Source organism: Paramormyrops kingsleyae, chromosome 1 (assembly GCF_048594095.1).
Source record: "Paramormyrops kingsleyae isolate MSU_618 chromosome 1, PKINGS_0.4, whole genome shotgun sequence".
NCBI classification, from domain to species: domain Eukaryota; kingdom Metazoa; phylum Chordata; class Actinopteri; order Osteoglossiformes; family Mormyridae; genus Paramormyrops; species Paramormyrops kingsleyae.
In genome coordinates, this window is record NC_132797.1 from 13,016,787 (window position 1) to 13,088,875 (window position 72,089).

A 72,089-nucleotide genomic window follows, 5' to 3' on the forward strand; every position below is an offset into this window, starting at 1 on the left:
CCAAGCCTGTGCTGCACATGACCAGCCGAAAATTACCGGACGGGATAAAATTTAGAATCGCCATTGGAGCTGCACACAAAACACAGTGATCTCTTGAAACACAGTGATAAAAGGTTCATCCGATTTATAACCGTTCCTGTACGTAAGTTTCCCATTAGGTAGCCTTCTTATATATACTTGCTTCATTATACTGTCAAATAATTAAATTAATTAGAGTGATTAACTCGTGGCGGCGTATATTTATGGGTTTGTAGGAGAAAGCGCATGATCCGTACTGCGTGTGCACAGTTAACTCTGGCGGGAAAGGCGAAATCTTAAAACAGCGACGTTTGGCAGTAATGTTGAAAACATATTTTTGACAAATTTGGCACTGTTCTATTTGAGGATGCAAGCTAAAAGGCTGTTACCAGCCACCACTGTCCAATGTTTAATAGAGGACTTCCAGGCATTGCACAGCAACAACATTGAGCATATCTTATTGTTAAGGAAAATTAAAAGGCAAGGTTTCTGGGCAGCGCAGTTGCAAGCCTTGGTGGACGCAAGCCTGTCAGAATGTGAGGTGAGCATTAAATACAATGTGCGTCCCAGTAGGACATATCCCAGTCCCTGAAGGACCGTTCACATACTTAGTGATGGACTTTGTGGACATGGGAAAAGCAGGATACGGAAAGCGATACATGCTAGTGATTGTGGACGGGTTCAGCAGATGGGTGGAGGCAATTCCATCCAAGGACAAGGGGGTGATGACAGTGGTGAAATTCCTGTTCTGAGAGGTGATACTGAGGTTTGGGATACCAACTGAAATAAGTTCTGATAATGGACCTGCCTTTGTGGGGAGAGTCACTAAGCTATTAATGCATACAGGATGGAAAAGCATTGTGGGCAGTTTAGGCCAAGGGAAGGGGGATAGCGAGATATCGTAGGGCAGAAATTGAATTTTTTCAAAAGTCTTATACTCATGAGTATTTTAAGAATAATGGGACAGAGGAGGTAGCCATCTTCTGGGGAAACTGTGGAACTGTTTGGGATGTGAAAGGCAACCAAGTGCAGAATGGAGAAGTATCGAGTATTCCGCTGGATGCACTAGAGAACCAGAGTGTGCCTCTGGCAGATACGTGGTGGCTGTGTGGTCAGGCAGGAGGATTGAGGCCTACTCTCCCCAATGATTGGGGAGCCCTCTGCACTAGGGTGATGCTAGCTAGCCAGGTGGATATATACTCTGAAAAACAGCCCTCTAGGTCCCACAGGTCTGTTGCGAAATACGAAGACGATCCCAATGTATACCTAGATGCTATAGGCCAGCCAAGAGGCATTCCAGACAAATATAAGGCAAGAAATGAGATAGCTGTAGGGTTCGAATCAATATTCATTTGGCCTACTGTTAATAAAAATGTGGAGTGGATAAATTATCTGTACTGTAATCAGCAGAGGTTTACCAACTATACCCGGGAAGCAGTGGCATCTCTGGGGGAACAGCTTCAGGCCACCAGTCTGATGGCATGGCAGAACAGGATAGCCCTGGATTGGCTTCTGGCGGAAAAAGGGGGAGTGTGCATGCTGTTTGGGGATCAGTGCTGCACGTTTATGCCGGATAGGTGGTTTACCGAGGCTATGAGGAAGCTGCAGGGTATACAGGATGAGATGGCAACATGAAGGGATGTTTGACTGGTGGTATACTATGTGGGGTAGTTGGAAACAAGCCCTTATGAAAACACTCTGTGTGGGTGCTGTGCTCATTCTTGCTCTGTTACTAATCCTTTGTGGTGTAGTTCCTCTAGTTCACTCCCTAGTGGAGAGAGCACTGTCTCGGCTGGCAACAATAGCTGCAATGTCTAAAGTGGTGGCAAGACTGTTTGGAGCGGCAACCTCCTGGACCAACACGGAAATGGATGGCGACATAGACGGCTTAGACATGCTCCTGCCCACAGCTGAAATTCAGCCGTACCAGTCGTGATTGCTCGACGCTGGAAATGCTGAAGCATGCTTGCCTCCCATGACATCTGAGACTTTCCTGCTCACAACAGAGTGTCTATTATAGTGGTCTACAGTGCTATCAGTTAACCTTTCAGTTATCCTTGTATTAGACATATATGTTTATGTATTGAGATTGTGTAGGTGATGTAGTTCTGGTGGATTATGTAGACAAGATACTGTATGCAATGTATCCTGGGGAGTTTATTACATGGCGATCCTCCCCTCTATTTGCTGATGTACTCCCTGTGCTGCAGATGTTTGACTCTGAGTGCTGGTAGTTTGTGAGCCATGCCAGTCATGAACCCTGAAGGGGGGCCGTGCCCTTGGCGGGCTGGGGGTGGAATTTCCCTAGATCTTAGGGTTTTCGCCCTCCTTCCTAGGCTAGATGGACAGGATTGTGTGTGGGACTCTGGAGTCCCAAAGAGAGGAAATATATGGAATACTATTTAGGACTATACAATGTAGAACATAATCATTATGATGTTATTAAAAAGTATGCCAAATATTCATGATGAAATCATTACAATGTAATCAACACAATGTAATCAATTGAGTATGTATTTGCACCTTATGATAGCCTCAAAGTTTCTGTTAGCTACAGTATTTAATGCTAGCTATGTATGAATATCCACCTTTATTAGTGTTGTAGTTTATCACTACGTTGAAGGACAAATATATTATCAACCCTCTAGTCAGACAATATGCAACAAGTTCAGTGTTTTATAAGTTAATAGCAGCATTTTGTAGTCAATCCGAGACTTAACTGGAAACAAATTACCAACAATAAGCGAATAAGTTAACAATAATGTGAAGTGCGGGCAGATAGTGAAACATTGGGGGGTAATGTAATGTAGCTCAGAATTGGTGTTTGCTCTGATTACTCCCACTGCTTATATGATTGGTGATCATATTAAAAATCCACTGGAGGATGAGATTTGGCAGTTTTGCCTCCAGCGATGAGAGATAGTTGATATGGTGACAGCCCCAAAAGCACATGCTAATCAGGTAGCATGTCTGAGAGTTTTCATTGAACAGTATATTGAGTCAAGAGCCTCACTGTTTCCAGATACAGCACTGAAACCGAAGCATCATTTCTTACTGCACTATCCAGAGCTCATACTGCATTTTGGTCCACTCATTTGGTTGTGGATTTTGCGTTTCGCAAGCAAGCACACATTTTTCAAGCAGTGTACAAAGAAGCTGCATAACTTCAAAAACCTGAATAATACTTTGGCTGAGAGGCATCAGCTTCTGCAAGCGTATCTTCAGGCCGGCAGTCTCTTCACACCAAATCTTCAAATGCAGCAAGCTGGTGAGTTTGATATCTACTTGTACAGCCTTGGAACCCGGAAGCTGTTAGATTGGCAGGCATCTAACCGGCTGTTACTTACAAGTAGGGTTGCAAAGGGGCGGAAAATTTCCGGTAAATTTCCGGAAAGTTTCTGGTAAATTTCCATGGTAAGTTAAGCTTGGGAATTTTGGAAATATTCCATATTGGAAAATTTCCATGGAAATAATGGGAATTATGGAAATTAATGGGAATTTAGGAGAACTAACTGGGAATATATTATTTCCAAGCATAAATATAAACAGAAATCATAAGAGAACCTCCATGCAAAATGTTTTCAACAGATATTTCAACAGATTTATTTGTAAGTACAGTAGAATAGAACACGTTTCAATAACTTGTTTCATGGATGAATAAAAACAGAAATGTTGAGTTCAATATTACCATCCCCTAACCCCGCTCATTCAAAAATGCCCCCTGTCCAAAAATCTCCACAAAGTCCCATTCAAAAGGTTAAATGAAAAATGCCACTTATCCTCCAAAACGTCCCATTAAACATGCAAATCTTCCTTCAAGCAATCCTCTTTTCTCATTTTTGCTCAGTCAATAAACTCTTCCTGGACTTCATCATCATCCAACAACATGTCGTGCTCTTTAACCAATCAGATGTGACCTCGCCATTTCAACCAATCATAACCCGCCAGGAGCGAAGCCTAAACCCTGTTTACATGAAATAAGCCTGCTCCCGAGCAGGTTTAAGCTTGCGCACCTGTTGCTATGACAGCAAGTCCAGGATGAGCTTCGAAGAACCTAACAATCCAAGATCATGCCAAATCGTCAACAATCAAATCCAGCTAACTGAGTTAGCGACGTACGAAGAACGAGCCCCTGGAATGATCTTCAAAACAAAACAGCCAAATGAGGAAGCTAGCATCTTCTTTATGTTATACTAGCTATGGCTTATTTAGCATCTAACAGATGCTAGCATTTTATTTAGCATCTTATCAGATTGCTATCTACCAGATTAATACATTTTATGTGATATTCACAATTTAAACATTTAATGAATATATTTTCCCATAATATCATCAAAACTTACCTCACTTGTTAAGTCCACAGGCTCAAATGTGTGCCTTCAATACTCTTTGTCCTTCAGGCTCAAAAGTGTGGTCCATGTGTACATGTGATGGAGGCATGCACAGTGCCAGTAGGTGGTCTCAATAGCCATGCAGCAAGCATGTGCTCTGTACATGTGATTAAGGAATGGCATGGATATTCAAGTGTATTTGAATTGCATTTGTTTGTTTTTGTCAATATTATGCTAAAATATACTTTGCTGAACTATATTTAAGTTCCCTAAGAAGAGCCAACCTTCAATTTTGAAAATTCCCAGTTTATTCCCATAAATTCCCGTTAATTCCCGTTTATTCCCATAAATTCCCGTTAATTCCCATGGAAAGTTTCCATCTTTGAAAATTCCGGGAATTTTGCAACCCTATTTACAAGGGCACCAAATACCAGAAACCGATGGTTGTAATTATGACATAGGATATACTTTTGGAAAGCGAAACAGAACTAACGGTGCCCATGCAATCAATTTTTATTCCGATACCTTTAGTTTGATGCTTATGCTCACATTGTGGGACAGGGAACCTCCAGGGGCACATACTGTAAACCACAGACATGCGCAAGGTTAAAGTTTTCCTGTGTCTTTTACTTTTGTAACATTTTCGAAAGCAATGGCTGCAAGTTTTTGTTTTTTTTTTACTTTTCCATATCTTAGTTAATATTTACAAGTGACTTATTTTCTATGCGCTGTTTTATTTTGGTAATGTGCAAAACAAGACTACCAATGATTCACTGGATTGCAGGGATGCTAAATTACGATACATACCTGCATATGTTAGTGTATCGTTTACTTGTATTTCCGCTGATGATTAACCTTAGCACTTATCGACCAGCTTGTTGTAACTTTGCTATACCAGATTAGAGATCTCCTGAGTCTTTTCTGTTTTGTTTATTGCAATTTCACTCATAGATTTTCACCTGTCACATACAGAGAAAACACGTAGGAGGAATAGTACACTACTGTATAAACATTTATAAATATACTAATGTTATGAATGGTGCAAACATGACATTAAAATAATATCTAAAGATGGTTTACACAAACCCACTACTCGTTCAGTATGCCTGAAACAACGGTAAGGGGCGGCTCCTCGCTTATGGACCAATTCGCTTAGCTACCTTTTTGTAGGAACGGAAATTGGTGAGGAGTGACTGTATTGTTCATAGCTTTGTCCCCCTGTTATCTGGTTCTCTTGTTTTTGCCAAGTTCTCTCTCTGTTCTAGCGTATTGTCTTTTGGACGGATGCTTCTGTTTTCCCCCCCACTAAATTTTAGGTTTTGATTTCTGCCTTTGGTTATAAACGCTGCACCTTGGGCAGAGATCAACAACTGTAATTAGACTTCTTTTACCAGTTTTACATGATTAAATAGAAAAGGAAATGTAACAGGATTAAAGAGGTCCTAAATTGTCTTACATTTTTAATAGCCTAAGACAATTCTGCCCCCCCATGTGCCTGTAGGCTTATTCTGGTTAACAGAAGATTTTTGTACTTAGCTTTCTCCAAGTCTTACCACTGTCTGCCTGACCATTTGCTGTGAAGTAATGAGCCAAAATACTCAAAGATTAAACTACAGTACTTCAAGATTTTGTCACATGCATAGTTATACTGGCACAAAATATCTGCCCTCCAGCTTCATTTCATGTAAAGACCCACACATGCAGCAGTTCAACCCAGGACCAGGACATTCAGGGTGGGTCAATCCTATAGGTGACATAAGCCGTTCCGGTGGCGAGGCATGGTGCGGGCAGAGAAAAGGAGGTAACGATCCACTGGCGGCTGAGACACAGGGGTGTTTATTAGGGAAACTAAAATACACTGGGTAAACTTACAAAGGAAAGGACCATGAGTGGTTAAAAAGCAAAATGGGGAAAACAAAGACTGACCACATAAAATAACAAAGAAACAAGGTCCAACAAGGCAACACAGAGAACAGGAAGAGGCAAGGGAACATAGCAAACTCAGTAACACAGTAACTTCTAACCCATTGTAAAATTCTAAAACACAGCTGTCGACTGGTTCTGAGGTGGAAATCTTCAGTGATGGGGACCCATCAGAAGACACGCTGAGTGGAAGCGTAAACACGCATTTAAGTACTCCCGCCGGGTGACTGCAACAATGACAACGATGGCAATGCCACTGATGCAGCCGCCTATAGCCAACTCCCACCAGGGAAAAGTATTGCTCCTACGTTCTACGAATCTGAAATACAAAATTTGCTGTGAAGTTTCAGTTGCCTCCTGGCTTTCCTTTCACTCAGATTTATATTTATGTCACATCTGTGCTTTTTTTACTTGGAGACTTAAAAATTACTTTAAGGTCTTGTTGACACATATTAGAAATACGAATTAGTATTCTGATTAATGTTTCGTACAGTATAGACAAAATATATGTTTTTGTTAAGCGACTTCGTTGCTAGCAATTTGACTCCTATACCTTCCAACTTGGCCCTTCTTTGAAGTCTCTGGACAAAGTGCATCGTTACCAGTATCTGGCAGTTCTAGGTCCTGTGAATCAGAAATACAAAATTTGATTTAGTGTCAGTTGTCTCCTGCACTGTAAAAAAACAATATATATACTGTACCATTTACAGTAAATTACTGACAAAAAGGTTTTGTTTTCCTTCCTTACTTTTCAAATGGGGCGCTCGTCTCTGCTCCGCTCCTGCGTTCATGGCTGCATCGCGTCATAACCAGACATTTTGCATAAAAAGCAGTTTGCTGGCAGGTAGCAGGAGACTAGTTAGACATACAGTACTTTCGTCCTGTGTTAGCTTTATGTACTGCCGACCCGTGTCTTAAATCAGCCATAAAATACCCTCAAAACAATTATTAATCATCCGATAAATTTGTTTCTTACCTCTTGGTTCCCTTGTTAGGCTTCCTTATCCATGAAAAGATTGGTTTTAATATTTTTGGTGTGGCTTTCTGGACCTTTCTTTTGAAAGCATACCTATCCTTTTCAATAAAAAATAATGATAAAATAAGCCTCAAGTATATTAAATAAACTGAATTAGTCTTATCTTGCCTTTCATGTCTGGGCATGCCTTGCCTAGTGAAAGTTTTTATTTATTTATTTTCTTTAAATAGAGGTTCCTGGTGCAATGCACAAATTTATGTGGTGCTTTTATGCATTTTAAACTTAAAAACACGTACCAGAGCTGTTGTAATCTTGATCAGAGCATTTATTATTTAGTGATTTTTTTGTTTGTTTGTTTTGTTTAAATAGAGGTTCGTGAGAAATGGCGCTTTCATGCATGTAAACGGCATTTTTAACTGCCGACCATAGGAAGGTTAACCCGCGCAAATTCAAAACGTGAAGCGGAGCACAATTTTACTGTAAAATGTATATATAATTACAGTTAAAACGTATCCCCGTTTGGAATTACACTCAATGTCAATTTGCAATCAGTCATTGTGAAATATACTTTAAAATACCGTAAGGTTTATTTATTTATTTACCCATGATGCATTGCAAACTACAGTTACGAATTGTAAAATGATAAAACAGTAATTTACGAATTAGTTATCTGGTTAATGTTTCATGCATTTTAAATTAAATGTACGTTTATGTCCAGTAACTTCGTTGCTAACAAGTTGACTCCTATACCTTAAAACTCGGCCATTCTCCGAAGTCTCCGAATTGTGACCGCTCCATCCCAGTCAGCGTCTTCTGGAGAGGATCTTCTTAGCCACCATTTCCTGTATTGAACTGCCAGTGATCCTTGCAATGCTCAGTGCTATAATTCTAAAATTGCCCCTGGCAGCTGTCAACTGGTTAAGTGGAAATCTTAAGCGATCAATGGCTACTGGCAGTTTGCCTCTGAACTGCTCATCAGGCTCCACCCTTCTACAGCTCTTCACCAAGAGGTTCCGGTAGGGACCCGTCAGAGCAAGCGCTGAGGGGAAGCCTAGCGACGCAATGAAGCGCTGCATGTACCCCAGCCGGATGACTGCAATTGTTACGTGCCGTAAGTGTTTGCAGGAGGTCCTGGCAGATTCTTCGGACTTCCCGCCCTCGTCGCCATTCGCCGGCTGCGTCTTCAGCTCCGCCCACAGTCTTGTCGTCGCCAGCATAGATATAAACACTAGATGTCGCGTTGAAAACAGCCGTCTATGGGAGCGTATGCGTCAACAGAGCCGCCATCTTGAGACGGGGTAGAGCTCCTTTTAAATGAATGAACGTCTATCAGGGCCGAGGTGGCTTAGAGAATCAAAGAAGTATAAATTCGCAAATTTGAGAAGCGATTTTTATTTTCTTGGTTCCTTATAAATGTCAGACATGTATTTACGACCGAGCCGCGAGTAAAATGATAGCGAAGCGATTTTTGTTAACATAGCCTAATTTTATGTTCAAAATGTAATGCGCATATATGTATTTTTTCCATTCGAAATAAAAAATTACACTCCTACTACATGCAGAACAATGCAAATACAAACACCACAAAAAAAGGCCAGCAACGTTAATTAAAAAACCCTGGCAATCTCCATGATAAGCCCCGTACGTAGCGTTACCACTCAAACATTTACATTTATGCATTTAGCAGACGCTTTTATCCAAAGCAACGGGCATTTGTATAGATTTGTAGAGAACTATAGACAACGAACTATACACAATACATTTTCCAGACAAGGAAGATACTTTTTTTTTTTTTACACTTAATATGAAAGATGAACATCCATTTACCTGCTTATTTGGAAAAAGAACTATAGACAGGGCAGGTCCGTATACACACAGGCAACTTGTATAGATATGTCAAGAACTATAGAGAATGAACTGCAATATATACAAGTGTCAGTACAGAAGCTGTGTCTTTCCTGTGGGGTGGGGGTCGCTGTAACCCACCAACAGCCTGCTTCTATACTGTAACTTTGGAAAAAGATCTACAGACAATGAACTAATACTGCATATACAGGTGTCAGTCCAGAAGCTGTGTCTTTCCTGTAGGGTGGGAGTGGGAAGACAGATGGAGGCGGTGTCTAGTATGTAGTATCCATGTAACAATACTACTTTACACAGTTTCTTACGCAACCTGCTGCTCTGTAGTTGGTAGAGGTGCACCGATCCGATATTCGGATCGGTATCGGCGCCGATCCAGATCTATTTGACGGATCGGGTATCGGCCATGCGTGACCGATCCACGTGCTATACTAACTTATTTAGTTTTTTCCAATCTCTAAAAAGACAGCTCCTATTTCGTGTTAAATCTATTTGTACAATCAATCGCACGACAGCTCTTTCCCATTTTACATGTGTTCTTTGTGGCATTCAAATCAAACGCTAACGCTGCCCATCAGTCTTTTTTGCTACTCAGTGGGTGTGAGTACAGTGACTTCCACCTGCTGAGACGTCCTGCTGAGTTTCCTGCCTAAAGATCATTTTTATTAGATCAGATACTGGTACTCACTGCTGACACGCCACCACCCTGGCCTCCTCAGCATCCTGCAACATAGGAGTCGATTATCACTACAGCACCATTAGTGTGTCAGTCCATCACATCACTGCAGTATTAACACCCAGCCAACCATATTAAAAATGCTCACCACCATGTGGTACACTGAGCAAAGGGCTGGATTCCCAAAGTGGTATCGGCCCATTGACTTTATTGACAGCCTTTATAAACAGTTATACAGAAAAAGTTTAAATGTACACTCTGATCTGATTTCTCTATAGATTGCTATAAATGAGTATAATTATACCTGCTCCAAGATGACCATTGCATATGTAGGATGACTCTGGTCATCTGGCAATTCTATGTTCTCTGAATCTGAAATACAAAAGTTTCAGTTGCCTCCTGGCTTTCCTTTCACTCAGATTTATATTTATGTCACATCTGTGCTTTTTTACTTGGAGACTTAAAAATTACTTTAAAGTCTTGTCAACACACAATTAGTATTCTTATTAATGTTTCGTACATTATAAATAAAATATACGTTTTTCTTAAGCAACTTCGTTGCTAACAATTTGACTCCTATACCTTCAAACTCGGCCCTTCTCCAAAGTCTCCGGACAAGGTGCACGGTACCAGCGGCCGCAATGGCCAAGCCTGTGCTGCACATGACCAGCCGAAAATTACCGGACGGGATAAAATTTAGAATCGCCATTGGAGCTGCACACAAAACACAGTGATCTCTTGAAACACAGTGATAAAAGGTTCATCCGATTTATAACCGTTCCTGTACGTAAGTTTCCCATTAGGTAGCCTTCTTATATATACTTGCTTCATTATACTGTCAAATAATTAAATTAATTAGAGTGATTAACTCGTGGCGGCGTATATTTATGGGTTTGTAGGAGAAAGCGCATGATCCGTACTGCGTGTGCACAGTTAACTCTGGCGGGAAAGGCGAAATCTTAAAACAGCGACGTTTGGCAGTAATGTTGAAAACATATTTTTGACAAATTTGGCACTGTTCTATTTGAGGATGCAAGCTAAAAGGCTGTTACCAGCCACCACTGTCCAATGTTTAATAGAGGACTTCCAGGCATTGCACAGCAACAACATTGAGCATATCTTATTGTTAAGGAAAATTAAAAGGCAAGGTTTCTGGGCAGCGCAGTTGCAAGCCTTGGTGGACGCAAGCCTGTCAGAATGTGAGGTGAGCATTAAATACAATGTGCGTCCCAGTAGGACATATCCCAGTCCCTGAAGGACCGTTCACATACTTAGTGATGGACTTTGTGGACATGGGAAAAGCAGGATACGGAAAGCGATACATGCTAGTGATTGTGGACGGGTTCAGCAGATGGGTGGAGGCAATTCCATCCATGGACAAGGGGGTGATGACAGTGGTGAAATTCCTGTTCTGAGAGGTGATACTGAGGTTTGGGATACCAACTGAAATAAGTTCTGATAATGGACCTGCCTTTGTGGGGAGAGTCACTAAGCTATTAATGCATACAGGATGGAAAAGCATTGTTGGCAGTTTAGGCCAAGGGAAGGGGGATAGCGAGATATCGTAGGGCAGAAATTGAATTTTTTCAAAAGTCTTATACTCATGAGTATTTTAAGAATAATGGGACAGAGGAGGTAGCCATCTTCTGGGGAAACTGTGGAACTGTTTGGGATGTGAAAGGCAACCAAGTGCAGAATGGAGAAGTATCGAGTATTCCGCTGGATGCACTAGAGAACCAGAGTGTGCCTCTGGCAGATACGTGGTGGCTGTGTGGTCAGGCAGGAGGATTGAGGCCTACTCTCCCCAATGATTGGGGAGCCCTCTGCACTAGGGTGATGCTAGCTAGCCAGGTGGATATATACTCTGAAAAACAGCCCTCTAGGTCCCACAGGTCTGTTGCGAAATACGAAGACGATCCCAATGTATACCTAGATGCTATAGGCCAGCCAAGAGGCATTCCAGACAAATATAAGGCAAGAAATGAGATAGCTGTAGGGTTCGAATCAATATTCATTTGGCCTACTGTTAATAAAAATGTGGAGTGGATAAATTATCTGTACTGTAATCAGCAGAGGTTTACCAACTATACCCGGGAAGCAGTGGCATCTCTGGGGGAACAGCTTCAGGCCACCAGTCTGATGGCATGGCAGAACAGGATAGCCCTGGATTGGCTTCTGGCGGAAAAAGGGGGAGTGTGCATGCTGTTTGGGGATCAGTGCTGCACGTTTATGCCGGATAGGTGGTTTACCGAGGCTATGAGGAAGCTGCAGGGTATACAGGATGAGATGGCAACATGAAGGGATGTTTGACTGGTGGTATACTATGTGGGGTAGTTGGAAACAAGCCCTTATGAAAACACTCTGTGTGGGTGCTGTGCTCATTCTTGCTCTGTTACTAATCCTTTGTGGTGTAGTTCCTCTAGTTCACTCCCTAGTGGAGAGAGCACTGTCTCGGCTGGCAACAATAGCTGCAATGTCTAAAGTGGTGGCAAGACCGTTTGGAGCGGCAACCTCCTGGACCAACACGGAAATGGATGGCGACATACTGTAGACGGCTTAGACATGCTCCTGCCCACAGCTGAAATTCAGCCGTACCAGTCGTGATTGCTCGACGCTGGAAATGCTGAAGCATGCTTGCCTCCCATGACATCTGAGACTTTCCTGCTCACAACAGAGTGTCTATTATAGTGGTCTACAGTGCTATCAGTTAACCTTTCAGTTATCCTTGTATTAGACATATATGTTTATGTATTGAGATTGTGTAGGTGATGTAGTTCTGGTGGATTTGTTTGCTCTGATTACTCCCACTGCTTATTTGATTGGTGATCATATTAAACATCCACTGGAGGATGAGATTTGGCAGTTTTGCCTCCAGCGATGAGAGATAGTTGATATGGTGACAGCCCCAAAAACACATGCTAATCAGGTAGCATGTCTGAGAGTTTTCATTGAACAGTATATTGAGTCAAGAGCCTCACTGTTTCCAGATACAGCACTGAAACCGAAGCATCATTTCTTACTGCACTATCCAGAGCTCATACTGCATCTTGGTCCACTCATTTGGTTGTGGATTTTGCGTTTCGCAAGCAAGCACACATTTTTCAAGCAGTGTACAAAGAAGCTGCATAACTTCAAAAACCTGAATAATACTTTGGCTGAGAGGCATCAGCTTCTGCAAGCGTATCTTCAGGCCGGCAGTCTCTTCACACCAAATCTTCAAATGCAGCAAGCTGGTGAGTTTGATATCTACTTGTACAGCCTTGGAACCCGGAAGCTGTTAGATTGGCAGGCATCTAACCGGCTGTTACTTACAAGGGCACCAAATACCAGAAACCGATGGTTGTAATTATGACATAGGATATACTTTTGGAAAGCGAAACAGAACTAACGGTGCCCATGCAATCAATTTTTATTCCGATACCTTTAGTTTGATGCTTATGCTCACATTGTGGGACAGGGAACCTCCAGGGGCACATACTGTAAACCACAGACATGCGCAAGGTTAAAGTTTTCCTGTGTCTTTTACTTTTGTAACATTTTCGAAAGCAATGGCTGCAAGTTTTTGTTTTTTTTTTACTTTTCCATATCTTAGTTAATATTTACAAGTGACTTATTTTCTATGCGCTGTTTTATTTTGGTAATGTGCAAAACAAGACTACCAATGATTCACTGGATTGCAGGGATGCTAAATTACGATACATACCTGCATATGTTAGTGTATCGTTTACTTGTATTTCCGCTGATGATTAACCTTAGCACTTATCGACCAGCTTGTTGTAACTTTGCTATACCAGATTAGAGATCTCCTGAGTCTTTTCTGTTTTGTTTATTGCAATTTCACTCATAGATTTTCACCTGTCACATACAGAGAAAACACGTAGGAGGAATAGTACACTACTGTATAAACATTTATAAATATACTAATGTTATGAATGGTGCAAACATGACATTAAAATAATATCTAAAGATGGTTTACACAAACCCACTACTCGTTCAGTATGCCTGAAACAACGGTAAGGGGCGGCTCCTCGCTTATGGACCAATTCGCTTAGCTACCTTTTTGTAGGAACGGAAATTGGTGAGGAGTGACTGTATTGTTCATAGCTTTGTCCCCCTGTTATCTGGTTCTCTTGTTTTTGCCAAGTTCTCTCTCTGTTCTAGCGTATTGTCTTTTGGACGGATGCTTCTGTTTTCCCCCCCACTAAATTTTAGGTTTTGATTTCTGCCTTTGGTTATAAACGCTGCACCTTGGGCAGAGATCAACAACTGTAATTAGACTTCTTTTACCAGTTTTACATGATTAAATAGAAAAGGAAATGTAACAGGATTAAAGAGGTCCTAAATTGTCTTACATTTTTAATAGCCTAAGACAATTCTGCCCCCCCACGTGCCTGTAGGCTTATTCTGGTTAACAGAAGATTTTTGTACTTAGCTTTCTCCAAGTCTTACCACTGTCTGCCTGACCATTTGCTGTGAAGTAATGAGCCAAAATACTCAAAGATTAAACTACAGTACTTCAAGATTTTGTCACATGCATAGTTATACTGGCACAAAATATCTGCCCTCCAGCTTCATTTCATGTAAAGACCCACACATGCAGCAGTTCAACCCAGGACCAGGACATTCAGGGTGGGTCAATCCTATAGGTGACATAAGCCGTTCCGGTGGCGAGGCATGGTGCGGGCAGAGAAAAGGAGGTAACGATCCACTGGCGGCTGAGACACAGGGGTGTTTATTAGGGAAACTAAAATACACTGGGTAAACTTACAAAGGAAAGGACCATGAGTGGTTAAAAAGCAAAATGGGGAAAACAAAGACTGACCACATAAAATAACAAAGAAACAAGGTCCAACAAGGCAACACAGAGAACAGGAAGAGGCAAGGGAACATAGCAAACTCAGTAACACAGTAACTTCTAACCCATTGTAAAATTCTAAAACACAGCTGTCGACTGGTTCTGAGGTGGAAATCTTCAGTGATGGGGACCCATCAGAAGACACGCTGAGTGGAAGCGTAAACACGCATTTAAGTACTCCCGCCGGGTGACTGCAACAATGACAACGATGGCAATGCCACTGATGCAGCCGCCTATAGCCAACTCCCACCAGGGAAAAGGATTGCTCCTACGTTCTACGAATCTGAAATACAAAATTTGCTGTGAAGTTTCAGTTGCCTCCTGGCTTTCCTTTCACTCAGATTTATATTTATGTCACATCTGTGCTTTTTTTACTTGGAGACTTAAAAATTACTTTAAGGTCTTGTTGACACATATTAGAAATACGAATTAGTATTCTGATTAATGTTTCGTACAGTATAGACAAAATATATGTTTTTGTTAAGCGACTTCGTTGCTAGCAATTTGACTCCTATACCTTCCAACTTGGCCCTTCTTTGAAGTCTCTGGACAAAGTGCATCGTTACCAGTATCTGGCAGTTCTAGGTCCTGTGAATCAGAAATACAAAATTTGATTTAGTGTCAGTTGTCTCCTGCACTGTAAAAAAACAATATATATACTGTACCATTTACAGTAAATTACTGACAAAAAGGTTTTGTTTTCCTTCCTTACTTTTCAAATGGGGCGCTCGTCTCTGCTCCGCTCCTGCGTTCATGGCTGCATCGCGTCATAACCAGACATTTTGCATAAAAAGCAGTTTGCTGGCAGGTAGCAGGAGACTAGTTAGACATACAGTACTTTCGTCCTGTGTTAGCTTTATGTACTGCCGACCCGTGTCTTAAATCAGCCATAAAATACCCTCAAAACAATTATTAATCATCCGATAAATTTGTTTCTTACCTCTTGGTTCCCTTGTTAGGCTTCCTTATCCATGAAAAGATTGGTTTTAATATTTTTGGTGTGGCTTTCTGGACCTTTCTTTTGAAAGCATACCTATCCTTTTCAATAAAAAAATAATGATAAAATAAGCCTCAAGTATATTAAATAAACTGAATTAGTCTTATCTTGCCTTTCATGTCTGGGCATGCCTTGCCTAGTGAAAGTTTTTATTTATTTATTTTCTTTAAATAGAGGTTCCTGGTGCAATGCACAAATTTATGTGGTGCTTTTATGCATTTTAAACTTAAAAACACGTACCAGAGCTGTTGTAATCTTGATCAGAGCATTTATTATTTAGTGAGTCATTGTGAAATATACTTTAAAATACCGTAAGGTTTATTTATTTATTTATTTACCCATGATGCATTGCAAACTACAGTTACGAATTGTAAAATGATAAAACAGTAATTTACGAATTAGTTATCTGGTTAATGTTTCATGCATTTTAAATTAAATGTACGTTTATGTCCAGTAACTTCGTTGCTAACAAGTTGACTCCTATACCTTAAAACTCGGCCATTCTCCGAAGTCTCCGAATTGTGACCGCTCCATCCCAGTCAGCGTCTTCTGGAGAGGATCTTCTTAGCCACCATTTCCTGTATTGAACTGCCAGTGATCCTTGCAATGCTCAGTGCTATAATTCTAAAATTGCCCCTGGCAGCTGTCAACTGGTTAAGTGGAAATCTTAAGCGATCAATGGCTACTGGCAGTTTGCCTCTGAACTGCTCATCAGGCTCCACCCTTCTACAGCTCTTCACCAAGAGGTTCCGGTAGGGACCCGTCAGAGCAAGCGCTGAGGGGAAGCCTAGCGACGCAATGAAGCGCTGCATGTACCCCAGCCGGATGACTGCAATTGTTACGTGCCGTAAGTGTTTGCAGGAGGTCCTGGCAGATTCTTCGGACTTCCCGCCCTCGTCGCCATTCGCCGGCTGCGTCTTCAGCTCCGCCCACAGTCTTGTCGTCGCCAGCATAGATATAAACACTAGATGTCGCGTTGAAAACAGCCGTCTATGGGAGCGTATGCGTCAACAGAGCCGCCATCTTGAGACGGGGTAGAGCTCCTTTTAAATGAATGAACGTCTATCAGGGCCGAGGTGGCTTAGAGAATCAAAGAAGTATAAATTCGCAAATTTGAGAAGCGATTTTTATTTTCTTGGTTCCTTATAAATGTCAGACATGTATTTACGACCGAGCCGCGAGTAAAATGATAGCGAAGCGATTTTTGTTAACATAGCCTAATTTTATGTTCAAAATGTAATGCGCATATATGTATTTTTTCCATTCGAAATAAAAAATTACACTCCTACTACATGCAGAACAATGCAAATACAAACACCACAAAAAAAGGCCAGCAACGTTAATTAAAAAACCCTGGCAATCTCCATGATAAGCCCCGTACGTAGCGTTACCACTCAAACATTTACATTTATGCATTTAGCAGACGCTTTTATCCAAAGCAACGGGCATTTGTATAGATTTGTAGAGAACTATAGACAACGAACTATACACAATACATTTTCCAGACAAGGAAGATACTTTTTTTTTTTTTACACTTAATATGAAAGATGAACATCCATTTACCTGCTTATTTGGAAAAAGAACTATAGACAGGGCAGGTCCGTATACACACAGGCAACTTGTATAGATATGTCAAGAACTATAGAGAATGAACTGCAATATATACAAGTGTCAGTACAGAAGCTGTGTCTTTCCTGTGGGGTGGGGGTCGCTGTAACCCACCAACAGCCTGCTTCTATACTGTAACTTTGGAAAAAGATCTACAGACAATGAACTAATACTGCATATACAGGTGTCAGTCCAGAAGCTGTGTCTTTCCTGTAGGGTGGGAGTGGGAAGACAGATGGAGGCGGTGTCTAGTATGTAGTATCCATGTAACAATACTACTTTACACAGTTTCTTACGCAACCTGCTGCTCTGTAGTTGGTAGAGGTGCACCGATCCGATATTCGGATCGGTATCGGCGCCGATCCAGATCTATTTGACGGATCGGGTATCGGCCATGCGTGACCGATCCACGTGCTATACTAACTTATTTAGTTTTTTCCAATCTCTAAAAAGACAGCTCCTATTTCGTGTTAAATCTATTTGTACAATCAATCGCACGACAGCTCTTTCCCATTTTACATGTGTTCTTTGTGGCATTCAAATCAAACGCTAACGCTGCCCATCAGTCTTTTTTGCTACTCAGTGGGTGTGAGTACAGTGACTTCCACCTGCTGAGACGTCCTGCTGAGTTTCCTGCCTAAAGATCATTTTTATTAGATCAGATACTGGTACTCACTGCTGACACGCCACCACCCTGGCCTCCTCAGCATCCTGCAACATAGGAGTCGATTATCACTACAGCACCATTAGTGTGTCAGTCCATCACATCACTGCAGTATTAACACCCAGCCAACCATATTAAAAATGCTCACCACCATGTGGTACACTGAGCAAAGGGCTGGATTCCCAAAGTGGTATCGGCCCATTGACTTTATTGACAGCCTTTATAAACAGTTATACAGAAAAAGTTTAAATGTACACTCTGATCTGATTTCTCTATAGATTGCTATAAATGAGTATAATTATACCTGCTCCAAGATGACCATTGCATATGTAGGATGACTCTGGTCATCTGGCAATTCTATGTTCTCTGAATCTGAAATACAAAAGTTTCAGTTGCCTCCTGGCTTTCCTTTCACTCAGATTTATATTTATGTCACATCTGTGCTTTTTTACTTGGAGACTTAAAAATTACTTTAAAGTCTTGTCAACACACAATTAGTATTCTTATTAATGTTTCGTACATTATAAATAAAATATACGTTTTTCTTAAGCAACTTCGTTGCTAACAATTTGACTCCTATACCTTCAAACTCGGCCCTTCTCCAAAGTCTCCGGACAAGGTGCACGGTACCAGCGGCCGCAATGGCCAAGCCTGTGCTGCACATGACCAGCCGAAAATTACCGGACGGGATAAAATTTAGAATCGCCATTGGAGCTGCACACAAAACACAGTGATCTCTTGAAACACAGTGATAAAAGGTTCATCCGATTTATAACCGTTCCTGTACGTAAGTTTCCCATTAGGTAGCCTTCTTATATATACTTGCTTCATTATACTGTCAAATAATTAAATTAATTAGAGTGATTAACTCGTGGCGGCGTATATTTATGGGTTTGTAGGAGAAAGCGCATGATCCGTACTGCGTGTGCACAGTTAACTCTGGCGGGAAAGGCGAAATCTTAAAACAGCGACGTTTGGCAGTAATGTTGAAAACATATTTTTGACAAATTTGGCACTGTTCTATTTGAGGATGCAAGCTAAAAGGCTGTTACCAGCCACCACTGTCCAATGTTTAATAGAGGACTTCCAGGCATTGCACAGCAACAACATTGAGCATATCTTATTGTTAAGGAAAATTAAAAGGCAAGGTTTCTGGGCAGCGCAGTTGCAAGCCTTGGTGGACGCAAGCCTGTCAGAATGTGAGGTGAGCATTAAATACAATGTGCGTCCCAGTAGGACATATCCCAGTCCCTGAAGGACCGTTCACATACTTAGTGATGGACTTTGTGGACATGGGAAAAGCAGGATACGGAAAGCGATACATGCTAGTGATTGTGGACGGGTTCAGCAGATGGGTGGAGGCAATTCCATCCATGGACAAGGGGGTGATGACAGTGGTGAAATTCCTGTTCTGAGAGGTGATACTGAGGTTTGGGATACCAACTGAAATAAGTTCTGATAATGGACCTGCCTTTGTGGGGAGAGTCACTAAGCTATTAATGCATACAGGATGGAAAAGCATTGTTGGCAGTTTAGGCCAAGGGAAGGGGGATAGCGAGATATCGTAGGGCAGAAATTGAATTTTTTCAAAAGTCTTATACTCATGAGTATTTTAAGAATAATGGGACAGAGGAGGTAGCCATCTTCTGGGGAAACTGTGGAACTGTTTGGGATGTGAAAGGCAACCAAGTGCAGAATGGAGAAGTATCGAGTATTCCGCTGGATGCACTAGAGAACCAGAGTGTGCCTCTGGCAGATACGTGGTGGCTGTGTGGTCAGGCAGGAGGATTGAGGCCTACTCTCCCCAATGATTGGGGAGCCCTCTGCACTAGGGTGATGCTAGCTAGCCAGGTGGATATATACTCTGAAAAACAGCCCTCTAGGTCCCACAGGTCTGTTGCGAAATACGAAGACGATCCCAATGTATACCTAGATGCTATAGGCCAGCCAAGAGGCATTCCAGACAAATATAAGGCAAGAAATGAGATAGCTGTAGGGTTCGAATCAATATTCATTTGGCCTACTGTTAATAAAAATGTGGAGTGGATAAATTATCTGTACTGTAATCAGCAGAGGTTTACCAACTATACCCGGGAAGCAGTGGCATCTCTGGGGGAACAGCTTCAGGCCACCAGTCTGATGGCATGGCAGAACAGGATAGCCCTGGATTGGCTTCTGGCGGAAAAAGGGGGAGTGTGCATGCTGTTTGGGGATCAGTGCTGCACGTTTATGCCGGATAGGTGGTTTACCGAGGCTATGAGGAAGCTGCAGGGTATACAGGATGAGATGGCAACATGAAGGGATGTTTGACTGGTGGTATACTATGTGGGGTAGTTGGAAACAAGCCCTTATGAAAACACTCTGTGTGGGTGCTGTGCTCATTCTTGCTCTGTTACTAATCCTTTGTGGTGTAGTTCCTCTAGTTCACTCCCTAGTGGAGAGAGCACTGTCTCGGCTGGCAACAATAGCTGCAATGTCTAAAGTGGTGGCAAGACCGTTTGGAGCGGCAACCTCCTGGACCAACACGGAAATGGATGGCGACATACTGTAGACGGCTTAGACATGCTCCTGCCCACAGCTGAAATTCAGCCGTACCAGTCGTGATTGCTCGACGCTGGAAATGCTGAAGCATGCTTGCCTCCCATGACATCTGAGACTTTCCTGCTCACAACAGAGTGTCTATTATAGTGGTCTACAGTGCTATCAGTTAACCTTTCAGTTATCCTTGTATTAGACATATATGTTTATGTATTGAGATTGTGTAGGTGATGTAGTTCTGGTGGATTTGTTTGCTCTGATTACTCCCACTGCTTATTTGATTGGTGATCATATTAAACATCCACTGGAGGATGAGATTTGGCAGTTTTGCCTCCAGCGATGAGAGATAGTTGATATGGTGACAGCCCCAAAAACACATGCTAATCAGGTAGCATGTCTGAGAGTTTTCATTGAACAGTATATTGAGTCAAGAGCCTCACTGTTTCCAGATACAGCACTGAAACCGAAGCATCATTTCTTACTGCACTATCCAGAGCTCATACTGCATCTTGGTCCACTCATTTGGTTGTGGATTTTGCGTTTCGCAAGCAAGCACACATTTTTCAAGCAGTGTACAAAGAAGCTGCATAACTTCAAAAACCTGAATAATACTTTGGCTGAGAGGCATCAGCTTCTGCAAGCGTATCTTCAGGCCGGCAGTCTCTTCACACCAAATCTTCAAATGCAGCAAGCTGGTGAGTTTGATATCTACTTGTACAGCCTTGGAACCCGGAAGCTGTTAGATTGGCAGGCATCTAACCGGCTGTTACTTACAAGGGCACCAAATACCAGAAACCGATGGTTGTAATTATGACATAGGATATACTTTTGGAAAGCGAAACAGAACTAACGGTGCCCATGCAATCAATTTTTATTCCGATACCTTTAGTTTGATGCTTATGCTCACATTGTGGGACAGGGAACCTCCAGGGGCACATACTGTAAACCACAGACATGCGCAAGGTTAAAGTTTTCCTGTGTCTTTTACTTTTGTAACATTTTCGAAAGCAATGGCTGCAAGTTTTTGTTTTTTTTTTACTTTTCCATATCTTAGTTAATATTTACAAGTGACTTATTTTCTATGCGCTGTTTTATTTTGGTAATGTGCAAAACAAGACTACCAATGATTCACTGGATTGCAGGGATGCTAAATTACGATACATACCTGCATATGTTAGTGTATCGTTTACTTGTATTTCCGCTGATGATTAACCTTAGCACTTATCGACCAGCTTGTTGTAACTTTGCTATACCAGATTAGAGATCTCCTGAGTCTTTTCTGTTTTGTTTATTGCAATTTCACTCATAGATTTTCACCTGTCACATACAGAGAAAACACGTAGGAGGAATAGTACACTACTGTATAAACATTTATAAATATACTAATGTTATGAATGGTGCAAACATGACATTAAAATAATATCTAAAGATGGTTTACACAAACCCACTACTCGTTCAGTATGCCTGAAACAACGGTAAGGGGCGGCTCCTCGCTTATGGACCAATTCGCTTAGCTACCTTTTTGTAGGAACGGAAATTGGTGAGGAGTGACTGTATTGTTCATAGCTTTGTCCCCCTGTTATCTGGTTCTCTTGTTTTTGCCAAGTTCTCTCTCTGTTCTAGCGTATTGTCTTTTGGACGGATGCTTCTGTTTTCCCCCCCACTAAATTTTAGGTTTTGATTTCTGCCTTTGGTTATAAACGCTGCACCTTGGGCAGAGATCAACAACTGTAATTAGACTTCTTTTACCAGTTTTACATGATTAAATAGAAAAGGAAATGTAACAGGATTAAAGAGGTCCTAAATTGTCTTACATTTTTAATAGCCTAAGACAATTCTGCCCCCCCACGTGCCTGTAGGCTTATTCTGGTTAACAGAAGATTTTTGTACTTAGCTTTCTCCAAGTCTTACCACTGTCTGCCTGACCATTTGCTGTGAAGTAATGAGCCAAAATACTCAAAGATTAAACTACAGTACTTCAAGATTTTGTCACATGCATAGTTATACTGGCACAAAATATCTGCCCTCCAGCTTCATTTCATGTAAAGACCCACACATGCAGCAGTTCAACCCAGGACCAGGACATTCAGGGTGGGTCAATCCTATAGGTGACATAAGCCGTTCCGGTGGCGAGGCATGGTGCGGGCAGAGAAAAGGAGGTAACGATCCACTGGCGGCTGAGACACAGGGGTGTTTATTAGGGAAACTAAAATACACTGGGTAAACTTACAAAGGAAAGGACCATGAGTGGTTAAAAAGCAAAATGGGGAAAACAAAGACTGACCACATAAAATAACAAAGAAACAAGGTCCAACAAGGCAACACAGAGAACAGGAAGAGGCAAGGGAACATAGCAAACTCAGTAACACAGTAACTTCTAACCCATTGTAAAATTCTAAAACACAGCTGTCGACTGGTTCTGAGGTGGAAATCTTCAGTGATGGGGACCCATCAGAAGACACGCTGAGTGGAAGCGTAAACACGCATTTAAGTACTCCCGCCGGGTGACTGCAACAATGACAACGATGGCAATGCCACTGATGCAGCCGCCTATAGCCAACTCCCACCAGGGAAAAGTATTGCTCCTACGTTCTACGAATCTGAAATACAAAATTTGCTGTGAAGTTTCAGTTGCCTCCTGGCTTTCCTTTCACTCAGATTTATATTTATGTCACATCTGTGCTTTTTTTACTTGGAGACTTAAAAATTACTTTAAGGTCTTGTTGACACATATTAGAAATACGAATTAGTATTCTGATTAATGTTTCGTACAGTATAGACAAAATATATGTTTTTGTTAAGCGACTTCGTTGCTAGCAATTTGACTCCTATACCTTCCAACTTGGCCCTTCTTTGAAGTCTCTGGACAAAGTGCATCGTTACCAGTATCTGGCAGTTCTAGGTCCTGTGAATCAGAAATACAAAATTTGATTTAGTGTCAGTTGTCTCCTGCACTGTAAAAAAACAATATATATACTGTACCATTTACAGTAAATTACTGACAAAAAGGTTTTGTTTTCCTTCCTTACTTTTCAAATGGGGCGCTCGTCTCTGCTCCGCTCCTGCGTTCATGGCTGCATCGCGTCATAACCAGACATTTTGCATAAAAAGCAGTTTGCTGGCAGGTAGCAGGAGACTAGTTAGACATACAGTACTTTCGTCCTGTGTTAGCTTTATGTACTGCCGACCCGTGTCTTAAATCAGCCATAAAATACCCTCAAAACAATTATTAATCATCCGATAAATTTGTTTCTTACCTCTTGGTTCCCTTGTTAGGCTTCCTTATCCATGAAAAGATTGGTTTTAATATTTTTGGTGTGGCTTTCTGGACCTTTCTTTTGAAAGCATACCTATCCTTTTCAATAAAAAATAATGATAAAATAAGCCTCAAGTATATTAAATAAACTGAATTAGTCTTATCTTGCCTTTCATGTCTGGGCATGCCTTGCCTAGTGAAAGTTTTTATTTATTTATTTTCTTTAAATAGAGGTTCCTGGTGCAATGCACAAATTTATGTGGTGCTTTTATGCATTTTAAACTTAAAAACACGTACCAGAGCTGTTGTAATCTTGATCAGAGCATTTATTATTTAGTGATTTTTTTGTTTGTTTGTTTTGTTTAAATAGAGGTTCGTGAGAAATGGCGCTTTCATGCATGTAAACGGCATTTTTAACTGCCGACCATAGGAAGGTTAACCCGCGCAAATTCAAAACGTGAAGCGGAGCACAATTTTACTGTAAAATGTATATATAATTACAGTTAAAACGTATCCCCGTTTGGAATTACACTCAATGTCAATTTGCAATCAGTCATTGTGAAATATACTTTAAAATACCGTAAGGTTTATTTATTTATTTATTTACCCATGATGCATTGCAAACTACAGTTACGAATTGTAAAATGATAAAACAGTAATTTACGAATTAGTTATCTGGTTAATGTTTCATGCATTTTAAATTAAATGTACGTTTATGTCCAGTAACTTCGTTGCTAACAAGTTGACTCCTATACCTTAAAACTCGGCCATTCTCCGAAGTCTCCGAATTGTGACCGCTCCATCCCAGTCAGCGTCTTCTGGAGAGGATCTTCTTAGCCACCATTTCCTGTATTGAACTGCCAGTGATCCTTGCAATGCTCAGTGCTATAATTCTAAAATTGCCCCTGGCAGCTGTCAACTGGTTAAGTGGAAATCTTAAGCGATCAATGGCTACTGGCAGTTTGCCTCTGAACTGCTCATCAGGCTCCACCCTTCTACAGCTCTTCACCAAGAGGTTCCGGTAGGGACCCGTCAGAGCAAGCGCTGAGGGGAAGCCTAGCGACGCAATGAAGCGCTGCATGTACCCCAGCCGGATGACTGCAATTGTTACGTGCCGTAAGTGTTTGCAGGAGGTCCTGGCAGATTCTTCGGACTTCCCGCCCTCGTCGCCATTCGCCGGCTGCGTCTTCAGCTCCGCCCACAGTCTTGTCGTCGCCAGCATAGATATAAACACTAGATGTCGCGTTGAAAACAGCCGTCTATGGGAGCGTATGCGTCAACAGAGCCGCCATCTTGAGACGGGGTAGAGCTCCTTTTAAATGAATGAACGTCTATCAGGGCCGAGGTGGCTTAGAGAATCAAAGAAGTATAAATTCGCAAATTTGAGAAGCGATTTTTATTTTCTTGGTTCCTTATAAATGTCAGACATGTATTTACGACCGAGCCGCGAGTAAAATGATAGCGAAGCGATTTTTGTTAACATAGCCTAATTTTATGTTCAAAATGTAATGCGCATATATGTATTTTTTCCATTCGAAATAAAAAATTACACTCCTACTACATGCAGAACAATGCAAATACAAACACCACAAAAAAAGGCCAGCAACGTTAATTAAAAAACCCTGGCAATCTCCATGATAAGCCCCGTACGTAGCGTTACCACTCAAACATTTACATTTATGCATTTAGCAGACGCTTTTATCCAAAGCAACGGGCATTTGTATAGATTTGTAGAGAACTATAGACAACGAACTATACACAATACATTTTCCAGACAAGGAAGATACTTTTTTTTTTTTTACACTTAATATGAAAGATGAACATCCATTTACCTGCTTATTTGGAAAAAGAACTATAGACAGGGCAGGTCCGTATACACACAGGCAACTTGTATAGATATGTCAAGAACTATAGAGAATGAACTGCAATATATACAAGTGTCAGTACAGAAGCTGTGTCTTTCCTGTGGGGTGGGGGTCGCTGTAACCCACCAACAGCCTGCTTCTATACTGTAACTTTGGAAAAAGATCTACAGACAATGAACTAATACTGCATATACAGGTGTCAGTCCAGAAGCTGTGTCTTTCCTGTAGGGTGGGAGTGGGAAGACAGATGGAGGCGGTGTCTAGTATGTAGTATCCATGTAACAATACTACTTTACACAGTTTCTTACGCAACCTGCTGCTCTGTAGTTGGTAGAGGTGCACCGATCCGATATTCGGATCGGTATCGGCGCCGATCCAGATCTATTTGACGGATCGGGTATCGGCCATGCGTGACCGATCCACGTGCTATACTAACTTATTTAGTTTTTTCCAATCTCTAAAAAGACAGCTCCTATTTCGTGTTAAATCTATTTGTACAATCAATCGCACGACAGCTCTTTCCCATTTTACATGTGTTCTTTGTGGCATTCAAATCAAACGCTAACGCTGCCCATCAGTCTTTTTTGCTACTCAGTGGGTGTGAGTACAGTGACTTCCACCTGCTGAGACGTCCTGCTGAGTTTCCTGCCTAAAGATCATTTTTATTAGATCAGATACTGGTACTCACTGCTGACACGCCACCACCCTGGCCTCCTCAGCATCCTGCAACATAGGAGTCGATTATCACTACAGCACCATTAGTGTGTCAGTCCATCACATCACTGCAGTATTAACACCCAGCCAACCATATTAAAAATGCTCACCACCATGTGGTACACTGAGCAAAGGGCTGGATTCCCAAAGTGGTATCGGCCCATTGACTTTATTGACAGCCTTTATAAACAGTTATACAGAAAAAGTTTAAATGTACACTCTGATCTGATTTCTCTATAGATTGCTATAAATGAGTATAATTATACCTGCTCCAAGATGACCATTGCATATGTAGGATGACTCTGGTCATCTGGCAATTCTATGTTCTCTGAATCTGAAATACAAAAGTTTCAGTTGCCTCCTGGCTTTCCTTTCACTCAGATTTATATTTATGTCACATCTGTGCTTTTTTACTTGGAGACTTAAAAATTACTTTAAAGTCTTGTCAACACACAATTAGTATTCTTATTAATGTTTCGTACATTATAAATAAAATATACGTTTTTCTTAAGCAACTTCGTTGCTAACAATTTGACTCCTATACCTTCAAACTCGGCCCTTCTCCAAAGTCTCCGGACAAGGTGCACGGTACCAGCGGCCGCAATGGCCAAGCCTGTGCTGCACATGACCAGCCGAAAATTACCGGACGGGATAAAATTTAGAATCGCCATTGGAGCTGCACACAAAACACAGTGATCTCTTGAAACACAGTGATAAAAGGTTCATCCGATTTATAACCGTTCCTGTACGTAAGTTTCCCATTAGGTAGCCTTCTTATATATACTTGCTTCATTATACTGTCAAATAATTAAATTAATTAGAGTGATTAACTCGTGGCGGCGTATATTTATGGGTTTGTAGGAGAAAGCGCATGATCCGTACTGCGTGTGCACAGTTAACTCTGGCGGGAAAGGCGAAATCTTAAAACAGCGACGTTTGGCAGTAATGTTGAAAACATATTTTTGACAAATTTGGCACTGTTCTATTTGAGGATGCAAGCTAAAAGGCTGTTACCAGCCACCACTGTCCAATGTTTAATAGAGGACTTCCAGGCATTGCACAGCAACAACATTGAGCATATCTTATTGTTAAGGAAAATTAAAAGGCAAGGTTTCTGGGCAGCGCAGTTGCAAGCCTTGGTGGACGCAAGCCTGTCAGAATGTGAGGTGAGCATTAAATACAATGTGCGTCCCAGTAGGACATATCCCAGTCCCTGAAGGACCGTTCACATACTTAGTGATGGACTTTGTGGACATGGGAAAAGCAGGATACGGAAAGCGATACATGCTAGTGATTGTGGACGGGTTCAGCAGATGGGTGGAGGCAATTCCATCCAAGGACAAGGGGGTGATGACAGTGGTGAAATTCCTGTTCTGAGAGGTGATACTGAGGTTTGGGATACCAACTGAAATAAGTTCTGATAATGGACCTGCCTTTGTGGGGAGAGTCACTAAGCTATTAATGCATACAGGATGGAAAAGCATTGTGGGCAGTTTAGGCCAAGGGAAGGGGGATAGCGAGATATCGTAGGGCAGAAATTGAATTTTTTCAAAAGTCTTATACTCATGAGTATTTTAAGAATAATGGGACAGAGGAGGTAGCCATCTTCTGGGGAAACTGTGGAACTGTTTGGGATGTGAAAGGCAACCAAGTGCAGAATGGAGAAGTATCGAGTATTCCGCTGGATGCACTAGAGAACCAGAGTGTGCCTCTGGCAGATACGTGGTGGCTGTGTGGTCAGGCAGGAGGATTGAGGCCTACTCTCCCCAATGATTGGGGAGCCCTCTGCACTAGGGTGATGCTAGCTAGCCAGGTGGATATATACTCTGAAAAACAGCCCTCTAGGTCCCACAGGTCTGTTGCGAAATACGAAGACGATCCCAATGTATACCTAGATGCTATAGGCCAGCCAAGAGGCATTCCAGACAAATATAAGGCAAGAAATGAGATAGCTGTAGGGTTCGAATCAATATTCATTTGGCCTACTGTTAATAAAAATGTGGAGTGGATAAATTATCTGTACTGTAATCAGCAGAGGTTTACCAACTATACCCGGGAAGCAGTGGCATCTCTGGGGGAACAGCTTCAGGCCACCAGTCTGATGGCATGGCAGAACAGGATAGCCCTGGATTGGCTTCTGGCGGAAAAAGGGGGAGTGTGCATGCTGTTTGGGGATCAGTGCTGCACGTTTATGCCGGATAGGTGGTTTACCGAGGCTATGAGGAAGCTGCAGGGTATACAGGATGAGATGGCAACATGAAGGGATGTTTGACTGGTGGTATACTATGTGGGGTAGTTGGAAACAAGCCCTTATGAAAACACTCTGTGTGGGTGCTGTGCTCATTCTTGCTCTGTTACTAATCCTTTGTGGTGTAGTTCCTCTAGTTCACTCCCTAGTGGAGAGAGCACTGTCTCGGCTGGCAACAATAGCTGCAATGTCTAAAGTGGTGGCAAGACTGTTTGGAGCGGCAACCTCCTGGACCAACACGGAAATGGATGGCGACATAGACGGCTTAGACATGCTCCTGCCCACAGCTGAAATTCAGCCGTACCAGTCGTGATTGCTCGACGCTGGAAATGCTGAAGCATGCTTGCCTCCCATGACATCTGAGACTTTCCTGCTCACAACAGAGTGTCTATTATAGTGGTCTACAGTGCTATCAGTTAACCTTTCAGTTATCCTTGTATTAGACATATATGTTTATGTATTGAGATTGTGTAGGTGATGTAGTTCTGGTGGATTATGTAGACAAGATACTGTATGCAATGTATCCTGGGGAGTTTATTACATGGCGATCCTCCCCTCTATTTGCTGATGTACTCCCTGTGCTGCAGATGTTTGACTCTGAGTGCTGGTAGTTTGTGAGCCATGCCAGTCATGAACCCTGAAGGGGGGCCGTGCCCTTGGCGGGCTGGGGGTGGAATTTCCCTAGATCTTAGGGTTTTCGCCCTCCTTCCTAGGCTAGATGGACAGGATTGTGTGTGGGACTCTGGAGTCCCAAAGAGAGGAAATATATGGAATACTATTTAGGACTATACAATGTAGAACATAATCATTATGATGTTATTAAAAAGTATGCCAAATATTCATGATGAAATCATTACAATGTAATCAACACAATGTAATCAATTGAGTATGTATTTGCACCTTATGATAGCCTCAAAGTTTCTGTTAGCTACAGTATTTAATGCTAGCTATGTATGAATATCCACCTTTATTAGTGTTGTAGTTTATCACTACGTTGAAGGACAAATATATTATCAACCCTCTAGTCAGACAATATGCAACAAGTTCAGTGTTTTATAAGTTAATAGCAGCATTTTGTAGTCAATCCGAGACTTAACTGGAAACAAATTACCAACAATAAGCGAATAAGTTAACAATAATGTGAAGTGCGGGCAGATAGTGAAACATTGGGGGGTAATGTAATGTAGCTCAGAATTGGTGTTTGCTCTGATTACTCCCACTGCTTATATGATTGGTGATCATATTAAAAATCCACTGGAGGATGAGATTTGGCAGTTTTGCCTCCAGCGATGAGAGATAGTTGATATGGTGACAGCCCCAAAAGCACATGCTAATCAGGTAGCATGTCTGAGAGTTTTCATTGAACAGTATATTGAGTCAAGAGCCTCACTGTTTCCAGATACAGCACTGAAACCGAAGCATCATTTCTTACTGCACTATCCAGAGCTCATACTGCATTTTGGTCCACTCATTTGGTTGTGGATTTTGCGTTTCGCAAGCAAGCACACATTTTTCAAGCAGTGTACAAAGAAGCTGCATAACTTCAAAAACCTGAATAATACTTTGGCTGAGAGGCATCAGCTTCTGCAAGCGTATCTTCAGGCCGGCAGTCTCTTCACACCAAATCTTCAAATGCAGCAAGCTGGTGAGTTTGATATCTACTTGTACAGCCTTGGAACCCGGAAGCTGTTAGATTGGCAGGCATCTAACCGGCTGTTACTTACAAGTAGGGTTGCAAAGGGGCGGAAAATTTCCGGTAAATTTCCGGAAAGTTTCTGGTAAATTTCCATGGTAAGTTAAGCTTGGGAATTTTGGAAATATTCCATATTGGAAAATTTCCATGGAAATAATGGGAATTATGGAAATTAATGGGAATTTAGGAGAACTAACTGGGAATATATTATTTCCAAGCATAAATATAAACAGAAATCATAAGAGAACCTCCATGCAAAATGTTTTCAACAGATATTTCAACAGATTTATTTGTAAGTACAGTAGAATAGAACACGTTTCAATAACTTGTTTCATGGATGAATAAAAACAGAAATGTTGAGTTCAATATTACCATCCCCTAACCCCGCTCATTCAAAAATGCCCCCTGTCCAAAAATCTCCACAAAGTCCCATTCAAAAGGTTAAATGAAAAATGCCACTTATCCTCCAAAACGTCCCATTAAACATGCAAATCTTCCTTCAAGCAATCCTCTTTTCTCATTTTTGCTCAGTCAATAAACTCTTCCTGGACTTCATCATCATCCAACAACATGTCGTGCTCTTTAACCAATCAGATGTGACCTCGCCATTTCAACCAATCATAACCCGCCAGGAGCGAAGCCTAAACCCTGTTTACATGAAATAAGCCTGCTCCCGAGCAGGTTTAAGCTTGCGCACCTGTTGCTATGACAGCAAGTCCAGGATGAGCTTCGAAGAACCTAACAATCCAAGATCATGCCAAATCGTCAACAATCAAATCCAGCTAACTGAGTTAGCGACGTACGAAGAACGAGCCCCTGGAATGATCTTCAAAACAAAACAGCCAAATGAGGAAGCTAGCATCTTCTTTATGTTATACTAGCTATGGCTTATTTAGCATCTAACAGATGCTAGCATTTTATTTAGCATCTTATCAGATTGCTATCTACCAGATTAATACATTTTATGTGATATTCACAATTTAAACATTTAATGAATATATTTTCCCATAATATCATCAAAACTTACCTCACTTGTTAAGTCCACAGGCTCAAATGTGTGCCTTCAATACTCTTTGTCCTTCAGGCTCAAAAGTGTGGTCCATGTGTACATGTGATGGAGGCATGCACAGTGCCAGTAGGTGGTCTCAATAGCCATGCAGCAAGCATGTGCTCTGTACATGTGATTAAGGAATGGCATGGATATTCAAGTGTATTTGAATTGCATTTGTTTGTTTTTGTCAATATTATGCTAAAATATACTTTGCTGAACTATATTTAAGTTCCCTAAGAAGAGCCAACCTTCAATTTTGAAAATTCCCAGTTTATTCCCATAAATTCCCGTTAATTCCCGTTTATTCCCATAAATTCCCGTTAATTCCCATGGAAAGTTTCCATCTTTGAAAATTCCGGGAATTTTGCAACCCTATTTACAAGGGCACCAAATACCAGAAACCGATGGTTGTAATTATGACATAGGATATACTTTTGGAAAGCGAAACAGAACTAACGGTGCCCATGCAATCAATTTTTATTCCGATACCTTTAGTTTGATGCTTATGCTCACATTGTGGGACAGGGAACCTCCAGGGGCACATACTGTAAACCACAGACATGCGCAAGGTTAAAGTTTTCCTGTGTCTTTTACTTTTGTAACATTTTCGAAAGCAATGGCTGCAAGTTTTTGTTTTTTTTTTACTTTTCCATATCTTAGTTAATATTTACAAGTGACTTATTTTCTATGCGCTGTTTTATTTTGGTAATGTGCAAAACAAGACTACCAATGATTCACTGGATTGCAGGGATGCTAAATTACGATACATACCTGCATATGTTAGTGTATCGTTTACTTGTATTTCCGCTGATGATTAACCTTAGCACTTATCGACCAGCTTGTTGTAACTTTGCTATACCAGATTAGAGATCTCCTGAGTCTTTTCTGTTTTGTTTATTGCAATTTCACTCATAGATTTTCACCTGTCACATACAGAGAAAACACGTAGGAGGAATAGTACACTACTGTATAAACATTTATAAATATACTAATGTTATGAATGGTGCAAACATGACATTAAAATAATATCTAAAGATGGTTTACACAAACCCACTACTCGTTCAGTATGCCTGAAACAACGGTAAGGGGCGGCTCCTCGCTTATGGACCAATTCGCTTAGCTACCTTTTTGTAGGAACGGAAATTGGTGAGGAGTGACTGTATTGTTCATAGCTTTGTCCCCCTGTTATCTGGTTCTCTTGTTTTTGCCAAGTTCTCTCTCTGTTCTAGCGTATTGTCTTTTGGACGGATGCTTCTGTTTTCCCCCCCACTAAATTTTAGGTTTTGATTTCTGCCTTTGGTTATAAACGCTGCACCTTGGGCAGAGATCAACAACTGTAATTAGACTTCTTTTACCAGTTTTACATGATTAAATAGAAAAGGAAATGTAACAGGATTAAAGAGGTCCTAAATTGTCTTACATTTTTAATAGCCTAAGACAATTCTGCCCCCCCACGTGCCTGTAGGCTTATTCTGGTTAACAGAAGATTTTTGTACTTAGCTTTCTCCAAGTCTTACCACTGTCTGCCTGACCATTTGCTGTGAAGTAATGAGCCAAAATACTCAAAGATTAAACTACAGTACTTCAAGATTTTGTCACATGCATAGTTATACTGGCACAAAATATCTGCCCTCCAGCTTCATTTCATGTAAAGACCCACACATGCAGCAGTTCAACCCAGGACCAGGACATTCAGGGTGGGTCAATCCTATAGGTGACATAAGCCGTTCCGGTGGCGAGGCATGGCGCGGGCAGAGAAAAGGAGGTAACGATCCACTGGCGGCTGAGACACAGGGGTGTTTATTAGGGAAACTAAAATACACTGGGTAAACTTACAAAGGAAAGGACCATGAGTGGTTAAAAAGCAAAATGGGGAAAACAAAGACTGACCACATAAAATAACAAAGAAACAAGGTCCAACAAGGCAACACAGAGAACAGGAAGAGGCAAGGGAACATAGCAAACTCAGTAACACAGTAACTTCTAACCCATTGTAAAATTCTAAAACACAGCTGTCGACTGGTTCTGAGGTGGAAATCTTCAGTGATGGGGACCCATCAGAAGACACGCTGAGTGGAAGCGTAAACACGCATTTAAGTACTCCCGCCGGGTGACTGCAACAATGACAACGATGGCAATGCCACTGATGCAGCCGCCTATAGCCAACTCCCACCAGGGAAAAGTATTGCTCCTACGTTCTACGAATCTGAAATACAAAATTTGCTGTGAAGTTTCAGTTGCCTCCTGGCTTTCCTTTCACTCAGATTTATATTTATGTCACATCTGTGCTTTTTTTACTTGGAGACTTAAAAATTACTTTAAGGTCTTGTTGACACATATTAGAAATACGAATTAGTATTCTGATTAATGTTTCGTACAGTATAGACAAAATATATGTTTTTGTTAAGCGACTTCGTTGCTAGCAATTTGACTCCTATACCTTCCAACTTGGCCCTTCTTTGAAGTCTCTGGACAAAGTGCATCGTTACCAGTATCTGGCAGTTCTAGGTCCTGTGAATCAGAAATACAAAATTTGATTTAGTGTCAGTTGTCTCCTGCACTGTAAAAAAACAATATATATACTGTACCATTTACAGTAAATTACTGACAAAAAGGTTTTGTTTTCCTTCCTTACTTTTCAAATGGGGCGCTCGTCTCTGCTCCGCTCCTGCGTTCATGGCTGCATCGCGTCATAACCAGACATTTTGCATAAAAAGCAGTTTGCTGGCAGGTAGCAGGAGACTAGTTAGACATACAGTACTTTCGTCCTGTGTTAGCTTTATGTACTGCCGACCCGTGTCTTAAATCAGCCATAAAATACCCTCAAAACAATTATTAATCATCCGATAAATTTGTTTCTTACCTCTTGGTTCCCTTGTTAGGCTTCCTTATCCATGAAAAGATTGGTTTTAATATTTTTGGTGTGGCTTTCTGGACCTTTCTTTTGAAAGCATACCTATCCTTTTCAATAAAAAATAATGATAAAATAAGCCTCAAGTATATTAAATAAACTGAATTAGTCTTATCTTGCCTTTCATGTCTGGGCATGCCTTGCCTAGTGAAAGTTTTTATTTATTTATTTTCTTTAAATAGAGGTTCCTGGTGCAATGCACAAATTTATGTGGTGCTTTTATGCATTTTAAACTTAAAAACACGTACCAGAGCTGTTGTAATCTTGATCAGAGCATTTATTATTTAGTGATTTTTTTGTTTGTTTGTTTTGTTTAAATAGAGGTTCGTGAGAAATGGCGCTTTCATGCATGTAAACGGCATTTTTAACTGCCGACCATAGGAAGGTTAACCCGCGCAAATTCAAAACGTGAAGCGGAGCACAATTTTACTGTAAAATGTATATATAATTACAGTTAAAACGTATCCCCGTTTGGAATTACACTCAATGTCAATTTGCAATCAGTCATTGTGAAATATACTTTAAAATACCGTAAGGTTTATTTATTTATTTACCCATGATGCATTGCAAACTACAGTTACGAATTGTAAAATGATAAAACGGTAATTTACGAATTAGTTATCTGGTTAATGTTTCATGCATTTTAAATTAAATGTACGTTTATGTCCAGTAACTTCGTTGCTAACAAGTTGACTCCTATACCTTAAAACTCGGCCATTCTCCGAAGTCTCCGAATTGTGACCGCTCCATCCCAGTCAGCGTCTTCTGGAGAGGATCTTCTTAGCCACCATTTCCTGTATTGAACTGCCAGTGATCCTTGCAATGCTCAGTGCTATAATTCTAAAATTGCCCCTGGCAGCTGTCAACTGGTTAAGTGGAAATCTTAAGCGATCAATGGCTACTGGCAGTTTGCCTCTGAACTGCTCATCAGGCTCCACCCTTCTACAGCTCTTCACCAAGAGGTTCCGGTAGGGACCCGTCAGAGCAAGCGCTGAGGGGAAGCCTAGCGACGCAATGAAGCGCTGCATGTACCCCAGCCGGATGACTGCAATTGTTACGTGCCGTAAGTGTTTGCAGGAGGTCCTGGCAGATTCTTCGGACTTCCCGCCCTCGTCGCCATTCGCCGGCTGCGTCTTCAGCTCCGCCCACAGTCTTGTCGTCGCCAGCATAGATATAAACACTAGATGTCGCGTTGAAAACAGCCGTCTATGGGAGCGTATGCGTCAACAGAGCCGCCATCTTGAGACGGGGTAGAGCTCCTTTTAAATGAATGAACGTCTATCAGGGCCGAGGTGGCTTAGAGAATCAAAGAAGTATAAATTCGCAAATTTGAGAAGCGATTTTTATTTTCTTGGTTCCTTATAAATGTCAGACATGTATTTACGACCGAGCCGCGAGTAAAATGATAGCGAAGCGATTTTTGTTAACATAGCCTAATTTTATGTTCAAAATGTAATGCGCATATATGTATTTTTTCCATTCGAAATAAAAAATTACACTCCTACTACATGCAGAACAATGCAAATACAAACACCACAAAAAAAGGCCAGCAACGTTAATTAAAAAACCCTGGCAATCTCCATGATAAGCCCCGTACGTAGCGTTACCACTCAAACATTTACATTTATGCATTTAGCAGACGCTTTTATCCAAAGCAACGGGCATTTGTATAGATTTGTAGAGAACTATAGACAACGAACTATACACAATACATTTTCCAGACAAGGAAGATACTTTTTTTTTTTTTACACTTAATATGAAAGATGAACATCCATTTACCTGCTTATTTGGAAAAAGAACTATAGACAGGGCAGGTCCGTATACACACAGGCAACTTGTATAGATATGTCAAGAACTATAGAGAATGAACTGCAATATATACAAGTGTCAGTACAGAAGCTGTGTCTTTCCTGTGGGGTGGGGGTCGCTGTAACCCACCAACAGCCTGCTTCTATACTGTAACTTTGGAAAAAGATCTACAGACAATGAACTAATACTGCATATACAGGTGTCAGTCCAGAAGCTGTGTCTTTCCTGTAGGGTGGGAGTGGGAAGACAGATGGAGGCGGTGTCTAGTATGTAGTATCCATGTAACAATACTACTTTACACAGTTTCTTACGCAACCTGCTGCTCTGTAGTTGGTAGAGGTGCACCGATCCGATATTCGGATCGGTATCGGCGCCGATCCAGATCTATTTGACGGATCGGGTATCGGCCATGCGTGACCGATCCACGTGCTATACTAACTTATTTAGTTTTTTCCAATCTCTAAAAAGACAGCTCCTATTTCGTGTTAAATCTATTTGTACAATCAATCGCACGACAGCTCTTTCCCATTTTACATGTGTTCTTTGTGGCATTCAAATCAAACGCTAACGCTGCCCATCAGTCTTTTTTGCTACTCAGTGGGTGTGAGTACAGTGACTTCCACCTGCTGAGACGTCCTGCTGAGTTTCCTGCCTAAAGATCATTTTTATTAGATCAGATACTGGTACTCACTGCTGACACGCCACCACCCTGGCCTCCTCAGCATCCTGCAACATAGGAGTCGATTATCACTACAGCACCATTAGTGTGTCAGTCCATCACATCACTGCAGTATTAACACCCAGCCAACCATATTAAAAATGCTCACCACCATGTGGTACACTGAGCAAAGGGCTGGATTCCCAAAGTGGTATCGGCCCATTGACTTTATTGACAGCCTTTATAAACAGTTATACAGAAAAAGTTTAAATGTACACTCTGATCTGATTTCTCTATAGATTGCTATAAATGAGTATAATTATACCTGCTCCAAGATGACCATTGCATATGTAGGATGACTCTGGTCATCTGGCAATTCTATGTTCTCTGAATCTGAAATACAAAAGTTTCAGTTGCCTCCTGGCTTTCCTTTCACTCAGATTTATATTTATGTCACATCTGTGCTTTTTTACTTGGAGACTTAAAAATTACTTTAAAGTCTTGTCAACACACAATTAGTATTCTTATTAATGTTTCGTACATTATAAATAAAATATACGTTTTTCTTAAGCAACTTCGTTGCTAACAATTTGACTCCTATACCTTCAAACTCGGCCCTTCTCCAAAGTCTCCGGACAAGGTGCACGGTACCAGCGGCCGCAATGGCCAAGCCTGTGCTGCACATGACCAGCCGAAAATTACCGGACGGGATAAAATTTAGAATCGCCATTGGAGCTGCACACAAAACACAGTGATCTCTTGAAACACAGTGATAAAAGGTTCATCCGATTTATAACCGTTCCTGTACGTAAGTTTCCCATTAGGTAGCCTTCTTATATATACTTGCTTCATTATACTGTCAAATAATTAAATTAATTAGAGTGATTAACTCGTGGCGGCGTATATTTATGGGTTTGTAGGAGAAAGCGCATGATCCGTACTGCGTGTGCACAGTTAACTCTGGCGGGAAAGGCGAAATCTTAAAACAGCGACGTTTGGCAGTAATGTTGAAAACATATTTTTGACAAATTTGGCACTGTTCTATTTGAGGATGCAAGCTAAAAGGCTGTTACCAGCCACCACTGTCCAATGTTTAATAGAGGACTTCCAGGCATTGCACAGCAACAACATTGAGCATATCTTATTGTTAAGGAAAATTAAAAGGCAAGGTTTCTGGGCAGCGCAGTTGCAAGCCTTGGTGGACGCAAGCCTGTCAGAATGTGAGGTGAGCATTAAATACAATGTGCGTCCCAGTAGGACATATCCCAGTCCCTGAAGGACCGTTCACATACTTAGTGATGGACTTTGTGGACATGGGAAAAGCAGGATACGGAAAGCGATACATGCTAGTGATTGTGGACGGGTTCAGCAGATGGGTGGAGGCAATTCCATCCATGGACAAGGGGGTGATGACAGTGGTGAAATTCCTGTTCTGAGAGGTGATACTGAGGTTTGGGATACCAACTGAAATAAGTTCTGATAATGGACCTGCCTTTGTGGGGAGAGTCACTAAGCTATTAATGCATACAGGATGGAAAAGCATTGTTGGCAGTTTAGGCCAAGGGAAGGGGGATAGCGAGATATCGTAGGGCAGAAATTGAATTTTTTCAAAAGTCTTATACTCATGAGTATTTTAAGAATAATGGGACAGAGGAGGTAGCCATCTTCTGGGGAAACTGTGGAACTGTTTGGGATGTGAAAGGCAACCAAGTGCAGAATGGAGAAGTATCGAGTATTCCGCTGGATGCACTAGAGAACCAGAGTGTGCCTCTGGCAGATACGTGGTGGCTGTGTGGTCAGGCAGGAGGATTGAGGCCTACTCTCCCCAATGATTGGGGAGCCCTCTGCACTAGGGTGATGCTAGCTAGCCAGGTGGATATATACTCTGAAAAACAGCCCTCTAGGTCCCACAGGTCTGTTGCGAAATACGAAGACGATCCCAATGTATACCTAGATGCTATAGGCCAGCCAAGAGGCATTCCAGACAAATATAAGGCAAGAAATGAGATAGCTGTAGGGTTCGAATCAATATTCATTTGGCCTACTGTTAATAAAAATGTGGAGTGGATAAATTATCTGTACTGTAATCAGCAGAGGTTTACCAACTATACCCGGGAAGCAGTGGCATCTCTGGGGGAACAGCTTCAGGCCACCAGTCTGATGGCATGGCAGAACAGGATAGCCCTGGATTGGCTTCTGGCGGAAAAAGGGGGAGTGTGCATGCTGTTTGGGGATCAGTGCTGCACGTTTATGCCGGATAGGTGGTTTACCGAGGCTATGAGGAAGCTGCAGGGTATACAGGATGAGATGGCAACATGAAGGGATGTTTGACTGGTGGTATACTATGTGGGGTAGTTGGAAACAAGCCCTTATGAAAACACTCTGTGTGGGTGCTGTGCTCATTCTTGCTCTGTTACTAATCCTTTGTGGTGTAGTTCCTCTAGTTCACTCCCTAGTGGAGAGAGCACTGTCTCGGCTGGCAACAATAGCTGCAATGTCTAAAGTGGTGGCAAGACCGTTTGGAGCGGCAACCTCCTGGACCAACACGGAAATGGATGGCGACATACTGTAGACGGCTTAGACATGCTCCTGCCCACAGCTGAAATTCAGCCGTACCAGTCGTGATTGCTCGACGCTGGAAATGCTGAAGCATGCTTGCCTCCCATGACATCTGAGACTTTCCTGCTCACAACAGAGTGTCTATTATAGTGGTCTACAGTGCTATCAGTTAACCTTTCAGTTATCCTTGTATTAGACATATATGTTTATGTATTGAGATTGTGTAGGTGATGTAGTTCTGGTGGATTTGTTTGCTCTGATTACTCCCACTGCTTATTTGATTGGTGATCATATTAAACATCCACTGGAGGATGAGATTTGGCAGTTTTGCCTCCAGCGATGAGAGATAGTTGATATGGTGACAGCCCCAAAAACACATGCTAATCAGGTAGCATGTCTGAGAGTTTTCATTGAACAGTATATTGAGTCAAGAGCCTCACTGTTTCCAGATACAGCACTGAAACCGAAGCATCATTTCTTACTGCACTATCCAGAGCTCATACTGCATCTTGGTCCACTCATTTGGTTGTGGATTTTGCGTTTCGCAAGCAAGCACACATTTTTCAAGCAGTGTACAAAGAAGCTGCATAACTTCAAAAACCTGAATAATACTTTGGCTGAGAGGCATCAGCTTCTGCAAGCGTATCTTCAGGCCGGCAGTCTCTTCACACCAAATCTTCAAATGCAGCAAGCTGGTGAGTTTGATATCTACTTGTACAGCCTTGGAACCCGGAAGCTGTTAGATTGGCAGGCATCTAACCGGCTGTTACTTACAAGGGCACCAAATACCAGAAACCGATGGTTGTAATTATGACATAGGATATACTTTTGGAAAGCGAAACAGAACTAACGGTGCCCATGCAATCAATTTTTATTCCGATACCTTTAGTTTGATGCTTATGCTCACATTGTGGGACAGGGAACCTCCAGGGGCACATACTGTAAACCACAGACATGCGCAAGGTTAAAGTTTTCCTGTGTCTTTTACTTTTGTAACATTTTCGAAAGCAATGGCTGCAAGTTTTTGTTTTTTTTTTACTTTTCCATATCTTAGTTAATATTTACAAGTGACTTATTTTCTATGCGCTGTTTTATTTTGGTAATGTGCAAAACAAGACTACCAATGATTCACTGGATTGCAGGGATGCTAAATTACGATACATACCTGCATATGTTAGTGTATCGTTTACTTGTATTTCCGCTGATGATTAACCTTAGCACTTATCGACCAGCTTGTTGTAACTTTGCTATACCAGATTAGAGATCTCCTGAGTCTTTTCTGTTTTGTTTATTGCAATTTCACTCATAGATTTTCACCTGTCACATACAGAGAAAACACGTAGGAGGAATAGTACACTACTGTATAAACATTTATAAATATACTAATGTTATGAATGGTGCAAACATGACATTAAAATAATATCTAAAGATGGTTTACACAAACCCACTACTCGTTCAGTATGCCTGAAACAACGGTAAGGGGCGGCTCCTCGCTTATGGACCAATTCGCTTAGCTACCTTTTTGTAGGAACGGAAATTGGTGAGGAGTGACTGTATTGTTCATAGCTTTGTCCCCCTGTTATCTGGTTCTCTTGTTTTTGCCAAGTTCTCTCTCTGTTCTAGCGTATTGTCTTTTGGACGGATGCTTCTGTTTTCCCCCCCACTAAATTTTAGGTTTTGATTTCTGCCTTTGGTTATAAACGCTGCACCTTGGGCAGAGATCAACAACTGTAATTAGACTTCTTTTACCAGTTTTACATGATTAAATAGAAAAGGAAATGTAACAGGATTAAAGAGGTCCTAAATTGTCTTACATTTTTAATAGCCTAAGACAATTCTGCCCCCCCACGTGCCTGTAGGCTTATTCTGGTTAACAGAAGATTTTTGTACTTAGCTTTCTCCAAGTCTTACCACTGTCTGCCTGACCATTTGCTGTGAAGTAATGAGCCAAAATACTCAAAGATTAAACTACAGTACTTCAAGATTTTGTCACATGCATAGTTATACTGGCACAAAATATCTGCCCTCCAGCTTCATTTCATGTAAAGACCCACACATGCAGCAGTTCAACCCAGGACCAGGACATTCAGGGTGGGTCAATCCTATAGGTGACATAAGCCGTTCCGGTGGCGAGGCATGGTGCGGGCAGAGAAAAGGAGGTAACGATCCACTGGCGGCTGAGACACAGGGGTGTTTATTAGGGAAACTAAAATACACTGGGTAAACTTACAAAGGAAAGGACCATGAGTGGTTAAAAAGCAAAATGGGGAAAACAAAGACTGACCACATAAAATAACAAAGAAACAAGGTCCAACAAGGCAACACAGAGAACAGGAAGAGGCAAGGGAACATAGCAAACTCAGTAACACAGTAACTTCTAACCCATTGTAAAATTCTAAAACACAGCTGTCGACTGGTTCTGAGGTGGAAATCTTCAGTGATGGGGACCCATCAGAAGACACGCTGAGTGGAAGCGTAAACACGCATTTAAGTACTCCCGCCGGGTGACTGCAACAATGACAACGATGGCAATGCCACTGATGCAGCCGCCTATAGCCAACTCCCACCAGGGAAAAGTATTGCTCCTACGTTCTACGAATCTGAAATACAAAATTTGCTGTGAAGTTTCAGTTGCCTCCTGGCTTTCCTTTCACTCAGATTTATATTTATGTCACATCTGTGCTTTTTTTACTTGGAGACTTAAAAATTACTTTAAGGTCTTGTTGACACATATTAGAAATACGAATTAGTATTCTGATTAATGTTTCGTACAGTATAGACAAAATATATGTTTTTGTTAAGCGACTTCGTTGCTAGCAATTTGACTCCTATACCTTCCAACTTGGCCCTTCTTTGAAGTCTCTGGACAAAGTGCATCGTTACCAGTATCTGGCAGTTCTAGGTCCTGTGAATCAGAAATACAAAATTTGATTTAGTGTCAGTTGTCTCCTGCACTGTAAAAAAACAATATATATACTGTACCATTTACAGTAAATTACTGACAAAAAGGTTTTGTTTTCCTTCCTTACTTTTCAAATGGGGCGCTCGTCTCTGCTCCGCTCCTGCGTTCATGGCTGCATCGCGTCATAACCAGACATTTTGCATAAAAAGCAGTTTGCTGGCAGGTAGCAGGAGACTAGTTAGACATACAGTACTTTCGTCCTGTGTTAGCTTTATGTACTGCCGACCCGTGTCTTAAATCAGCCATAAAATACCCTCAAAACAATTATTAATCATCCGATAAATTTGTTTCTTACCTCTTGGTTCCCTTGTTAGGCTTCCTTATCCATGAAAAGATTGGTTTTAATATTTTTGGTGTGGCTTTCTGGACCTTTCTTTTGAAAGCATACCTATCCTTTTCAATAAAAAATAATGATAAAATAAGCCTCAAGTATATTAAATAAACTGAATTAGTCTTATCTTGCCTTTCATGTCTGGGCATGCCTTGCCTAGTGAAAGTTTTTATTTATTTATTTTCTTTAAATAGAGGTTCCTGGTGCAATGCACAAATTTATGTGGTGCTTTTATGCATTTTAAACTTAAAAACACGTACCAGAGCTGTTGTAATCTTGATCAGAGCATTTATTATTTAGTGAGTCATTGTGAAATATACTTTAAAATACCGTAAGGTTTATTTATTTATTTATTTACCCATGATGCATTGCAAACTACAGTTACGAATTGTAAAATGATAAAACAGTAATTTACGAATTAGTTATCTGGTTAATGTTTCATGCATTTTAAATTAAATGTACGTTTATGTCCAGTAACTTCGTTGCTAACAAGTTGACTCCTATACCTTAAAACTCGGCCATTCTCCGAAGTCTCCGAATTGTGACCGCTCCATCCCAGTCAGCGTCTTCTGGAGAGGATCTTCTTAGCCACCATTTCCTGTATTGAACTGCCAGTGATCCTTGCAATGCTCAGTGCTATAATTCTAAAATTGCCCCTGGCAGCTGTCAACTGGTTAAGTGGAAATCTTAAGCGATCAATGGCTACTGGCAGTTTGCCTCTGAACTGCTCATCAGGCTCCACCCTTCTACAGCTCTTCACCAAGAGGTTCCGGTAGGGACCCGTCAGAGCAAGCGCTGAGGGGAAGCCTAGCGACGCAATGAAGCGCTGCATGTACCCCAGCCGGATGACTGCAATTGTTACGTGCCGTAAGTGTTTGCAGGAGGTCCTGGCAGATTCTTCGGACTTCCCGCCCTCGTCGCCATTCGCCGGCTGCGTCTTCAGCTCCGCCCACAGTCTTGTCGTCGCCAGCATAGATATAAACACTAGATGTCGCGTTGAAAACAGCCGTCTATGGGAGCGTATGCGTCAACAGAGCCGCCATCTTGAGACGGGGTAGAGCTCCTTTTAAATGAATGAACGTCTATCAGGGCCGAGGTGGCTTAGAGAATCAAAGAAGTATAAATTCGCAAATTTGAGAAGCGATTTTTATTTTCTTGGTTCCTTATAAATGTCAGACATGTATTTACGACCGAGCCGCGAGTAAAATGATAGCGAAGCGATTTTTGTTAACATAGCCTAATTTTATGTTCAAAATGTAATGCGCATATATGTATTTTTTCCATTCGAAATAAAAAATTACACTCCTACTACATGCAGAACAATGCAAATACAAACACCACAAAAAAAGGCCAGCAACGTTAATTAAAAAACCCTGGCAATCTCCATGATAAGCCCCGTACGTAGCGTTACCACTCAAACATTTACATTTATGCATTTAGCAGACGCTTTTATCCAAAGCAACGGGCATTTGTATAGATTTGTAGAGAACTATAGACAACGAACTATACACAATACATTTTCCAGACAAGGAAGATACTTTTTTTTTTTTTACACTTAATATGAAAGATGAACATCCATTTACCTGCTTATTTGGAAAAAGAACTATAGACAGGGCAGGTCCGTATACACACAGGCAACTTGTATAGATATGTCAAGAACTATAGAGAATGAACTGCAATATATACAAGTGTCAGTACAGAAGCTGTGTCTTTCCTGTGGGGTGGGGGTCGCTGTAACCCACCAACAGCCTGCTTCTATACTGTAACTTTGGAAAAAGATCTACAGACAATGAACTAATACTGCATATACAGGTGTCAGTCCAGAAGCTGTGTCTTTCCTGTAGGGTGGGAGTGGGAAGACAGATGGAGGCGGTGTCTAGTATGTAGTATCCATGTAACAATACTACTTTACACAGTTTCTTACGCAACCTGCTGCTCTGTAGTTGGTAGAGGTGCACCGATCCGATATTCGGATCGGTATCGGCGCCGATCCAGATCTATTTGACGGATCGGGTATCGGCCATGCGTGACCGATCCACGTGCTATACTAACTTATTTAGTTTTTTCCAATCTCTAAAAAGACAGCTCCTATTTCGTGTTAAATCTATTTGTACAATCAATCGCACGACAGCTCTTTCCCATTTTACATGTGTTCTTTGTGGCATTCAAATCAAACGCTAATGCTGCCCATCAGTCTTTTTTGCTACTCAGTGGGTGTGAGTACAGTGACTTCCACCTGCTGAGACGTCCTGCTGAGTTTCCTGCCTAAAGATCATTTTTATTAGATCAGATACTGGTACTCACTGCTGACACGCCACCACCCTGGCCTCCTCAGCATCCTGCAACATAGGAGTCGATTATCACTACAGCACCATTAGTGTGTCAGTCCATCACATCACTGCAGTATTAACACCCAGCCAACCATATTAAAAATGCTCACCACCATGTGGTACACTGAGCAAAGGGCTGGATTCCCAAAGTGGTATCGGCCCATTGACTTTATTGACAGCCTTTATAAACAGTTATACAGAAAAAGTTTAAATGTACACTCTGATCTGATTTCTCTATAGATTGCTATAAATGAGTATAATTATACCTGCTCCAAGATGACCATTGCATATGTAGGATGACTCTGGTCATCTGGCAATTCTATGTTCTCTGAATCTGAAATACAAAAGTTTCAGTTGCCTCCTGGCTTTCCTTTCACTCAGATTTATATTTATGTCACATCTGTGCTTTTTTACTTGGAGACTTAAAAATTACTTTAAAGTCTTGTCAACACACAATTAGTATTCTTATTAATGTTTCGTACATTATAAATAAAATATACGTTTTTCTTAAGCAACTTCGTTGCTAACAATTTGACTCCTATACCTTCAAACTCGGCCCTTCTCCAAAGTCTCCGGACAAGGTGCACGGTACCAGCGGCCGCAATGGCCAAGCCTGTGCTGCACATGACCAGCCGAAAATTACCGGACGGGATAAAATTTAGAATCGCCATTGGAGCTGCACACAAAACACAGTGATCTCTTGAAACACAGTGAAAAAAGGTTCATCCGATTTATAACCGTTCCTGTACGTAAGTTTCCCATTAGGTAGCCTTCTTATATATACTTGCTTCATTATACTGTCAAATAATTAAATTAATTAGAGTGATTAACTCGTGGCGGCGTATATTTATGGGTTTGTAGGAGAAAGCGCATGATCCGTACTGCGTGTGCACAGTTAACTCTGGCGGGAAAGGCGAAATCTTAAAACAGCGACGTTTGGCAGTAATGTTGAAAACATATTTTTGACAAATTTGGCACTGTTCTATTTGAGGATGCAAGCTAAAAGGCTGTTACCAGCCACCACTGTCCAATGTTTAATAGAGGACTTCCAGGCATTGCACAGCAACAACATTGAGCATATCTTATTGTTAAGGAAAATTAAAAGGCAAGGTTTCTGGGCAGCGCAGTTGCAAGCCTTGGTGGACGCAAGCCTGTCAGAATGTGAGGTGAGCATTAAATACAATGTGCGTCCCAGTAGGACATATCCCAGTCCCTGAAGGACCGTTCACATACTTAGTGATGGACTTTGTGGACATGGGAAAAGCAGGATACGGAAAGCGATACATGCTAGTGATTGTGGACGGGTTCAGCAGATGGGTGGAGGCAATTCCATCCATGGACAAGGGGGTGATGACAGTGGTGAAATTCCTGTTCTGAGAGGTGATACTGAGGTTTGGGATACCAACTGAAATAAGTTCTGATAATGGACCTGCCTTTGTGGGGAGAGTCACTAAGCTATTAATGCATACAGGATGGAAAAGCATTGTTGGCAGTTTAGGCCAAGGGAAGGGGGATAGCGAGATATCGTAGGGCAGAAATTGAATTTTTTCAAAAGTCTTATACTCATGAGTATTTTAAGAATAATGGGACAGAGGAGGTAGCCATCTTCTGGGGAAACTGTGGAACTGTTTGGGATGTGAAAGGCAACCAAGTGCAGAATGGAGAAGTATCGAGTATTCCGCTGGATGCACTAGAGAACCAGAGTGTGCCTCTGGCAGATACGTGGTGGCTGTGTGGTCAGGCAGGAGGATTGAGGCCTACTCTCCCCAATGATTGGGGAGCCCTCTGCACTAGGGTGATGCTAGCTAGCCAGGTGGATATATACTCTGAAAAACAGCCCTCTAGGTCCCACAGGTCTGTTGCGAAATACGAAGACGATCCCAATGTATACCTAGATGCTATAGGCCAGCCAAGAGGCATTCCAGACAAATATAAGGCAAGAAATGAGATAGCTGTAGGGTTCGAATCAATATTCATTTGGCCTACTGTTAATAAAAATGTGGAGTGGATAAATTATCTGTACTGTAATCAGCAGAGGTTTACCAACTATACCCGGGAAGCAGTGGCATCTCTGGGGGAACAGCTTCAGGCCACCAGTCTGATGGCATGGCAGAACAGGATAGCCCTGGATTGGCTTCTGGCGGAAAAAGGGGGAGTGTGCATGCTGTTTGGGGATCAGTGCTGCACGTTTATGCCGGATAGGTGGTTTACCGAGGCTATGAGGAAGCTGCAGGGTATACAGGATGAGATGGCAACATGAAGGGATGTTTGACTGGTGGTATACTATGTGGGGTAGTTGGAAACAAGCCCTTATGAAAACACTCTGTGTGGGTGCTGTGCTCATTCTTGCTCTGTTACTAATCCTTTGTGGTGTAGTTCCTCTAGTTCACTCCCTAGTGGAGAGAGCACTGTCTCGGCTGGCAACAATAGCTGCAATGTCTAAAGTGGTGGCAAGACCGTTTGGAGCGGCAACCTCCTGGACCAACACGGAAATGGATGGCGACATACTGTAGACGGCTTAGACATGCTCCTGCCCACAGCTGAAATTCAGCCGTACCAGTCGTGATTGCTCGACGCTGGAAATGCTGAAGCATGCTTGCCTCCCATGACATCTGAGACTTTCCTGCTCACAACAGAGTGTCTATTATAGTGGTCTACAGTGCTATCAGTTAACCTTTCAGTTATCCTTGTATTAGACATATATGTTTATGTATTGAGATTGTGTAGGTGATGTAGTTCTGGTGGATTTGTTTGCTCTGATTACTCCCACTGCTTATTTGATTGGTGATCATATTAAACATCCACTGGAGGATGAGATTTGGCAGTTTTGCCTCCAGCGATGAGAGATAGTTGATATGGTGACAGCCCCAAAAACACATGCTAATCAGGTAGCATGTCTGAGAGTTTTCATTGAACAGTATATTGAGTCAAGAGCCTCACTGTTTCCAGATACAGCACTGAAACCGAAGCATCATTTCTTACTGCACTATCCAGAGCTCATACTGCATCTTGGTCCACTCATTTGGTTGTGGATTTTGCGTTTCGCAAGCAAGCACACATTTTTCAAGCAGTGTACAAAGAAGCTGCATAACTTCAAAAACCTGAATAATACTTTGGCTGAGAGGCATCAGCTTCTGCAAGCGTATCTTCAGGCCGGCAGTCTCTTCACACCAAATCTTCAAATGCAGCAAGCTGGTGAGTTTGATATCTACTTGTACAGCCTTGGAACCCGGAAGCTGTTAGATTGGCAGGCATCTAACCGGCTGTTACTTACAAGGGCACCAAATACCAGAAACCGATGGTTGTAATTATGACATAGGATATACTTTTGGAAAGCGAAACAGAACTAACGGTGCCCATGCAATCAATTTTTATTCCGATACCTTTAGTTTGATGCTTATGCTCACATTGTGGGACAGGGAACCTCCAGGGGCACATACTGTAAACCACAGACATGCGCAAGGTTAAAGTTTTCCTGTGTCTTTTACTTTTGTAACATTTTCGAAAGCAATGGCTGCAAGTTTTTGTTTTTTTTTTACTTTTCCATATCTTAGTTAATATTTACAAGTGACTTATTTTCTATGCGCTGTTTTATTTTGGTAATGTGCAAAACAAGACTACCAATGATTCACTGGATTGCAGGGATGCTAAATTACGATACATACCTGCATATGTTAGTGTATCGTTTACTTGTATTTCCGCTGATGATTAACCTTAGCACTTATCGACCAGCTTGTTGTAACTTTGCTATACCAGATTAGAGATCTCCTGAGTCTTTTCTGTTTTGTTTATTGCAATTTCACTCATAGATTTTCACCTGTCACATACAGAGAAAACACGTAGGAGGAATAGTACACTACTGTATAAACATTTATAAATATACTAATGTTATGAATGGTGCAAACATGACATTAAAATAATATCTAAAGATGGTTTACACAAACCCACTACTCGTTCAGTATGCCTGAAACAACGGTAAGGGGCGGCTCCTCGCTTATGGACCAATTCGCTTAGCTACCTTTTTGTAGGAACGGAAATTGGTGAGGAGTGACTGTATTGTTCATAGCTTTGTCCCCCTGTTATCTGGTTCTCTTGTTTTTGCCAAGTTCTCTCTCTGTTCTAGCGTATTGTCTTTTGGACGGATGCTTCTGTTTTCCCCCCCACTAAATTTTAGGTTTTGATTTCTGCCTTTGGTTATAAACGCTGCACCTTGGGCAGAGATCAACAACTGTAATTAGACTTCTTTTACCAGTTTTACATGATTAAATAGAAAAGGAAATGTAACAGGATTAAAGAGGTCCTAAATTGTCTTACATTTTTAATAGCCTAAGACAATTCTGCCCCCCCACGTGCCTGTAGGCTTATTCTGGTTAACAGAAGATTTTTGTACTTAGCTTTCTCCAAGTCTTACCACTGTCTGCCTGACCATTTGCTGTGAAGTAATGAGCCAAAATACTCAAAGATTAAACTACAGTACTTCAAGATTTTGTCACATGCATAGTTATACTGGCACAAAATATCTGCCCTCCAGCTTCATTTCATGTAAAGACCCACACATGCAGCAGTTCAACCCAGGACCAGGACATTCAGGGTGGGTCAATCCTATAGGTGACATAAGCCGTTCCGGTGGCGAGGCATGGTGCGGGCAGAGAAAAGGAGGTAACGATCCACTGGCGGCTGAGACACAGGGGTGTTTATTAGGGAAACTAAAATACACTGGGTAAACTTACAAAGGAAAGGACCATGAGTGGTTAAAAAGCAAAATGGGGAAAACAAAGACTGACCACATAAAATAACAAAGAAACAAGGTCCAACAAGGCAACACAGAGAACAGGAAGAGGCAAGGGAACATAGCAAACTCAGTAACACAGTAACTTCTAACCCATTGTAAAATTCTAAAACACAGCTGTCGACTGGTTCTGAGGTGGAAATCTTCAGTGATGGGGACCCATCAGAAGACACGCTGAGTGGAAGCGTAAACACGCATTTAAGTACTCCCGCCGGGTGACTGCAACAATGACAACGATGGCAATGCCACTGATGCAGCCGCCTATAGCCAACTCCCACCAGGGAAAAGTATTGCTCCTACGTTCTACGAATCTGAAATACAAAATTTGCTGTGAAGTTTCAGTTGCCTCCTGGCTTTCCTTTCACTCAGATTTATATTTATGTCACATCTGTGCTTTTTTTACTTGGAGACTTAAAAATTACTTTAAGGTCTTGTTGACACATATTAGAAATACGAATTAGTATTCTGATTAATGTTTCGTACAGTATAGACAAAATATATGTTTTTGTTAAGCGACTTCGTTGCTAGCAATTTGACTCCTATACCTTCCAACTTGGCCCTTCTTTGAAGTCTCTGGACAAAGTGCATCGTTACCAGTATCTGGCAGTTCTAGGTCCTGTGAATCAGAAATACAAAATTTGATTTAGTGTCAGTTGTCTCCTGCACTGTAAAAAAACAATATATATACTGTACCATTTACAGTAAATTACTGACAAAAAGGTTTTGTTTTCCTTCCTTACTTTTCAAATGGGGCGCTCGTCTCTGCTCCGCTCCTGCGTTCATGGCTGCATCGCGTCATAACCAGACATTTTGCATAAAAAGCAGTTTGCTGGCAGGTAGCAGGAGACTAGTTAGACATACAGTACTTTCGTCCTGTGTTAGCTTTATGTACTGCCGACCCGTGTCTTAAATCAGCCATAAAATACCCTCAAAACAATTATTAATCATCCGATAAATTTGTTTCTTACCTCTTGGTTCCCTTGTTAGGCTTCCTTATCCATGAAAAGATTGGTTTTAATATTTTTGGTGTGGCTTTCTGGACCTTTCTTTTGAAAGCATACCTATCCTTTTCAATAAAAAATAATGATAAAATAAGCCTCAAGTATATTAAATAAACTGAATTAGTCTTATCTTGCCTTTCATGTCTGGGCATGCCTTGCCTAGTGAAAGTTTTTATTTATTTATTTTCTTTAAATAGAGGTTCCTGGTGCAATGCACAAATTTATGTGGTGCTTTTATGCATTTTAAACTTAAAAACACGTACCAGAGCTGTTGTAATCTTGATCAGAGCATTTATTATTTAGTGATTTTTTTGTTTGTTTGTTTTGTTTAAATAGAGGTTCGTGAGAAATGGCGCTTTCATGCATTTAAACGGCATTTTTAACTGCCGACCATAGGAAGGTTAACCCGCGCAAATTCAAAACGTGAAGCGGAGCACAATTTTACTGTAAAATGTATATATAATTACAGTTAAAACGTATCCCCGTTTGGAATTACACTCAATGTCAATTTGCAATCAGTCATTGTGAAATATACTTTAAAATACCGTAAGGTTTATTTATTTATTTATTTACCCATGATGCATTGCAAACTACAGTTACGAATTGTAAAATGATAAAACAGTAATTTACGAATTAGTTATCTGGTTAATGTTTCATGCATTTTAAATTAAATGTACGTTTATGTCCAGTAACTTCGTTGCTAACAAGTTGACTCCTATACCTTAAAACTCGGCCATTCTCCGAAGTCTCCGAATTGTGACCGCTCCATCCCAGTCAGCGTCTTCTGGAGAGGATCTTCTTAGCCACCATTTCCTGTATTGAACTGCCAGTGATCCTTGCAATGCTCAGTGCTATAATTCTAAAATTGCCCCTGGCAGCTGTCAACTGGTTAAGTGGAAATCTTAAGCGATCAATGGCTACTGGCAGTTTGCCTCTGAACTGCTCATCAGGCTCCACCCTTCTACAGCTCTTCACCAAGAGGTTCCGGTAGGGACCCGTCAGAGCAAGCGCTGAGGGGAAGCCTAGCGACGCAATGAAGCGCTGCATGTACCCCAGCCGGATGACTGCAATTGTTACGTGCCGTAAGTGTTTGCAGGAGGTCCTGGCAGATTCTTCGGACTTCCCGCCCTCGTCGCCATTCGCCGGCTGCGTCTTCAGCTCCGCCCACAGTCTTGTCGTCGCCAGCATAGATATAAACACTAGATGTCGCGTTGAAAACAGCCGTCTATGGGAGCGTATGCGTCAACAGAGCCGCCATCTTGAGACGGGGTAGAGCTCCTTTTAAATGAATGAACGTCTATCAGGGCCGAGGTGGCTTAGAGAATCAAAGAAGTATAAATTCGCAAATTTGAGAAGCGATTTTTATTTTCTTGGTTCCTTATAAATGTCAGACATGTATTTACGACCGAGCCGCGAGTAAAATGATAGCGAAGCGATTTTTGTTAACATAGCCTAATTTTATGTTCAAAATGTAATGCGCATATATGTATTTTTTCCATTCGAAATAAAAAATTACACTCCTACTACATGCAGAACAATGCAAATACAAACACCACAAAAAAAGGCCAGCAACGTTAATTAAAAAACCCTGGCAATCTCCATGATAAGCCCCGTACGTAGCGTTACCACTCAAACATTTACATTTATGCATTTAGCAGACGCTTTTATCCAAAGCAACGGGCATTTGTATAGATTTGTAGAGAACTATAGACAACGAACTATACACAATACATTTTCCAGACAAGGAAGATACTTTTTTTTTTTTTTACACTTAATATGAAAGATGAACATCCATTTACCTGCTTATTTGGAAAAAGAACTATAGACAGGGCAGGTCCGTATACACACAGGCAACTTGTATAGATATGTCAAGAACTATAGAGAATGAACTGCAATATATACAAGTGTCAGTACAGAAGCTGTGTCTTTCCTGTGGGGTGGGGGTCGCTGTAACCCACCAACAGCCTGCTTCTATAACTTTGGAAAAAGATCTACAGACAATGAACTAATACTGCATATACAGGTGTCAGTCCAGAAGCTGTGTCTTTCCTGTAGGGTGGGAGTGGGAAGACAGATGGAGGCGGTGTCTAGTATGTAGTATCCATGTAACAATACTACTTTACACAGTTTCTTACGCAACCTGCTGCTCTGTAGTTGGTAGAGGTGCACCGATCCGATATTCGGATCGGTATCGGCGCCGATCCAGATCTATTTGACGGATCGGGTATCGGCCATGCGTGACCGATCCACGTCCTATACTTACTTATTTAGTTTTTTCCAATCTCTAAAAAGACAGCTCCTATTTCGTGTTAAATCTATTTGTACAATCAATCGCACGACAGCTCTTTCCCATTTTACATGTGTTCTTTGTGGCATTCAAATCAAACGCTAACGCTGCCCATCAGTCTTTTTTGCTACTCAGTGGGTGTGAGTACAGTGACTTCCGCCTGCTGAGACGTCCTGCTGAGTTTCCTGCCTAAAGATCATTTTTATTAGATCAGATACTGGTACTCACTGCTGACACGCCACCACCCTGGCCTCCTCAGCATCCTGCAACATAGGAGTGGATTATCACTACAGCACCATTAGTGTGTCAGTCCATCACATCACTGCAGTATTAACACCCAGCCAACCATATTAAAAATGCTCACCACCATGTGGTACACTGAGCAAAGGGCTGGATTCCCAAAGTGGTATCGGCCCATTGACTTTATTGACAGCCTTTATAAACAGTTATACAGAAAAAGTTTAAATGTACACTCTGATCTGATTTCTCTATAGATTGCTATAAATGAGTATAATTATACCTGCTCCAAGATGACCATTGCATATGTAGGATGACTCTGGTCATCTGGCAATTCTATGTTCTCTGAATCTGAAATACAAAAGTTTCAGTTGCCTCCTGGCTTTCCTTTCACTCAGATTTATATTTATGTCACATCTGTGCTTTTTTACTTGGAGACTTAAAAATTACTTTAAAGTCTTGTCAACACACAATTAGTATTCTTATTAATGTTTCGTACATTATAAATAAAATATACGTTTTTCTTAAGCAACTTCGTTGCTAACAATTTGACTCCTATACCTTCAAACTCGGCCCTTCTCCAAAGTCTCCGGACAAGGTGCACGGTACCAGCGGCCGCAATGGCCAAGCCTGTGCTGCACATGACCAGCCGAAAATTACCGGACGGGATAAAATTTAGAATCGCCATTGGAGCTGCACACAAAACACAGTGATCTCTTGAAACACAGTGATAAAAGGTTCATCCGATTTATAACCGTTCCTGTACGTAAGTTTCCCATTAGGTAGCCTTCTTATATATACTTGCTTCATTATACTGTCAAATAATTAAATTAATTAGAGTGATTAACTCGTGGCGGCGTATATTTATGGGTTTGTAGGAGAAAGCGCATGATCCGTACTGCGTGTGCACAGTTAACTCTGGCGGGAAAGGCGAAATCTTAAAACAGCGACGTTTGGCAGTAATGTTGAAAACATATTTTTGACAAATTTGGCACTGTTCTATTTGAGGATGCAAGCTAAAAGGCTGTTACCAGCCACCACTGTCCAATGTTTAATAGAGGACTTCCAGGCATTGCACAGCAACAACATTGAGCATATCTTATTGTTAAGGAAAATTAAAAGGCAAGGTTTCTGGGCAGCGCAGTTGCAAGCCTTGGTGGACGCAAGCCTGTCAGAATGTGAGGTGAGCATTAAATACAATGTGCGTCCCAGTAGGACATATCCCAGTCCCTGAAGGACCGTTCACATACTTAGTGATGGACTTTGTGGACATGGGAAAAGCAGGATACGGAAAGCGATACATGCTAGTGATTGTGGACGGGTTCAGCAGATGGGTGGAGGCAATTCCATCCATGGACAAGGGGGTGATGACAGTGGTGAAATTCCTGTTCTGAGAGGTGATACTGAGGTTTGGGATACCAACTGAAATAAGTTCTGATAATGGACCTGCCTTTGTGGGGAGAGTCACTAAGCTATTAATGCATACAGGATGGAAAAGCATTGTTGGCAGTTTAGGCCAAGGGAAGGGGGATAGCGAGATATCGTAGGGCAGAAATTGAATTTTTTCAAAAGTCTTATACTCATGAGTATTTTAAGAATAATGGGACAGAGGAGGTAGCCATCTTCTGGGGAAACTGTGGAACTGTTTGGGATGTGAAAGGCAACCAAGTGCAGAATGGAGAAGTATCGAGTATTCCGCTGGATGCACTAGAGAACCAGAGTGTGCCTCTGGCAGATACGTGGTGGCTGTGTGGTCAGGCAGGAGGATTGAGGCCTACTCTCCCCAATGATTGGGGAGCCCTCTGCACTAGGGTGATGCTAGCTAGCCAGGTGGATATATACTCTGAAAAACAGCCCTCTAGGTCCCACAGGTCTGTTGCGAAATACGAAGACGATCCCAATGTATACCTAGATGCTATAGGCCAGCCAAGAGGCATTCCAGACAAATATAAGGCAAGAAATGAGATAGCTGTAGGGTTCGAATCAATATTCATTTGGCCTACTGTTAATAAAAATGTGGAGTGGATAAATTATCTGTACTGTAATCAGCAGAGGTTTACCAACTATACCCGGGAAGCAGTGGCATCTCTGGGGGAACAGCTTCAGGCCACCAGTCTGATGGCATGGCAGAACAGGATAGCCCTGGATTGGCTTCTGGCGGAAAAAGGGGGAGTGTGCATGCTGTTTGGGGATCAGTGCTGCACGTTTATGCCGGATAGGTGGTTTACCGAGGCTATGAGGAAGCTGCAGGGTATACAGGATGAGATGGCAACATGAAGGGATGTTTGACTGGTGGTATACTATGTGGGGTAGTTGGAAACAAGCCCTTATGAAAACACTCTGTGTGGGTGCTGTGCTCATTCTTGCTCTGTTACTAATCCTTTGTGGTGTAGTTCCTCTAGTTCACTCCCTAGTGGAGAGAGCACTGTCTCGGCTGGCAACAATAGCTGCAATGTCTAAAGTGGTGGCAAGACTGTTTGGAGCGGCAACCTCCTGGACCAACACGGAAATGGATGGCGACATAGACGGCTTAGACATGCTCCTGCCCACAGCTGAAATTCAGCCGTACCAGTCGTGATTGCTCGACGCTGGAAATGCTGAAGCATGCTTGCCTCCCATGACATCTGAGACTTTCCTGCTCACAACAGAGTGTCTATTATAGTGGTCTACAGTGCTATCAGTTAACCTTTCAGTTATCCTTGTATTAGACATATATGTTTATGTATTGAGATTGTGTAGGTGATGTAGTTCTGGTGGATTTGTTTGCTCTGATTACTCCCACTGCTTATTTGATTGGTGATCATATTAAAAATCCACTGGAGGATGAGATTTGGCAGTTTTGCCTCCAGCGATGAGAGATAGTTGATATGGTGACAGCCCCAAAAACACATGCTAATCAGGTAGCATGTCTGAGAGTTTTCATTGAACAGTATATTGAGTCAAGAGCCTCACTGTTTCCAGATACAGCACTGAAACCGAAGCATCATTTCTTACTGCACTATCCAGAGCTCATACTGCATTTTGGTCCACTCATTTGGTTGTGGATTTTGCGTTTCGCAAGCAAGCACACATTTTTCAAGCAGTGTACAAAGAAGCTGCATAACTTCAAAAACCTGAATAATACTTTGGCTGAGAGGCATCAGCTTCTGCAAGCGTATCTTCAGGCCGGCAGTCTCTTCACACCAAATCTTCAAATGCAGCAAGCTGGTGAGTTTGATATCTACTTGTACAGCCTTGGAACCCGGAAGCTGTTAGATTGGCAGGCATCTAACCGGCTGTTACTTACAAGGGCACCAAATACCAGAAACCGATGGTTGTAATTATGACATAGGATATACTTTTGGAAAGCGAAACAGAACTAACGGTGCCCATGCAATCAATTTTTATTCCGATACCTTTAGTTTGATGCTTATGCTCACATTGTGGGACAGGGAACCTCCAGGGGCACATACTGTAAACCACAGACATGCGCAAGGTTAAAGTTTTCCTGTGTCTTTTACTTTTGTAACATTTTCAAAAGCAATGGCTGCAAGTTTTTGTTTTTTTTTTACTTTTCCATATCTTAGTTAATATTTACAAGTGACTTATTTTCTATGCGCTGTTTTATTTTGGTAATGTGCAAAACAAGGCTACCAATGATTCACTGGATTGCAGGGATGCTAAATTACGATACATACCTGCATATGTTAGTGTATCGTTTACTTGTATTTCCGCTGATGATTAACCTTAGCACTTATCGACCAGCTTGTTGTAACTTTGCTATACCAGATTAGAGATCTCCTGAGTCTTTTCTGTTTTGTTTATTGCAATTTCACTCATAGATTTTCACCTGTCACATAGAGAAAACACGTAGGAGGAATAGTACACTACTGTATAAACATTTATAAATATACTAATGTTATGAATGGTGCAAACATGACATTAAAATAATATCTAAAGATGGTTTACACAAACCCACTACTCGTTCAGTATGCCTGAAACAACGGTAAGGGGCGGCTCCTCGCTTATGGACCAATTCGCTTAGCGACCTTTTTGTAGGAACGGAAATTGGTGAGGAGTGACTGTATTGTTCATAGCTTTGTCCCCCTGTTATCTGGTTCTCTTGTTTTTGCCAAGTTCTCTCTCTGTTCTAGCGTATTGTCTTTTGGACGGATGCTTCTGTTTTCCCCCCCACTAAATTTTAGGTTTTGATTTCTGCCTTTGGTTATAAACGCTGCACCTTGGGCAGAGATCAACAACTGTAATTAGACTTCTTTTACCAGTTTTACATGATTAAATGGAAAAGGAAATGTAACAGGATTAAAGAGGTCCTAAATTGTCTTACATTTTTAATAGCCTAAGACAATTCTGCCCCCCCACGTGCCTGTAGGCTTATTCTGGTTAACAGAAGATTTTTGTACTTAGCTTTCTCCAAGTCTTACCACTGTCTGCCTGACCATTTGCTGTGAAGTAATGAGCCAAAATACTCAAAGATTAAACTACAGTACTTCAAGATTTTGTCACATGCATAGTTATACTGGCACAAAATATCTGCCCTCCAGCTTCATTTCATGTAAAGACCCACACATGCAGCAGTTCAACCCAGGACCAGGACATTCAGGGTGGGTCAATCCTATAGGTGACATAAGTCGTTCCGGTGGCGAGGCATGGTGCGGGCAGAGAAAAGGAGGTAACGATCCACTGGCGGCTGAGACACAGGGGTGTTTATTAGGGAAACTAAAATACACTGGGTAAACTTACAAAGGAAAGGACCATGAGTGGTTAAAAAGCAAAATGGGGAAAACAAAGACTGACCACATAAAATAACAAAGAAACAAGGTCCAACAAGGCAACACAGAGAACAGGAAGAGGCAAGGGAACATAGCAAACTCAGTAACACAGTAACTTCTAACCCATTGTAAAATTCTAAAACACAGCTGTCGACTGGTTCTGAGGTGGAAATCTTCAGTGATGGGGACCCATCAGAAGACACGCTGAGTGGAAGCGTAAACACGCATTTAAGTACTCCCGCCGGGTGACTGCAACAATGACAACGATGGCAATGCCACTGATGCAGCCGCCTATAGCCAACTCCCACCAGGGAAAAGTATTGCTCCTACGTTCTACGAATCTGAAATACAAAATTTGCTGTGAAGTTTCAGTTGCCTCCTGGCTTTCCTTTCACTCAGATTTATATTTATGTCACATCTGTGCTTTTTTTACTTGGAGACTTAAAAATTACTTTAAGGTCTTGTTGACACATATTAGAAATACGAATTAGTATTCTGATTAATGTTTCGTACAGTATAGACAAAATATATGTTTTTGTTAAGCGACTTCGTTGCTAGCAATTTGACTCCTATACCTTCCAACTTGGCCCTTCTTTGAAGTCTCTGGACAAAGTGCATCGTTACCAGTATCTGGCAGTTCTAGGTCCTGTGAATCAGAAATACAAAATTTGATTTAGTGTCAGTTGTCTCCTGCACTGTAAAAAAACAATATATATACTGTACCATTTACAGTAAATTACTGACAAAAAGGTTTTGTTTTCCTTCCTTACTTTTCAAATGGGGCGCTCGTCTCTGCTCCGCTCCTGCGTTCATGGCTGCATCGCGTCATAACCAGACATTTTGCATAAAAAGCAGTTTGCTGGCAGGTAGCAGGAGACTAGTTAGACATACAGTACTTTCGTCCTGTGTTAGCTTTATGTACTGCCGACCCGTGTCTTAAATCAGCCATAAAATACCCTCAAAACAATTATTAATCATCCGATAAATTTGTTTCTTACCTCTTGGTTCCCTTGTTAGGCTTCCTTATCCATGAAAAGATTGGTTTTAATATTTTTGGTGTGGCTTTCTGGACCTTTCTTTTGAAAGCATACCTATCCTTTTCAATAAAAAAATAATGATAAAATAAGCCTCAAGTATATTAAATAAACTGAATTAGTCTTATCTTGCCTTTCATGTCTGGGCATGCCTTGCCTAGTGAAAGTTTTTATTTATTTATTTTCTTTAAATAGAGGTTCCTGGTGCAATGCACAAATTTATGTGGTGCTTTTATGCATTTTAAACTTAAAAACACGTACCAGAGCTGTTGTAATCTTGATCAGAGCATTTATTATTTAGTGATTTTTTTGTTTGTTTGTTTTGTTTAAATAGAGGTTCGTGAGAAATGGCGCTTTCATGCATTTAAACGGCATTTTTAACTGCCGACCATAGGAAGGTTAACCCGCGCAAATTCAAAACGTGAAGCGGAGCACAATTTTACTGTAAAATGTATATATAATTACAGTTAAAACGTATCCCCGTTTGGAATTACACTCAATGTCAATTTGCAATCAGTCATTGTGAAATATACTTTAAAATACCGTAAGGTTTATTTATTTATTTATTTACCCATGATGCATTGCAAACTACAGTTACGAATTGTAAAATGATAAAACAGTAATTTACGAATTAGTTATCTGGTTAATGTTTCATGCATTTTAAATTAAATGTACGTTTATGTCCAGTAACTTCGTTGCTAACAAGTTGACTCCTATACCTTAAAACTCGGCCATTCTCCGAAGTCTCCGAATTGTGACCGCTCCATCCCAGTCAGCGTCTTCTGGAGAGGATCTTCTTAGCCACCATTTCCTGTATTGAACTGCCAGTGATCCTTGCAATGCTCAGTGCTATAATTCTAAAATTGCCCCTGGCAGCTGTCAACTGGTTAAGTGGAAATCTTAAGCGATCAATGGCTACTGGCAGTTTGCCTCTGAACTGCTCATCAGGCTCCACCCTTCTACAGCTCTTCACCAAGAGGTTCCGGTAGGGACCCGTCAGAGCAAGCGCTGAGGGGAAGCCTAGCGACGCAATGAAGCGCTGCATGTACCCCAGCCGGATGACTGCAATTGTTACGTGCCGTAAGTGTTTGCAGGAGGTCCTGGCAGATTCTTCGGACTTCCCGCCCTCGTCGCCATTCGCCGGCTGCGTCTTCAGCTCCGCCCACAGTCTTGTCGTCGCCAGCATAGATATAAACACTAGATGTCGCGTTGAAAACAGCCGTCTATGGGAGCGTATGCGTCAACAGAGCCGCCATCTTGAGACGGGGTAGAGCTCCTTTTAAATGAATGAACGTCTATCAGGGCCGAGGTGGCTTAGAGAATCAAAGAAGTATAAATTCGCAAATTTGAGAAGCGATTTTTATTTTCTTGGTTCCTTATAAATGTCAGACATGTATTTACGACCGAGCCGCGAGTAAAATGATAGCGAAGCGATTTTTGTTAACATAGCCTAATTTTATGTTCAAAATGTAATGCGCATATATGTATTTTTTCCATTCGAAATAAAAAATTACACTCCTACTACATGCAGAACAATGCAAATACAAACACCACAAAAAAAGGCCAGCAACGTTAATTAAAAAACCCTGGCAATCTCCATGATAAGCCCCGTACGTAGCGTTACCACTCATACATTTACATTTATGCATTTAGCAGACGCTTTTATCCAAAGCAACGGGCATTTGTATAGATTTGTAGAGAACTATAGACAACGAACTATACACAATACATTTTCCAGACAAGGAAGATACTTTTTTTTTTTTTTACACTTAATATGAAAGATGAACATCCATTTACCTGCTTATTTGGAAAAAGAACTATAGACAGGGCAGGTCCGTATACACACAGGCAACTTGTATAGATATGTCAAGAACTATAGAGAATGAACTGCAATATATACAAGTGTCAGTACAGAAGCTGTGTCTTTCCTGTGGGGTGGGGGTCGCTGTAACCCACCAACAGCCTGCTTCTATAACTTTGGAAAAAGATCTACAGACAATGAACTAATACTGCATATACAGGTGTCAGTCCAGAAGCTGTGTCTTTCCTGTAGGGTGGGAGTGGGAAGACAGATGGAGGCGGTGTCTAGTATGTAGTATCCATGTAACAATACTACTTTACACAGTTTCTTACGCAACCTGCTGCTCTGTAGTTGGTAGAGGTGCACCGATCCGATATTCGGATCGGTATCGGCGCCGATCCAGATCTATTTGACGGATCGGGTATCGGCCATGCGTGACCGATCCACGTCCTATACTTACTTATTTAGTTTTTTCCAATCTCTAAAAAGACAGCTCCTATTTCGTGTTAAATCTATTTGTACAATCAATCGCACGACAGCTCTTTCCCATTTTACATGTGTTCTTTGTGGCATTCAAATCAAACGCTAACGCTGCCCATCAGTCTTTTTTGCTACTCAGTGGGTGTGAGTACAGTGACTTCCGCCTGCTGAGACGTCCTGCTGAGTTTCCTGCCTAAAGATCATTTTTATTAGATCAGATACTGGTACTCACTGCTGACACGCCACCACCCTGGCCTCCTCAGCATCCTGCAACATAGGAGTCGATTATCACTACAGCACCATTAGTGTGTCAGTCCATCACATCACTGCAGTATTAACACCCAGCCAACCATATTAAAAATGCTCACCACCATGTGGTACACTGAGCAAAGGGCTGGATTCCCAAAGTGGTATCGGCCCATTGACTTTATTGACAGCCTTTATAAACAGTTATACAGAAAAAGTTTAAATGTACACTCTGATCTGATTTCTCTATAGATTGCTATAAATGAGTATAATTATACCTGCTCCAAGATGACCATTGCATATGTAGGATGACTCTGGTCATCTGGCAATTCTATGTTCTCTGAATCTGAAATACAAAAGTTTCAGTTGCCTCCTGGCTTTCCTTTCACTCAGATTTATATTTATGTCACATCTGTGCTTTTTTACTTGGAGACTTAAAAATTACTTTAAAGTCTTGTCAACACACAATTAGTATTCTTATTAATGTTTCGTACATTATAAATAAAATATACGTTTTTCTTAAGCAACTTCGTTGCTAACAATTTGACTCCTATACCTTCAAACTCGGCCCTTCTCCAAAGTCTCCGGACAAGGTGCACGGTACCAGCGGCCGCAATGGCCAAGCCTGTGCTGCACATGACCAGCCGAAAATTACCGGACGGGATAAAATTTAGAATCGCCATTGGAGCTGCACACAAAACACAGTGATCTCTTGAAACACAGTGATAAAAGGTTCATCCGATTTATAACCGTTCCTGTACGTAAGTTTCCCATTAGGTAGCCTTCTTATATATACTTGCTTCATTATACTGTCAAATAATTAAATTAATTAGAGTGATTAACTCGTGGCGGCGTATATTTATGGGTTTGTAGGAGAAAGCGCATGATCCGTACTGCGTGTGCACAGTTAACTCTGGCGGGAAAGGCGAAATCTTAAAACAGCGACGTTTGGCAGTAATGTTGAAAACATATTTTTGACAAATTTGGCACTGTTCTATTTGAGGATGCAAGCTAAAAGGCTGTTACCAGCCACCACTGTCCAATGTTTAATAGAGGACTTCCAGGCATTGCACAGCAACAACATTGAGCATATCTTATTGTTAAGGAAAATTAAAAGGCAAGGTTTCTGGGCAGCGCAGTTGCAAGCCTTGGTGGACGCAAGCCTGTCAGAATGTGAGGTGAGCATTAAATACAATGTGCGTCCCAGTAGGACATATCCCAGTCCCTGAAGGACCGTTCACATACTTAGTGATGGACTTTGTGGACATGGGAAAAGCAGGATACGGAAAGCGATACATGCTAGTGATTGTGGACGGGTTCAGCAGATGGGTGGAGGCAATTCCATCCATGGACAAGGGGGTGATGACAGTGGTGAAATTCCTGTTCTGAGAGGTGATACTGAGGTTTGGGATACCAACTGAAATAAGTTCTGATAATGGACCTGCCTTTGTGGGGAGAGTCACTAAGCTATTAATGCATACAGGATGGAAAAGCATTGTTGGCAGTTTAGGCCAAGGGAAGGGGGATAGCGAGATATCGTAGGGCAGAAATTGAATTTTTTCAAAAGTCTTATACTCATGAGTATTTTAAGAATAATGGGACAGAGGAGGTAGCCATCTTCTGGGGAAACTGTGGAACTGTTTGGGATGTGAAAGGCAACCAAGTGCAGAATGGAGAAGTATCGAGTATTCCGCTGGATGCACTAGAGAACCAGAGTGTGCCTCTGGCAGATACGTGGTGGCTGTGTGGTCAGGCAGGAGGATTGAGGCCTACTCTCCCCAATGATTGGGGAGCCCTCTGCACTAGGGTGATGCTAGCTAGCCAGGTGGATATATACTCTGAAAAACAGCCCTCTAGGTCCCACAGGTCTGTTGCGAAATACGAAGACGATCCCAATGTATACCTAGATGCTATAGGCCAGCCAAGAGGCATTCCAGACAAATATAAGGCAAGAAATGAGATAGCTGTAGGGTTCGAATCAATATTCATTTGGCCTACTGTTAATAAAAATGTGGAGTGGATAAATTATCTGTACTGTAATCAGCAGAGGTTTACCAACTATACCCGGGAAGCAGTGGCATCTCTGGGGGAACAGCTTCAGGCCACCAGTCTGATGGCATGGCAGAACAGGATAGCCCTGGATTGGCTTCTGGCGGAAAAAGGGGGAGTGTGCATGCTGTTTGGGGATCAGTGCTGCACGTTTATGCCGGATAGGTGGTTTACCGAGGCTATGAGGAAGCTGCAGGGTATACAGGATGAGATGGCAACATGAAGGGATGTTTGACTGGTGGTATACTATGTGGGGTAGTTGGAAACAAGCCCTTATGAAAACACTCTGTGTGGGTGCTGTGCTCATTCTTGCTCTGTTACTAATCCTTTGTGGTGTAGTTCCTCTAGTTCACTCCCTAGTGGAGAGAGCACTGTCTCGGCTGGCAACAATAGCTGCAATGTCTAAAGTGGTGGCAAGACCGTTTGGAGCGGCAACCTCCTGGACCAACACGGAAATGGATGGCGACATACTGTAGACGGCTTAGACATGCTCCTGCCCACAGCTGAAATTCAGCCGTACCAGTCGTGATTGCTCGACGCTGGAAATGCTGAAGCATGCTTGCCTCCCATGACATCTGAGACTTTCCTGCTCACAACAGAGTGTCTATTATAGTGGTCTACAGTGCTATCAGTTAACCTTTCAGTTATCCTTGTATTAGACATATATGTTTATGTATTGAGATTGTGTAGGTGATGTAGTTCTGGTGGATTTGTTTGCTCTGATTACTCCCACTGCTTATTTGATTGGTGATCATATTAAACATCCACTGGAGGATGAGATTTGGCAGTTTTGCCTCCAGCGATGAGAGATAGTTGATATGGTGACAGCCCCAAAAACACATGCTAATCAGGTAGCATGTCTGAGAGTTTTCATTGAACAGTATATTGAGTCAAGAGCCTCACTGTTTCCAGATACAGCACTGAAACCGAAGCATCATTTCTTACTGCACTATCCAGAGCTCATACTGCATTTTGGTCCACTCATTTGGTTGTGGATTTTGCGTTTCGCAAGCAAGCACACATTTTTCAAGCAGTGTACAAAGAAGCTGCATAACTTCAAAAACCTGAATAATACTTTGGCTGAGAGGCATCAGCTTCTGCAAGCGTATCTTCAGGCCGGCAGTCTCTTCACACCAAATCTTCAAATGCAGCAAGCTGGTGAGTTTGATATCTACTTGTACAGCCTTGGAACCCGGAAGCTGTTAGATTGGCAGGCATCTAACCGGCTGTTACTTACAAGGGCACCAAATACCAGAAACCGATGGTTGTAATTATGACATAGGATATACTTTTGGAAAGCGAAACAGAACTAACGGTGCCCATGCAATCAATTTTTATTCCGATACCTTTAGTTTGATGTTTATGCTCACATTGTGGGACAGGGAACCTCCAGGGGCACATACTGTAAACCACAGACATGCGCAAGGTTAAAGTTTTCCTGTGTCTTTTACTTTTGTAACATTTTCGAAAGCAATGGTTGCAAGTTTTTTTTTTTTTTTTACTTTTCCATATCTTAGTTAATATTTACAAGTGACTTATTTTCTATGCGCTGTTTTATTTTGGTAATGTGCAAAACAAGGCTACCAATGATTCACTGGATTGCAGGGATGCTAAATTACGATACATACCTGCATATGTTAGTGTATCGTTTACTTGTATTTCCGCTGATGATTAACCTTAGCACTTATCGACCAGCTTGTTGTAACTTTGCTATACCAGATTAGAGATCTCCTGAGTCTTTTCTGTTTTGTTTATTGCAATTTCACTCATAGATTTTCACCTGTCACATACAGAGAAAACACGTAGGAGGAATAGTACACTACTGTATAAACATTTATAAATATACTAATGTTATGAATGGTGCAAACATGACATTAAAATAATATCTAAAGATGGTTTACACAAACCCACTACTCGTTCAGTATGCCTGAAACAACGGTAAGGGGCGGCTCCTCGCTTATGGACCAATTCGCTTAGCGACCTTTTTGTAGGAACGGAAATTGGTGAGGAGTGACTGTATTGTTCATAGCTTTGTCCCCCTGTTATCTGGTTCTCTTGTTTTTGCCAAGTTCTCTCTCTGTTCTAGCGTATTGTCTTTTGGACGGATGCTTCTGTTTTCCCCCCCACTAAATTTTAGGTTTTGATTTCTGCCTTTGGTTATAAACGCTGCACCTTGGGCAGAGATCAACAACTGTAATTAGACTTCTTTTACCAGTTTTACATGATTAAATGGAAAAGGAAATGTAACAGGATTAAAGAGGTCCTAAATTGTCTTACATTTTTAATAGCCTAAGACAATTCTGCCCCCCCACGTGCCTGTAGGCTTATTCTGGTTAACAGAAGATTTTTGTACTTAGCTTTCTCCAAGTCTTACCACTGTCTGCCTGACCATTTGCTGTGAAGTAATGAGCCAAAATACTCAAAGATTAAACTACAGTACTTCAAGATTTTGTCACATGCATAGTTATACTGGCACAAAATATCTGCCCTCCAGCTTCATTTCATGTAAAGACCCACACATGCAGCAGTTCAACCCAGGACCAGGACATTCAGGGTGGGTCAATCCTATAGGTGACATAAGCCGTTCCGGTGGCGAGGCATGGTGCGGGCAGAGAAAAGGAGGTAACGATCCACTGGCGGCTGAGACACAGGGGTGTTTATTAGGGAAACTAAAATACACTGGGTAAACTTACAAAGGAAAGGACCATGAGTGGTTAAAAAGCAAAATGGGGAAAACAAAGACTGACCACATAAAATAACAAAGAAACAAGGTCCAACAAGGCAACACAGAGAACAGGAAGAGGCAAGGGAACATAGCAAACTCAGTAACACAGTAACTTCTAACCCATTGTAAAATTCTAAAACACAGCTGTCGACTGGTTCTGAGGTGGAAATCTTCAGTGATGGGGACCCATCAGAAGACACGCTGAGTGGAAGCGTAAACACGCATTTAAGTACTCCCGCCGGGTGACTGCAACAATGACAACGATGGCAATGCCACTGATGCAGCCGCCTATAGCCAACTCCCACCAGGGAAAAGTATTGCTCCTACGTTCTACGAATCTGAAATACAAAATTTGCTGTGAAGTTTCAGTTGCCTCCTGGCTTTCCTTTCACTCAGATTTATATTTATGTCACATCTGTGCTTTTTTTACTTGGAGACTTAAAAATTACTTTAAGGTCTTGTTGACACATATTAGAAATACGAATTAGTATTCTGATTAATGTTTCGTACAGTATAGACAAAATATATGTTTTTGTTAAGCGACTTCGTTGCTAGCAATTTGACTCCTATACCTTCCAACTTGGCCCTTCTTTGAAGTCTCTGGACAAAGTGCATCGTTACCAGTATCTGGCAGTTCTAGGTCCTGTGAATCAGAAATACAAAATTTGATTTAGTGTCAGTTGTCTCCTGCACTGTAAAAAAACAATATATATACTGTACCATTTACAGTAAATTACTGACAAAAAGGTTTTGTTTTCCTTCCTTACTTTTCAAATGGGGCGCTCGTCTCTGCTCCGCTCCTGCGTTCATGGCTGCATCGCGTCATAACCAGACATTTTGCATAAAAAGCAGTTTGCTGGCAGGTAGCAGGAGACTAGTTAGACATACAGTACTTTCGTCCTGTGTTAGCTTTATGTACTGCCGACCCGTGTCTTAAATCAGCCATAAAATACCCTCAAAACAATTATTAATCATCCGATAAATTTGTTTCTTACCTCTTGGTTCCCTTGTTAGGCTTCCTTATCCATGAAAAGATTGGTTTTAATATTTTTGGTGTGGCTTTCTGGACCTTTCTTTTGAAAGCATACCTATCCTTTTCAATAAAAAATAATGATAAAATAAGCCTCAAGTATATTAAATAAACTGAATTAGTCTTATCTTGCCTTTCATGTCTGGGCATGCCTTGCCTAGTGAAAGTTTTTATTTATTTATTTTCTTTAAATAGAGGTTCCTGGTGCAATGCACAAATTTATGTGGTGCTTTTATGCATTTTAAACTTAAAAACACGTACCAGAGCTGTTGTAATCTTGATCAGAGCATTTATTATTTAGTGATTTTTTTGTTTGTTTGTTTTGTTTAAATAGAGGTTCGTGAGAAATGGCGCTTTCATGCATTTAAACGGCATTTTTAACTGCCGACCATAGGAAGGTTAACCCGCGCAAATTCAAAACGTGAAGCGGAGCACAATTTTACTGTAAAATGTATATATAATTACAGTTAAAACGTATCCCCGTTTGGAATTACACTCAATGTCAATTTGCAATCAGTCATTGTGAAATATACTTTAAAATACCGTAAGGTTTATTTATTTATTTATTTACCCATGATGCATTGCAAACTACAGTTACGAATTGTAAAATGATAAAACAGTAATTTACGAATTAGTTATCTGGTTAATGTTTCATGCATTTTAAATTAAATGTACGTTTATGTCCAGTAACTTCGTTGCTAACAAGTTGACTCCTATACCTTAAAACTCGGCCATTCTCCGAAGTCTCCGAATTGTGACCGCTCCATCCCAGTCAGCGTCTTCTGGAGAGGATCTTCTTAGCCACCATTTCCTGTATTGAACTGCCAGTGATCCTTGCAATGCTCAGTGCTATAATTCTAAAATTGCCCCTGGCAGCTGTCAACTGGTTAAGTGGAAATCTTAAGCGATCAATGGCTACTGGCAGTTTGCCTCTGAACTGCTCATCAGGCTCCACCCTTCTACAGCTCTTCACCAAGAGGTTCCGGTAGGGACCCGTCAGTGCAAGCGCTGAGGGGAAGCCTAGCGACGCAATGAAGCGCTGCATGTACCCCAGCCGGATGACTGCAATTGTTACGTGCCGTAAGTGTTTGCAGGAGGTCCTGGCAGATTCTTCGGACTTCCCGCCCTCGTCGCCATTCGCCGGCTGCGTCTTCAGCTCCGCCCACAGTCTTGTCGTCGCCAGCATAGATATAAACACTAGATGTCGCGTTGAAAACAGCCGTCTATGGGAGCGTATGCGTCAACAGAGCCGCCATCTTGAGACGGGGTAGAGCTCCTTTTAAATGAATGAACGTCTATCAGGGCCGAGGTGGCTTAGAGAATCAAAGAAGTATAAATTCGCAAATTTGAGAAGCGATTTTTATTTTCTTGGTTCCTTATAAATGTCAGACATGTATTTACGACCGAGCCGCGAGTAAAATGATAGCGAAGCGATTTTTGTTAACATAGCCTAATTTTATGTTCAAAATGTAATGCGCATATATGTATTTTTTCCATTCGAAATAAAAAATTACACTCCTACTACATGCAGAACAATGCAAATACAAACACCACAAAAAAAGGCCAGCAACGTTAATTAAAAAACCCTGGCAATCTCCATGATAAGCCCCGTACGTAGCGTTACCACTCATACATTTACATTTATGCATTTAGCAGACGCTTTTATCCAAAGCAACGGGCATTTGTATAGATTTGTAGAGAACTATAGACAACGAACTATACACAATACATTTTCCAGACAAGGAAGATACTTTTTTTTTTTTTTACACTTAATATGAAAGATGAACATCCATTTACCTGCTTATTTGGAAAAAGAACTATAGACAGGGCAGGTCCGTATACACACAGGCAACTTGTATAGATATGTCAAGAACTATAGAGAATGAACTGCAATATATACAAGTGTCAGTACAGAAGCTGTGTCTTTCCTGTGGGGTGGGGGTCGCTGTAACCCACCAACAGCCTGCTTCTATAACTTTGGAAAAAGATCTACAGACAATGAACTAATACTGCATATACAGGTGTCAGTCCAGAAGCTGTGTCTTTCCTGTAGGGTGGGAGTGGGAAGACAGATGGAGGCGGTGTCTAGTATGTAGTATCCATGTAACAATACTACTTTACACAGTTTCTTACGCAACCTGCTGCTCTGTAGTTGGTAGAGGTGCACCGATCCGATATTCGGATCGGTATCGGCGCCGATCCAGATCTATTTGACGGATCGGGTATCGGCCATGCGTGACCGATCCACGTCCTATACTTACTTATTTAGTTTTTTCCAATCTCTAAAAAGACAGCTCCTATTTCGTGTTAAATCTATTTGTACAATCAATCGCACGACAGCTCTTTCCCATTTTACATGTGTTCTTTGTGGCATTCAAATCAAACGCTAACGCTGCCCATCAGTCTTTTTTGCTACTCAGTGGGTGTGAGTACAGTGACTTCCGCCTGCTGAGACGTCCTGCTGAGTTTCCTGCCTAAAGATCATTTTTATTAGATCAGATACTGGTACTCACTGCTGACACGCCACCACCCTGGCCTCCTCAGCATCCTGCAACATAGGAGTCGATTATCACTACAGCACCATTAGTGTGTCAGTCCATCACATCACTGCAGTATTAACACCCAGCCAACCATATTAAAAATGCTCACCACCATGTGGTACACTGAGCAAAGGGCTGGATTCCCAAAGTGGTATCGGCCCATTGACTTTATTGACAGCCTTTATAAACAGTTATACAGAAAAAGTTTAAATGTACACTCTGATCTGATTTCTCTATAGATTGCTATAAATGAGTATAATTATACCTGCTCCAAGATGACCATTGCATATGTAGGATGACTCTGGTCATCTGGCAATTCTATGTTCTCTGAATCTGAAATACAAAAGTTTCAGTTGCCTCCTGGCTTTCCTTTCACTCAGATTTATATTTACGTCACATCTGTGCTTTTTTACTTGGAGACTTAAAAATTACTTTAAAGTCTTGTCAACACACAATTAGTATTCTTATTAATGTTTCGTACATTATAAATAAAATATACGTTTTTCTTAAGCAACTTCGTTGCTAACAATTTGACTCCTATACCTTCAAACTCGGCCCTTCTCCAAAGTCTCCGGACAAGGTGCACGGTACCAGCGGCCGCAATGGCCAAGCCTGTGCTGCACATGACCAGCCGAAAATTACCGGACGGGATAAAATTTAGAATCGCCATTGGAGCTGCACACAAAACACAGTGATCTCTTGAAACACAGTGATAAAAGGTTCATCCGATTTATAACCGTTCCTGTACGTAAGTTTCCCATTAGGTAGCCTTCTTATATATACTTGCTTCATTATACTGTCAAATAATTAAATTAATTAGAGTGATTAACTCGTGGCGGCGTATATTTATGGGTTTGTAGGAGAAAGCGCATGATCCGTACTGCGTGTGCACAGTTAACTCTGGCGGGAAAGGCGAAATCTTAAAACAGCGACGTTTGGCAGTAATGTTGAAAACATATTTTTGACAAATTTGGCACTGTTCTATTTGAGGATGCAAGCTAAAAGGCTGTTACCAGCCACCACTGTCCAATGTTTAATAGAGGACTTCCAGGCATTGCACAGCAACAACATTGAGCATATCTTATTGTTAAGGAAAATTAAAAGGCAAGGTTTCTGGGCAGCGCAGTTGCAAGCCTTGGTGGACGCAAGCCTGTCAGAATGTGAGGTGAGCATTAAATACAATGTGCGTCCCAGTAGGACATATCCCAGTCCCTGAAGGACCGTTCACATACTTAGTGATGGACTTTGTGGACATGGGAAAAGCAGGATACGGAAAGCGATACATGCTAGTGATTGTGGACGGGTTCAGCAGATGGGTGGAGGCAATTCCATCCAAGGACAAGGGGGTGATGACAGTGGTGAAATTCCTGTTCTGAGAGGTGATACTGAGGTTTGGGATACCAACTGAAATAAGTTCTGATAATGGACCTGCCTTTGTGGGGAGAGTCACTAAGCTATTAATGCATACAGGATGGAAAAGCATTGTGGGCAGTTTAGGCCAAGGGAAGGGGGATAGCGAGATATCGTAGGGCAGAAATTGAATTTTTTCAAAAGTCTTATACTCATGAGTATTTTAAGAATAATGGGACAGAGGAGGTAGCCATCTTCTGGGGAAACTGTGGAACTGTTTGGGATGTGAAAGGCAACCAAGTGCAGAATGGAGAAGTATCGAGTATTCCGCTGGATGCACTAGAGAACCAGAGTGTGCCTCTGGCAGATACGTGGTGGCTGTGTGGTCAGGCAGGAGGATTGAGGCCTACTCTCCCCAATGATTGGGGAGCCCTCTGCACTAGGGTGATGCTAGCTAGCCAGGTGGATATATACTCTGAAAAACAGCCCTCTAGGTCCCACAGGTCTGTTGCGAAATACGAAGACGATCCCAATGTATACCTAGATGCTATAGGCCAGCCAAGAGGCATTCCAGACAAATATAAGGCAAGAAATGAGATAGCTGTAGGGTTCGAATCAATATTCATTTGGCCTACTGTTAATAAAAATGTGGAGTGGATAAATTATCTGTACTGTAATCAGCAGAGGTTTACCAACTATACCCGGGAAGCAGTGGCATCTCTGGGGGAACAGCTTCAGGCCACCAGTCTGATGGCATGGCAGAACAGGATAGCCCTGGATTGGCTTCTGGCGGAAAAAGGGGGAGTGTGCATGCTGTTTGGGGATCAGTGCTGCACGTTTATGCCGGATAGGTGGTTTACCGAGGCTATGAGGAAGCTGCAGGGTATACAGGATGAGATGGCAACATGAAGGGATGTT

At 41.6% G+C, this 72,089-nt stretch overlaps 8 long non-coding RNA genes across 10 annotated transcripts; all 8 read right to left on the minus strand.

The window, feature by feature from the left end:
• Positions 1-6,169: 6,169 nt before the first annotated feature.
• On the minus strand, positions 6,170-8,601 carry LOC140588214 (uncharacterized). The gene is made up of 2 exons (XR_011989551.1): positions 6,826-8,601; positions 6,170-6,591 (listed from the first exon to the last, which is right to left on the minus strand). It is a non-coding gene; the product is annotated as an uncharacterized lncRNA (long non-coding RNA).
• A 6,303-nt stretch (positions 8,602-14,904) lies between these two features.
• Positions 14,905-16,687, minus strand: LOC140588216 (uncharacterized). The gene is made up of 3 exons (XR_011989552.1): positions 16,123-16,687; positions 15,157-15,677; positions 14,905-14,922 (listed from the first exon to the last, which is right to left on the minus strand). It is a non-coding gene; the product is annotated as an uncharacterized lncRNA (long non-coding RNA).
• A 5,937-nt stretch (positions 16,688-22,624) lies between these two features.
• On the minus strand, positions 22,625-25,060 carry LOC140588217 (uncharacterized). The gene is made up of 2 exons (XR_011989553.1): positions 23,281-25,060; positions 22,625-23,046 (listed from the first exon to the last, which is right to left on the minus strand). It is a non-coding gene; the product is annotated as an uncharacterized lncRNA (long non-coding RNA).
• A 7,997-nt stretch (positions 25,061-33,057) lies between these two features.
• Positions 33,058-34,755, minus strand: LOC140588218 (uncharacterized). Its single transcript, XR_011989556.1, has 2 exons — positions 33,714-34,755; positions 33,058-33,479 (listed from the first exon to the last, which is right to left on the minus strand). It is a non-coding gene; the product is annotated as an uncharacterized lncRNA (long non-coding RNA).
• A 6,633-nt stretch (positions 34,756-41,388) lies between these two features.
• Positions 41,389-42,797, minus strand: LOC140588219 (uncharacterized). The gene is made up of 2 exons (XR_011989557.1): positions 42,045-42,797; positions 41,389-41,810 (listed from the first exon to the last, which is right to left on the minus strand). It is a non-coding gene; the product is annotated as an uncharacterized lncRNA (long non-coding RNA).
• Positions 42,798-49,511: 6,714 nt separating this feature from the next.
• Positions 49,512-51,947, minus strand: LOC140588220 (uncharacterized). The gene is made up of 2 exons (XR_011989558.1): positions 50,168-51,947; positions 49,512-49,933 (listed from the first exon to the last, which is right to left on the minus strand). It is a non-coding gene; the product is annotated as an uncharacterized lncRNA (long non-coding RNA).
• Positions 51,948-57,835: 5,888 nt separating this feature from the next.
• On the minus strand, positions 57,836-60,272 carry LOC140588221 (uncharacterized). 3 transcript variants are annotated; one of them, XR_011989560.1, is made up of 3 exons: positions 59,670-60,230; positions 58,492-59,012; positions 57,836-58,257 (listed from the first exon to the last, which is right to left on the minus strand). It is a non-coding gene; the product is annotated as an uncharacterized lncRNA (long non-coding RNA). The 3 variants fall into 3 exon arrangements; XR_011989561.1 differs by having other exon boundaries at positions 57,836-59,007; positions 59,670-60,272; XR_011989559.1 differs by having other exon boundaries at positions 57,836-59,012; positions 59,670-60,272.
• Positions 60,273-66,167: 5,895 nt separating this feature from the next.
• Positions 66,168-68,274, minus strand: LOC140588222 (uncharacterized). Its single transcript, XR_011989562.1, has 2 exons — positions 66,824-68,274; positions 66,168-66,589 (listed from the first exon to the last, which is right to left on the minus strand). It is a non-coding gene; the product is annotated as an uncharacterized lncRNA (long non-coding RNA).
• Positions 68,275-72,089: the final 3,815 nt, after the last annotated feature.